This window comes from Eptesicus fuscus, chromosome 21, assembly GCF_027574615.1.
Source record: "Eptesicus fuscus isolate TK198812 chromosome 21, DD_ASM_mEF_20220401, whole genome shotgun sequence".
Classification (NCBI taxonomy): domain Eukaryota; kingdom Metazoa; phylum Chordata; class Mammalia; order Chiroptera; family Vespertilionidae; genus Eptesicus; species Eptesicus fuscus.
In genome coordinates, this window is record NC_072493.1 from 46,749,429 (window position 1) to 46,803,307 (window position 53,879).

The 53,879-nt window shown below is 42.4% G+C and overlaps 1 protein-coding gene, 1 long non-coding RNA gene and 2 pseudogenes across 2 annotated transcripts; 2 read left to right on the forward strand and 2 right to left on the reverse strand.

Annotated features, from left to right (window-relative positions):
- Positions 1 to 3,712: 3,712 nt before the first annotated feature.
- On the forward strand, positions 3,713 to 49,412 carry LOC129147639 (zinc finger protein 93-like). The gene is given in 8 exon segments (XM_054710547.1): positions 3,713 to 3,879; positions 4,985 to 5,128; positions 10,232 to 10,358; positions 18,615 to 18,688; positions 20,005 to 20,875; positions 42,878 to 43,904; positions 46,079 to 46,155; positions 49,296 to 49,412. Coding segments are annotated over 7 exon segments (2,265 nt in total). The 5' UTR covers positions 3,713 to 3,879; positions 4,985 to 5,113; the 3' UTR covers positions 49,370 to 49,412.
- LOC114229563 (angio-associated migratory cell protein-like) lies at positions 5,745 to 7,038 on the reverse strand (annotated as a pseudogene).
- LOC129147096 (60S acidic ribosomal protein P1-like) lies at positions 23,563 to 25,759 on the reverse strand (annotated as a pseudogene).
- On the forward strand, positions 32,033 to 42,402 carry LOC129147652 (uncharacterized). Its single transcript, XR_008554932.1, has 4 exons — positions 32,033 to 32,096; positions 40,951 to 41,030; positions 41,208 to 41,281; positions 42,340 to 42,402. It is a non-coding gene; the product is annotated as an uncharacterized LOC129147652 (long non-coding RNA).
- Positions 49,413 to 53,879: the final 4,467 nt, after the last annotated feature.

A 53,879-nucleotide genomic window follows, 5' to 3' on the forward strand; every position in this document is an offset into this window, starting at 1 on the left:
ACCTATGAACCAGGAGGTCAGGTTAGATTCCTGGTCAGGGCACATGCCCGGGTTTTGCTTCAATTTTCAATAGGGGGCATGCAGGAGTTAGTGGAACATTGATTCTCTCTCATCGTTGATGTCTGTCTCTCTCTCTCTCTCTCTCTCCCCCCCCCCCCTCTCTCTCTCCCACTAACTCTCTGAAATCAACAAAATATTCTAAAAGTAAAATTAGTTCCTGAGGTTGAGGTGCTCAGTAATAAAAACCTAATGCATGTGACTTGGCCTTGGGACTGGCTAGTGGATAGAGGCTGGAAGGAGACTTAGTGGACGCTGCAAGCGAAGGAACTAGGATGGAAGTCTGGAAGGAGGGGAAATCGTGGTGTGTGTTTTTGGAACTCATGTTTTGATCTAGTGAAAAGTTGACAAACCTTTTGCCAATAGCACATGAAGCAGAAAAACCACCTGAGTAACCCATAGACTCATAAGAAATATCGAATATTGCTGCATTAAGAGAATCCCTTTTGGGTGGTTTTACATAACAGATAATTAACTTGAGATGCTTTTAAGAACTGAATTGTGTCCCCTCCAAATGGATATTTTGAAGGCTTCAGTACCCAATATGCCTCTATTTGGACATAAGGGGTTTACAGAGGTCATTAACTTTTCATGAGGTCACAAGAGCGGGGTTCTAATCTGATAGAAGTGAGGTCCTTATAAAAGAAGATAGGAAAAAAAAAAGAAGTAGAATCACCTGTCTATACATATTCTTGAAGTTTTTTTTGGATAATATAAAGAAAGAATACTTCAATGTCTGCTTCTTAGCCAAGTCAGAAGTGTTTATTTTTGATATGTTTCATTTTGGAACAGGTATTACATGAAATAATAACAAGTGTGTAGTGAATAAACAGTATTTAAGGAAATTTAATTCAAGTGTTGAACACAACATTTGTTTTAGTAATGCAGTTTATCACAATGTTCTTTGATCACATATCTTAGTCACCCAAGTCTCATATCCCAGGTGGTGTCCCTCTGAAAGGCTCTGGAACTCAGCCATGTTGAGACTTGGTCTCCCTGGGGAATGAGGAAGGGAGCAGGAAAGGCTGCTGATGTGAGTATGAAATCGCCCATCTACCCAGGGAGAGTTGTGGTTTCACCTTGTAGTTCTTCTCACACAGACCAGTGCAACTCTGTTTAATAAAAGTGTTTACATGAATTCCAATTGCAGTCATGTACCAGGGTTCAAGCCCCTCCCCACCTCCTGCCCCTCCCTGAGATCCCAGTTCCTGCAATGTGCTTCAGCCTCACTACCAACATCTGCCTGCATGGCCGGGGGCAAGGGGTGGTGGGGGGGCAAATTAGCTCCTGACATAACCCTTTTCAACTGTAGTTTCCAACACACGTGGAAATCTTTCTGAGTGCTTTCATAATATATTTGATTCTAAATGTGTGAGTCACTGACTTCCAAACTTCACCATTGGGAATGGAAACGATTGTTGACCAGCAGACATCACTGCCAGAGGGTGGAAATTTTAAGGAGGAAATAAACAGGAATGTCTGAAAGTCATAGATCACCTTTAACACATCATTTCTGGAGGTTGCATTTGCCCGTGTGGATTGTATCCTCTCCCACAGAGAAGGCTCCTGTTTGATGCAGGTGAGGCTTCATCAGAGTCTCTGTCAGGGCATTCCCCTCCGTTCCATTGGTGTGTGGATCTGTGTCAATCCGGAATCATACCACTTGCTTCCTGTTGCTTTGTGAATTGTTTCACAGTGTAAAAAAGTGAATCTTGCCCTAACCGGTTTGACTCGGTGGGTAGAGCATTGGCAGGTGGACTGAAGGTTCCCAGGTTCCATTCCAAGCAAGGGCATGTACCTTGGTTGTGGGCTCGATCCCCAGTAGGGGATGTGCAGGAAGCAGCTGATCAATGTTTCTCTTTTTAAAAAACTTCTTTATTGATTAAGGTATCACATATTTATCCTCATCCCTCCATTCCCATCCCAAACCCCTCCTCACGTATGCCCCCACCCCCCTGGTGTCCGTGACCACGTTGTTTCTCATCATTGATGTTTCTAACTCTCTATCCCTCTCCCTCCTCTCTGTAAAAAATCAATAATATATATATGTATGTGTGTATATATACATACATATACATATATATATGTAGGTATATATGTAAGTTTTTAAAAAGTGAATCTTCCAGCTTTCCTATATTTGAAGTGTTTTCTGTCTCCTGAATCTCTTTTGCTTAAATTACAGCCAAAACTGTCTTGGAATTTCCATAGGTAATCTATTTATTGTGTAAACACTTGGAATATTAAGGAATGTCTCGGTTTATTTGTGTCTGTTTTCCTTAGCATTGTTGTGTCATTTTCATTGTGTAAATATGGTCATTTTCACTGTATTTGTAGAATTCATTGTATTTATGTGTTTATCTCCATATTATATGTGGTGTCTTTTCTGGCTTCTGATGGCAATACTAAGGGGTGACATTTTATTGGCTAAAAGCAATTAAATACTTACATAGGTTAAACCTAATACTTTGGTCTGACTTACCCTAAGTTAGAGGTTTTTTAAATAGGTCATATCTTTAAAGCAAATAAAGATTTATAAAACTGTAATGCATTACTGTATTCATAAAAATACTGGAAAATAAAAGAAAGAGAAAGTTGTGATGGGATTAAGTAAACTGATAATAGTTATTATAACTGTTTTAAATATTGTTGATTTTAAAATTGTTTTGCTTCCCAAATATGAGGAAAACTTAACAGGAGATATTCTTCATTGATATCAACATCCCATTAAGTGGGTTATAGGGACTACTAAAGTAAAAAAAATTCATTTAAAAATGCATTCCCAGTACACAAAGACTTCAAAGACCACAACTTACAACTAGAAAGTTTTATCCATTGAAAAATACATAAATTAAAATGCTTCCCACTGTGTTGGATGGAACCTTATCTCATCAGGTGCCTAACCATGAATGGACATCTGGGTCTGTCTCTGACACCCCATCCACCTGCTTCCCTAACTCAAGCTGCCTCTGCATTCAGATGGGGGGACAGGGAGGGGCTGAGAGAGCAGGCTGCCCTTCCCCTACCCCCTTCTCACCGAGGGTTTAAGGATCCAGGCAAATCAGAGGCAGAAAGTTTCTGGTTTCAAACCCAGTCTGCCCGCCTTTTGAATTCTCTGTAACTTCCCTGTGAGAATGTGTGACCGGCTGTGAAGATCCTGGAAAGACACCTCCTGGGACATGTGCAGCTGAAGGGCAGGCCAGCCAGTAGCTCTCAGCACCGCCTCTGGGATCTGGAAACTTCTGTGTGAATTCCAGATGCCTCCTCCCCTCTTTATGCTTTCGCCACAGCTGCCATTTACTCGCTAGCACCCCAATAAAAGAACAGCCCCTCTATCTGGGGAGCCTTGTGCCATCAGAGGGCACCTGGCCCTTTCCTCCCTTTAAAGAAGCAAAATACCCGCCCTCTCTCTGCTCCTGTCTCTTCTCTCCCTGGTGAATCCTGTCACAGCCGCGTCACCAGCCAAACCCCAACAATGACGGGGGAACTCCACCAGGAAGGGCTGTCCCTGTGGGAGGAGGTGAGGGACCCAGGGCTGCCCCCTCGCTCCTGCCCCCCCCCCCCTCCCTCTGTCCCCGCACAGGCCCCGCCCCCACCCGCGGAGTCGCTCAGCTCAGGCGCTGGCCCCGCCCATCCCGCAGGGAGGCGCATGCGCAGTTCCTGGCAGACGCGGAAGCGGCTGTGGAGGGGAAGGTGGCGGTTCCCTGAGGAGGTGTCTGTGCTTTAAAGCCGCTGCTCTCCGTCCCCCTCCCCGCAGGGAAGGCTGAGGGCGCTGCGGGCGCTGAAGTCCGTGGTGAGGTCCCCGCCCCGGAGCCCCTCACAGCGGTGAGTCCGGTCCCGGGCGGCTGCGCAGTGGAGGCGCCGCGTTCCTTTGGGGGAAACTGAGGCCCGGCCCGCGGTCTCTCCGCCTGTGGCTGTGGGCCCCGCCTGCCGCGTGGTTTTCCTGCTGAAAACCATCCCCGGGGCCGCCGGTCCCCCCGCGGGGCTGGGAGTCTGGGTCAGGAGGTTCCCGCCCTTTGCGCCCCTCCCCCGCCCGGCGCTTTCCGCCCACAGAGCCCGGATGGCTCCCGGCCTGGGGGTCTGCACCCCGCCTTCCTAGGCCCCCCCATTAATAAGGGGTCTGAGTGCCCGGGGAGCACAGTGTCCATGGGGAGGGGCTCAGGGGGAAGAACGCGGTGTCCCCAGAAGAGGTGACCTGCCCGCAGGGAGGGCTTTGTGGGGCGGTGACTGCGGGGGGCGGGGACCCGGGCTGGGGGGTCAGGAGGGGAGTGAGAGAGAGACACGTGGGAGGAGGAAGGGCGGTGAGGGGTCCACAGAGAGGGGCCATAGGGGTGTGGGGGGACTGGACGGCGATGGTGGGAGTGAGGGGGTAAGTCCCTATTGTTCATCCTCTGAAACTATTGAAGGATGGACTGGATTGAACTGGACCTTGGTTCCCACAGCCCCTCTATTCTTGCTGAAGTCGTTTGATCAGCATATTTCAGTAGCTAACTTTCCCCAAGGGCTTTCGCAAATTCTCTCTAATTTCCTGGGAAAGGAGGAAGGAAATCTGCCTGGAAACCTGCACGTGTACAACTTCCTGCTTCACCCCCTCCCACTCCCCACAGGTCTCAGGTGAGCTGGGTCTGATGTCTGTGCCCAGCGCTACTGAGAGCAGCTCTGGGGAGCCTCCCAGGCCCCGGGAGGGAACTGGTTAAAGATGCCAGGACATGGGCCCCAGGGCAGGCTTTTTCAGGGGAGGGAAGGGGTGTTTGTTGGGTTTGGGGACACAGCCGAGAGTACATGCTCTCAGTGCTGTCCGAGTCTGTGGAAGGACAGACACATGAAGACAGAATAAAACCCCTCACAGTGTGGTCTCCATGTGGGAGCTCATTGTTCCTGACTCTCCTGTGACCACGGACAGGAAGGTGTGGCTTTCCCTCATTTCCAGGTCCTTCTGACTGAGTGTGAGGTGAGCTGATGAACAGGCTGTGTGGTCACCTTTGAAGGCACATTCTGTGACTCCTCAACATACTGTCACCTGAGGAAACAGCCCAGACCCCATCAGGACCAGGACCACATGGCTGCTCCTCAGGTAAAAGATGTGTCCCATGGCAGGGGCTATATTTGCTTTTCCTTGAACACCTGTTGATATATTTCTCTTTCCCTTCCCACGCCTGTGTCCCCTCTGCTTCTCCTGTTACAGTCTGTCCTGCTCCCCACAGCTGGCTGACTCAGTGCTGCTTCTCCCTCTGCTCCCTAAATCCCCCTTTCTGTCCCTGCACTCCCTCCCCCAATTCCTTTTTTTCTTTTCTAGGAAGTATATTTTATTTACATTTTTAAAATCTGTAACTAATCTCTCTCTTCCTCCTTTCCACCCCAGATACTTGGGAATGGAAAGAACAGGCACCTCAAACACCTACTCCCCACATACCAATAGGCACCCCATGACTCACACCCACAAAAGAAAGAGAAAGAGGTCTGATCCTCCCTCTGAGAGATCCCCCAGGTCTGGGGGAGGAGGAGGGGCCTGAGGGGTGCAGGGTGGGTCTCTTTAGAGAAGGAAGGGACAGAGCGGGCAAGTCAGTGTGCAGGGGTTGGAACGTAGTCCCAGGCCCATCGCATCCTCTTCCTTCGTACCCTCCTGCCTCTGCTGGTGAGCGGTCTCCCTTCTGCTCCTCAACACCAGACACAAAGCACAGGCTCAGCCACTAGCGGTCAGCTCTCTGGACACAAAATGCTTTTGCTTTGTGATCTCCTGATGTGGTCACACCAGGGAGGCATGTTTGCTGAGGGCAAAGTCCAGGACCTCAGCCGTGTGGCCCCGGTCGTCAGTCAGCAGGCGGCCAGTCCGAGCGTCCCAGAGGCGCCCGATGCCTGACTGGTGCTGGCGCTGGTGCCTGAGGGTCTGCGTAGACAGGTCATAGACGGCCAAGGTCCCATCCAGTCGCCAACAGCTGCCAGAGGCGTCGCACTGCAGGAGCCCAAGGGTTCCACTGAGTTGGACTCGCTCTCCTCCCCTTCTCCCAGGTTGGGCTGGGAGGCCACAGACTGAGGCCTGAAAACACCCACCATCTTGCAGGTGGTGGCACTGACCAACTTGGCCTGGCAATCCACAGAGCCAGTTAGGATCAGGCTGCCATCCTGGTTGGTGGGGACCCAGGTCAGAGGGCCCTGGTGACCTTCAGTCCCTTTTAGTGCATGGATAGGGTTTCCGTGCTTCAGGTCCCAAATCCTGATGGTGCCATCTGCATGGCCGACCACAGCTCTCTATCCCTCAGGGAGGACTCGGCCGACCACAGCTCTCCATCCCTCAGGGAGGACTCGGCCGACCACAGCTCTCCATCCCTCAGGGAGGACTCGGCCGACCACAGCTCTCCATCCCTCAGGGAGGACTCGGCCACGGGTGGCTGAGCAGTTGGGACCCTGGAAAGTCTTGCAGTCACCATTGGGGACCTTCCGCACCCATGTGTTGCCATCAGCAGTGCCCGCCAGTAGGATAGGTGCCCGAGGGGGTCACTCCATCCACTCCAGGTCTCCTGGGTGTCCACCTGCCACACTTTCAAGAGGCACTCATGCCCCCTGTAGCCACTGGGGTAGAGTCATGGCTGAAACCCGCACACGTCACAGAGTCCTTATGGCCTGCACACTGATCCTCCATACGAAGGCTTTGTCATCTTCACCCCCTGTCACCGCCGATGTGTTGGCCTTGGGGTCCAGGCTCCCACAAAACACAGATGCTGAGTGCAGTGCAAAGGTGACCTCGCTGTCGTCTGGGCCCTCCATGCTGCCAACCACCCCTTCCTGGGGTTCCAGAACCCAGCCCTCCTCGTTGCCCTCTTCCTCAAAGTCCACATCTTCCATCTCCTGGGCTAGATCATCCGGGTCCGGTGGACCGGGATCCAGTTCTACCACCTCGATAATCTCTTCATCACCATGGAAGCTTAGGGTCTTCAGTGGAGGCGGGGTGTCAGTAGAAGCCCCGCTTTCCGGTTCTGATTCCATGCTGCAAAAGCAGCCGATCCCCCCGCCCCAATTCTTCTCTGAACCAGTGTATCTGAAGTGCCTACCCCTTTGTTGCCTCCACGTGGGTTCACCAGGACCCCTCTTCCTCTCAGCTCCCCTTCATGTCTCTGAGGCTCCTTCCTCTCCTCCGTATTTCTGTACTTCTGATGTTCTCGCCTTTCCATGTTGTTTTTCTTTCCTTTTTTCTTAGGATAGTCAGTGTCAGCAGTTTCTATATTTCCCTCTCTCCCCTTTTAAAAATATATCTTATTGATTTCAGAATGGAAAGAACAGGGAGAAAGAGGTAGAAACATCAGTGAGCAGAGAGAATAATTGATCAGCTGCCTCCTGCACACCGCCACTGGGGCTGGAGTCTAAAACCTGGCTTGTGCCCTGACCAGGAATGGAAACCTGCCCTCCTGGTTGATAGGTCAATGCTCTACCTCTGAGCCACACAGGCCGGTCTGTTTATTTCTCTCCTTTGTCCCAGAGCCTTCTCTGCCTTCATTTTATGCAGCCTCCCCAATGTGAGGAAGCATTCCCACCTTGAATTAATGACTTTCAAATACTCCGAACATCCCTTTTGTGACAGATCCACCTGGGAAGGCAGCCATGTCTAACATCCCTATTGGGTGGGGTCAGGGGCTCTTGTGTCTTGAAAAAGGGAAATGTCGGTTTTAGGTTCAAGTGGCTGCAGCATCAGCTCTTGATCAGGGGTAAGAAAATGCCCATTTTACTGCTCAGAATAACTCAGAAACTTCTGAAAGAAGAGAGACTCGCTCACTAGATTAGTACTAAAGAGTTGGTAGGTAAATATTCTGTTAGCTGACAGAACATGAGAGTGACACGTGGATTGACAATTGCAAAGTTAATGTTTACTTGTGATCATTTCTACATAATTATTTCTTTATTGAGGTTTTCATTTGCCAGGAATGTCACAGCAGGGATGACCTGACCTGAGTGTGTGCCTCAGTCAGGTGATGCCCATTGTTCAGTCCACCTGATGTTCACGTGGCAGAGGTGCTCTCCTCACTGTGGAGTTCATAGTCTCCCTTTCTCAGGAACAAGGGTGTAGTAGGGAGTTAATGAAAGTTATGCAAAGACCTTCACTTCACTTCTGGAAATATCCTTCTTGTTAGTTTGTGTTTGCTTACGAAAAAGAATGACTTATTTCCTCCAGATTGTTGGCTTTTTCATGGGAGCTTTACATAATCAGCCCTTGATTCTTTTTAAAAAAAAAATGTATTTTATTGATTTTTTTTACAGAGAGGAAGGGAGAGGGATAGAGAGTTAGAAACATTGATGAGAGAGAAACATCAATCAGCCGCCTCCTGCACACCCTCTACTGGGGATGTGCCCACAACCAAGGTACATGCCCTTGAATGGAATCGAACCCGAGACCCTTCAGTCCGCAGGCCGACGTTCTATCCACTGAGCTAAACCGGGTAGGGCCAGCCCTTGAATCTTTAAATTTTCATTATATTCTATACTCCCATCATGGACGAAACCTATATGATCACATTTTGTATTTTCTGGAAAATTTCCAAGAATGATGTTATTAATGTATGTTCAAATTCATTAAATTTCTATGACATACCGCTCTACTAATGATACATAAAAATTTTGAAAGAAATGTACTAGTAGGAAAAATTAATTTCCCAGGCCAGTGTGGATCAGTGGTGGAGGGTTTGATTGCTAGTCCAGGGCAAGTACCTCCTGGGAACCTGCGGTAGGCAGCCAGTCCATGTGTCTCTGTGTCTCTTTCACACCTCTCTCTCTCCATCTCTCTCTCCCTCCCTCCCTTTCTCCCTTCGTGCCTCTACCTCCCTGCCTTCCGCTCTTGAAAAGTCTATGCAAAAAATCTCTCCAGTTGAGGATTTACAACCACAAAAAGGAAACAGTAGGTTTAACTTGTTTTCTGTCCTTATGTTTCTCTGCTTATTGCGTTTATAAAACACAAAGGGGAATATACACAAAAAATTCATGAGATTTAGAAAATCACTAAACCATCTTGATTTCATAGTTGTAAAATGTGTGTCTCTGTGCCTAAACTGTTAACATTATTTCAGCTATTTTTTCCAAGTATATTTTTATGGATTTCAGAGAGGAAGGGAGAGGTAGAGAGAGATAGAAACGTCATTAATGAGAGCGAATCATTGATCGGCTGCCTCTTACACACCCCGCACTGGGGATTGAGCCCACAACTTGGTCGTGTGCCCAAACCAGGAATTGAATCAGTGACCTCTTGGTGCATGGGTCAGTGCTCAACCACTGAGCCACACCAGCTGGACCAGGCAGAAGAATCTTGTTCTAAGATTGCTCATAGTAAATTTCCAACTAGAATTGTGGTTCCTATGTGTCCTGTTCCATGAGAACTGGATTCCATTAGCAAACCCTTTTAGTTCAAAGTTCTGTATGAATTTTTCCTTGTGTGTCCTTTTTCTGTGTGTTCAGAAGTGTGGCACCTGATGCGGAAAAATTGGCATCACAAGTAAAACGTGAGCTTGTGACACATGTGGAAACACAGGCCCCATCTCAGAACCTGGATCAGAATCTGTATGTTCACAGAAATTCATTTTGTTGTGGTCTGCTTCACACGTGAGACGAAGTCCATATACTTCCAATGCAGCATGACATTGCCAGCTGAGAAATATGTACCACTGACTCTGAACAAGGCAAATGCAGCACTCAGAAATCCATATGCCTGTTTCCATGCCTTAATTTTATTTAATGTATTTATTTTTTAAACATATTTTTATTGATTTCAGAGAGGAAGGGAGGGAGAGAAAGAAAAAAAAATTATGAGAGAGAATCCTTGATCAGCTGCCTCCTTCACAACCCCTACTGGGCATCCAGCCCACAACCCAGGCATGTATCCTTGACCAGAATCGAACCCGTGACTCCTCAGTCTGCCGTCCACCACTCTGTCCGCTGAGCCAAACCAGCTAGGGCCATGCCTTCGTTTTAAAGTTTATTTTCCTGTAAAGTAAAATCTGTTCTGTGGATCTGTGGACATGTGTCATCCTCATGTGTCAGAAAACACATCAGAGAATGTGACTGGGACAAAGTGATCTTATTGGGTGATTCAGGATACTCCCCTAGGTCCAGTCCTCCTCTCCTGATACTGTTTCCATGTTGGGTGACAGTATGAACTCCTCTGGTGACCTCTTGGTAACTGTGTCTTTTCTTTCAGGGACCGTTGACCTTCAGGGATGTGGCCATAGATTTCTCTCAGGAGGAGTGGGAGTGCCTGGACCCAGCTCAGCGGAAGTTGTACCTGGATGTGATGTTGGAGAACTACAGCAACCTGGCCTCCCTGGGTGAGGATGACTTCCTTCCCGAGTTCCTCCTCCTCCCGCAGGGCTTTGTTTCCTTTATTATTTTAACATCTCTGAGGGCCTTCTGCTTTCTGTGTTAGATTCTTGCTCTCAAGGAACAAATTGGGCCCTAGCTGGTTGGGCTCAGTGGAGAGAGCACCGGTCTGCAGACTGAAAGGTCCCAGGTTTGATTCTGGTCAAAGGCCAATGTCAGGGTTGCTGACTCCCTCCCCAGTATGGTGTGTACAGGAGGCAACCAACTAATCAATGAATTTCATCATTGATGTTTCTATCTCTCTCTCCCTTTCCCTTCGTGTCTGATAGCAATGAAAATATACATTTTTAAAAAGAGTAACAAATTTGTGGTAGAAAAGAAAGGCTTTGTGATGTATGTGAATTAGGAACTCAGTGTTTGCACACTTTACATATTGTCTACATTAATTAAGATACTATCAGAAAATAATATTTTAGAAAGTCATTTTCTAGAATATTCTAACATTCTACCATGTCTTCTGGACAACCTGGATTGGAATTGGGAAATCCTCTATCAAAATTCACATTCCATTTACTTTTATTTTTATTTTTACAATACATTTTTATTGATTTTTTTTACAGAGAGGAAGGTAGAGGTATAGAGAGTTAGAAACATTAATGAGAGAAACATCGATCAGCTGCCTCCTGCACACTCACCACTGGGGATGTGCCCGCATCCAAGGTTACATGCCCTTGACCGGAATCAAACCTGGGACCCTTCAGTCTGCAGGCCGACTTTCTATCCACTAAGCCAAACCAATCAGGGCTATTTTTATATATTTTAAGATTTTATTGAATTCAGAGAGGAAGGGAGTATTAGAGAGAGATAGAAACTTCACATGGGCATTAGTTGATTTTTTTGTATGTGCCCTGACCGGAGATCAAACCTACAACTTGGTTATATCTGTACAATCCTCTAAGCACCTGGGCTTCCTGGGCAGGCAGATTGGATTCTTTCACTGACTTCTGTGTATCTAGGTTTCTATCATGTCTTTTCATTCCTTGCTGTATTATTTCTGTATAGTAGTGAGGAATACTTTATTGTTTGTACTTCAGTGTATCCATTCACTTGTTGACAGACCTCTTCATTGCCTCCAATTTTTGTAAATTATGAATAAACAGCCCCCTTGTAGGCTTTTGTGTAGATAAAAGGCTTAACTTTCTGCTTTAAGAGTCAGGAGCCCAATTACTGAGTGTATATTTAGTTTTATAAAAACCTCCAGAGCATCTTCCCTAGGGGCTGTAGCATTTGGCTTTTCAGCAGCAGTGATTGGAGTTCCAGTGGCTCCACGTCACAAAGGCATTTCGTGGGGTCAGTGTTCTGGATTCTGACCTGTTCAATGGCGATTTAGTGTTTCTTGCTTTGCTGTTTGTTACTTCTCATTGTTATGATGTGCATTTCCTTAATGACATAAGACGTGTATGATCTTACACTGATTTTCTATGAGTATGTGTTTTGTAGTGCTGTGCGTTAAGGTGTTTGGCCCTTTTCAGGTTCTTTTGTCAATGTGGAGTTTGAAGACTTCTTTGTCTGTTTTGCATAATTGTCCTGTGCCTGTTGACTTTTTTATTAATATAGATATCCTGGAGGCCTGGTGCACGAAATGCGTACTGGGTGGGGTCCCTAGGCCTGGCCTCCTGGCCTCCTGGCCTCCACCTTCCCTTGCTCGCTGAGAGTCCTGCCACCTTTCTGGTTGCCCCCTGATGGGCAGTGTACGTCATAGCGAGCAATCCATCTCCCGGTCTTCAGGTTAAACTCCCAAACGGACAATATAAAGATTTTTTTATTGATTTCAGAGAAAAGGTGAGAGGGAGAGAGATATAGACACATCAATGATCAGAGTATCATTCATCAGCTTCCATGTGTCCTGACTTGGTATCGAACCATGACATCTTGGTTCATAGGTCGACGCTCAGCTGCTCAGCTGTGTTCAATTTTACAAATATATTTTCTCAGTCAGTGGCTTCTAGTTTGTTTGTTTTTTCTGTTGAGGATGCTGTTTTTGTTGTTGTTTTTTCTTTAATGTTTGAATGGATTGAAATACAAACCTGGTTATATGCCTTTCAAAAATGTGAAATGTATAAAATTAATGTAGTTTTATATTCAACAACATGGAAGTTATATTTGCAGTTTTTGTGTCATTTCTGGAATAAACACATAGTGAGTCATGTCTGGAAGGAGATGATTAGAGATAAAAATTTTGTCACTTTACATGTCAAATCAAATGAAATCTTTTCTTTCACATGGTAGAGCCTCAGTATAAAAATATTCCTTTTTATTTTTAGTCCAATATCTTCACTATTGTAAATAGTGCTGCAATGGATATATGGCTGGGTATATCTTTTTAATTCATGTTCTCTGTATAAATCGCCAGAAATGGAATTGCTTTGTTAACTGGTACTTGTTTGTAAATATTGGAAAACCCTCCATTGTGTTTTGCGAGTGGCTGCATGAATCTATACACTGAGTGACCAGATTATTATGATCTCTGAATGCATAATAATCTGGCCACTCAGTGTATATCCTATATAATAAAGTGATAATACAAAAAATGTCCTTTGGCCAGGCTGGCCGGACCCCACCCATGCACGAAATTCATGCACCAGGCCACTCATACACACACACACACACCTCTCATACACACACACACACACACACACACACACACACATACATACACATATACATACACATACACATACACACCCTGAGTGGCCAGATTATTATGCGTTCAGAGATCATAATAATCTGGCCACTCAGTGTATGCATAAAAGCCTCAATGACAGTTCGACTGGTCGCTGTGAGGATGCACTGACCACCAGGGGGCAGACGCTTAACCCAGGAGCTGCTTCATGGTGGTCTGTGTGCTTCCACAGCCAACTGCCCTTGGCCATCCATCCTCATGCGGTCCATCCATCCCCCTGGCCAGCCAGCCCCAATCGGCCCAGATTGCTAGCCAGGTCGAGGGACCCCACCTGTGCACTAATTCGTGCACTGGGCCTCTAGTGTGTTTATAATCTTGCTGACAGCGTATGAATGTTCTCATTTCTCCATTGGTAATACTTGTCCTTTTTTGATTTATGGATGATGGGCATCCTGGTAGGTGCTTGGTGGTATTTAATGGTGGTGTCCATTTGCATTTCTCTGATGATGAATGAGTTGAACATCATTTAGTATGTCTATTGCGCATCTTTATGTCCTGTTTTGGAAATGTGCATTCAGGTCCTCTGCTCATTTTTCAATCATATTTTTTGTCTTTTTGGTGTTAAGTCCTGTGAGTTCCTTATATATTTTGGCTCTTTACCTTTGAGGATGTAACAATGCTATGTTTTTGTGGTTATTATTTTGTGGTTTCTTTTGGTATACCAAACTTACTCTTTTGTAGTCTCATTTCTTTATTTTTTTAGCTTCTTTGTTATGCCTAGGAAGATATATCCAAACAAGAATTTTTAAGAGTGATGGTAAAGTTCATTGACTATGCTTTTTTTCCGTGTTTCATGATTTCAGGTTTTATATTTTAGTTGTTACTTCATGCTAAGTTCATTTTGGTTTATGGCCTATGAATGGGGTGTAGTTTTAGTATCTTTACATGCATCTGTTCCATTTTTGTCACACTACTTGTTGAAGAATCTGTCTTTACCTATTGTGTATTCTTGCCTTCTATCTTATAGATCAGTGGTCGGCAAACTCATTAGTCAACAGTTCCGCAGTTTGCCTACCACTGTTATAGATTAGTTAACAATATAGCTTTGGACATTTTTAAAGTTGTGTTCCTTCTTATGTCATGTTGATTTTAAAAGGTCATTATATATTCTGGATATTAACTACGTTTCACATAATATGCTTTATAGAAATATTTTCCTGTGCCATAGCTTGTATTTTGAACACACTGACAGTTTGCTTTAATGGAAGTTATATTTATACTAGGGGCCCAGTGCATGAAATTGGTGCACGGGCAGGGGTGGGCGGTGTTTCTCAGCCCAGCCTGCACCCTCTCCAATCTGGGAACCCTCGAGGGATGTCTGACTGCCCGTTTAGACCTAATCCTACTGGTAGGAACGGGCCTAAATGGGCAGTAAGACATCCTTCTCACAATCCAGGACTGCTGGCTCCCAACTGCTCACCTGCCTGCCTTCCTGATTGCCCCTAACTGCTTCTGCCTGCCAGCCTGGTCACCCCCTAACCACTCCCCTGCCAGCCTGATTGATGCCTACTGCTCCCCTGCCAGCCTGATTGCCCCTAACTGCCCTCCCCTGCAGGCCTGGTCACCCCTAACTGCCATCCCCTACAGGCCTAGGTCCCCCCCCCAGCTGCCCTTCGCTGCCGGCCTGGTCACCCCTAACTGCCCTCCCCTGCAGGCTTCATCACCCCATGTACCCTCCCTTGCAGACCTGATCCCTCCCAACTGTTCTCCCCTGCTGGCCTGATCGCCCCCAACTGCTCTCCCTTTCAAGCCTGGTCTCTCCCAACTGCCCTCCTCTGTTGGCCATCTTGTTGCAGCCATCTTGTGTCCACATGCGGGCAGCCATCATGTGTGTTGGAGTGACAGTCAATTTGCATGTTAGTCTTTTATTAGATAGGATAGAGGCCTGGTGCATGGGTGGGGGCCGGCTGGTTTGCCCTGAAGGGTGTCCCAGATCAGGGTGGGGGTTCCCTGGGGCATGGGGCAGCCTGGGCGAGGGGCCTGTGGTGGTTTTCAGGTCAGCCATCCCCCCCCCGGCGACCCAAGTGGAGGCCCTGGTATCTGGGATTTATTTATCTTCTATAATTGAAAGTTTGTAACCTTGAGCGGAGGCCAGGGCCGGCCAGGGTGTACAGGAATGTTGGCTTCCTCCATTGCCGAGGAAACCCAAGCCTCTCGCTCGCTCCGTGTCTGCAGCCATCTTGGTTGCATTAATTTGCATACTCTCTCCTGATTGGCTGGTGGGTGTAGCGCTGGTATGGTCAATTTGCATGTTTCTCTTTTATTAGTGTAGATGGGCTATAATGCCTTTTGACTATTTTGTTTTGTTACCTTTCCATTTAGTGCTATAATAAAAAATCGGGTGTCATAGAAACTGTTCTATATGGCCTAGCCAGAGTGGCTCAGTGGATAAGGTATCAACCTGTGGACTGAAGGATCCTGGGTTCGATTCCGGTCAAGGGCACATGACCAAGGTGCAGGCTGGATCCCCAGTACAGGCCGTGCAGGAGGCAGCCAATCAATGAATCTCTTAATGTTTCTATCTCTCTCTCCCTCTCCCTTCCTCTGAAAGCAATAAAAATGTACTGGTATTTAAAAGAAAAAGAAAAACTTTTCAATAACTTTTCTTTTGATAGATTCAATTATTATTAGCTTTATGTTTTAACCTTTCTCCATTTTGGTTTAATATTTGTATATGGTGTTTAATTACAGTCTAACTTCACTCATCCTTTTACAAGTAAACATCTAAGTATCTCAACACTATCCGTATATGTGAGAATATGCTTTACTTCTTTGTGGTATGAGTCACTCTTGTAGAAGATTATTTTACCTCATGCGGGACAAGTAAATAGGCTCTTTATTCTAGAATGCTGCTTTTTTGTAGTTGTTGTCAGTCCTCACGTGAGGACATTTTGTCCATTGCTTTTCAGAGAGAGTGGAATGGTGGGAGCAAGGAGGGGGGAGAGAGATGGAAACATCGATGTGAGAGAGACACATCAACTGGCCCCATTCTGCTGGTGCCTAAACCCAGGTGGGGTTGGAATTTGCAACTGAGCTATGTTCCCTTTATGGGGAATTCAACCCACCAACCTGAGTGCACAGGATGATGCTCTGACCCTGAGGCACACTGGCCAGGGCCTGCCGTGCTCCTTTATTTACCTCTGTCTTAACGTGTAGATGAGACTTTTGGATCACACCAGTTTTGAAGTATTTTTTTTTTTATATCAGGAAGTATGATGCCTTTAATTTGTACTGTCTCATGTTTCTTTTGGTTCCCTGGTGTTCAGTGTCATTTCATATCAATTTTAGCATGAGGTTTGCTAATTTGGTGAAAAGTCATTGCATGTGTAGTTCATTTGTTGAGTTCTTCTTTAATGCAGCCAGCACTACTTTATACTTTCTTGATTTTAGAGGAAGAGAGCAATGGGGCGAGAGAGAGAGAGAGAGAGAGACATTTGTTTCCCCACTTAGTTATGCATTCATTGGGGACTTTTTAATGTGCCCTGAGCAAAGATCAGCGCTGTAATGTTTTGGTATCAGGACCGAACTCTAAACGACTGAGCTGCTCGGGCAAGGCGACAATGTCCTTTTCTTATCTGTGCTTTAGGCACCCATGTTGACGATCTTCAGTCCCTATCCAGGAGAATTCCTATGTAGATCTTTTATTCTACCTTGCTTTACTATTTCCCTCTGCCTTAATGTGTATATTACATGGTTTTGTTGTTGTTGTTGTTGTTGTTTTAATTTTTTACCGATTTCAGAGAGGAAGGGAGAGGGAGAGATAGTTAGAAACATCAATGATGATAGAGAATCATTGGTAGGCTGCCTACTACCTGTCCCCTACTGGGTATCAAGCTGGCAACCCTGGCATGTGCCCTTGAGCATAATTGAATCTGGAACTCTTCAGGGTACAGGCTGGCGCTCTGTCCACTGAGCCACACTGGCTACAGCTGTATTATAGTTTTTTGATAACAGAAGTTTTGAAGTATGTTTTAAAATCAGGAAGCCTGAAGGCTTTAATTTTATACATTCTTTTCTTGATTGACTTGGTTGCATGGAGTCCTGTGACATCCACATTACTCTCAGGAAGAGCTTTTCTATTTCCACCAGAAGTGTCACTGGGACTTGGATAGAAATGGCTTTGAAGGTTTAGGTCACTTTGGGTTCTAATGACAGCTGATACTGTTCGCATTTCACAGTAGGATCATGGAATGTGTTTTCCAACTTACTGATTTCTTCTTTAATTACAGCCAGCAGTGTGTGTGTGTGTGTGTTGTGTGTGTGTGTGTGTGTGTGTGTGTTTGTTTTGTTACTCCTCACCTGATGATATTTTTCCCAATTGAGTTTTAGAGAGAGTGGAATGGTGGGAGGGGGGAATTGAATGAAAGAGAGAGAAATATCATATCGACGTGAGATAGACACATTGTTTGGCTTCCTCACACGTCACAAATGGGGTTCGGATCCAAGCTGCAGCCATTTCCTGGGTGGCCCCAGGCTCTAACCATTGAGACACGCTGCAGAGGGCAGCCAGCAATATTTTATGCTTCACAACATACAAGTCATGCACCTTCTTAGGAAGTAAACTATTAATATTTTTTCAATTATGCTGTTATTCATGTAAATACATACTTTAATTTCTTTTTTTGTATTAATATTTGTTACATTACAGGGACACAGCTAACTTTGTTGGGTGGTTTTACATAGCATGTTTTGAGAAATTAATTATATCTCTATATCTATATTTTTAGAAATGTGCACTCTGTGATTTGCAATATAGAATTCTGTCACCTGTTAGCAGAGATCATTTTATTTATTTTCAATTTTTTTTGTGACTATGGGAAATACTTAAAATATCTTATGTATCTTAAACTCTTAGTGTCAACTGCATTAAAAACCGCAATTTCATTTTTACCCGTGTACCCACATAAGTTGATATCACATTATCTTTAATGTGTGACAGCAGAGATTTAACATTTTATTCCTTTATATATTATTTATCTTTTCAGATTACAGTTTTATTTCAGAGAAGGAGATGGGGGGAGAGAGATGGAAACATCCATGATGAGAGAGAATCATTGATTGCCCCACACACACACTGGGCAATGAGCCCACAACACAGGCATGTGCCCTGGGTCATAGTGAGACCCTTAACCACTGAGCCATGCCACGCAGACTTCCTTTTATTTTCTAAAGTTCCACAGGAGAAATCAAAGTGATACGTGTTTCTCCAATGGAACACCACAAAGAGAACATGCACAAATGCACTTCCGTCATCTCTCTCTCCAGAGAAGAAACGGGGTTTGGGAGTGTTTTTATAATATTGCCATTGTGTGCCAGGGGGTTTGAGCAGGTATCATTGGCAAATGCAAGCAACTCTTTCTCCCCCTTGGATGTGAGTTTTCCTCATTGTACCTATCTTGAGCTTTTGTTGAATTCTTCACTTCCTCATGGAGTACTTCAAAATGTCATTTGGTCAATACCTGCTGGTAAATTCAAAGTGCACTCACCTCATTGTCAAAACTGAGAATTTATTTTCTTTCAGCTATGTCATCTACAGATAACCAGGCCTTTATGCCAAACCCCGGAATAGAAGTTTTATTCCCTGAAATAATACTGGTAAGATATAAAAGGTGTCACTTTGATAATGTACACTTAATAAAAGCCGTGGAATTTTAGGAAGAGTGTGATGAGAAGGGAGGATATTAATATAAACAGAACTAATCTGGGACAGTTATCATAATAAATTTCATTTTACCTAAAGATGTCAGCTGTATTATGCATTTGGGAAACCTCCCAATTTAAAGTCAGTTACATTGGCAGATCAGTGTGTTTTTGCACCTGAAGGATAAAAACAATTTTATACTGTTATGCATTCTTGGAAAGGAAATCTGGAAAAACTAGGAATTCGCATACATAGTCTGTGGTATAAATAATCATTTGAATTGTTTAAAATGTAGGGTGGGATTAAATTTTCATTCAATCATCTAAAATGTATAGATCTATAATATATGTATAAAATTAAATGTGCTCAATTTGGCAATTTTTATGATTTTTTAAATTAAAAATATATTTTTATTGATTTCAGAGAGTAAGGGAGAGAAAGAGGGAGAGGAAAACATCAATGATGAGAGAGAATCATTCATTGGCTGCCTCTTGCATGCCTCCCATTGGGGATTGATCCTGCAGCCGGGCCATGTGTTCTTCTGGGGAATCAAACCATGATCATCTTCTTCATATGTTGAAGCTCAACAACTGAGCCATGTAGGCAGGCCAATTTGGTGATCTTTTATTTATTCATTTTTATTATTGTTATTATGAAATATGTTTTTATTGATTTCAGAGAGGGAGAGGAAGACACATCAATTATGAGAGATAATCATTGATAGGCTGCCTCCTGCATGTCCCCTGTCCCCTACTGGGGATCAAGTCCACAACCTGGCACTCTATGCATGGAGCCAAACCACCTAGGACAATTTGATAGTCTTTTAAAAAAGATTTAATTCATTCTTCCTCTGACAATTAACGTTTTGTATTTATTTATTGTCTACAATTTTATTTTTTTTTTAAAATATATTTTATTAATTTTTTTACAGAGAGGAAGGGAGAGGGATAGAGAGTTAGAAACATCGATGAGAGAGAAACATCGATCAGCTGTCTCCTGCACACTCCCCACTGGGGATGTGCCCGCAACCACGGCACATGCCCTTGACTGGAATCGAACCTGGGACCCTTCAGTCCGCAGACCCATGCTCTATCCACTGAGCCAAACTGGTTAGGGATCTTGTCTACAATTTTAATAAATTAGGAAAGCTTTTTCTATAAAACCCTCTTGGTTTAATGAGTATCACAAAATGGTTCTTATGGAACAAATGTACATGTTTAATGAAATTATAACGGTCACTAAATATCTTTCTGTCTCCTATTATCACCAGAGTACACATAATGGAGGTAGCAGTTATCAATGGATTGAACATTTGAAAAACTTTAAGCAAGAGTCACATCTTAATCATCGGACAAGTGAGCTTGCAGAGGACCATTATAAAAGTGGAAAAGTGTTTGAGCAAATGTCCAATCACAACATACATCAGGTTATTCCTATTGTGGAGAAGACACACAAAGGAAGTCAATGTTTCAAGTGTTTTCAGCAGTCTTCAAATTGCAATGAACAAGAGAATATTCATACTGGGGAGGAGGCTTACAAATGGAATTCATGTGGGAGAGTCTGCAGTCAAATAACCAATCAAAATAGACACAAAAAAATCTATAGTGGAGAAAAACCTTATATATGTAAAGATTCTGGTAAGACATCTATTTGGCCTTTAGGTTGCACTCTAAATCAAATAATTCATCCTGGAGAGAAGCCTTACAAATGTAAAGAATGTGGCAAAGCCTTTAAATGTCATTCATCTCTTGTTGTACATAAGGGAATAATTCATACTATTGCAGAACTTAACCAACTCAGGGAAAATGGACAAGGCTTTAGTCAGTCCTCAAGACATATTCAACATCATAGAAATCCTAGGGAAGTAAAGTGTTATAAGTGTTCAGAATGTGGCAAAGTCTTTAACAGACCCATATCCCTTAGTGTTCATCAGAGAATTCATACTGGAAAGATGCCTCATGAATGTAGAGAATGTGGCCAACCTTTTATAAGTTCCTCAGCTCTTACTAAGCATCAGAGAGTTCATACTGGAGAAAAGTCTTATAAATGTAGAGAATGTGGCAAAGCCTATAGATGGTCCTCACAACTTAATATGCATAAAAAACTTCATTCTGGAGAGAGGCCACATGAATGAAGAGAATGTGGCACATCCATTGGCAGCTCCTCAAACCTTATTGTACATCAGAGAGGTCTTACCGGAGAGGAGCCTTATAAATGTAAAAATGTAACAAAGCCTTTAATCCGTGTTCCTGCCTTCTTGTACAGCAGAGTTCATACTTGAGAGAAATATTACAGATATGAGTAGCCTCATAAGTCCTTGACTTACAGTGAGAACTTTCTTAACATCACAGAATGCTGGCTGGGAACAAGCCTAATGAATGTGAAAAATGTAGTGAAGCCTTTAAAAGCCATTCATGTATTACTGGACATGAGAGACTTCTCTCTGAAGGAGAAACTTTTCAAATGTAGAGCCATGTGCAAGATCCTGTACCTATAGCTCAAAATTTACTGGATATCAGAGACTTTTGTAGTAGAGGAAAGCCTTACACTGTAGAAAATGTGAGAAAGCACTGGCTGGCTTGCCTCAGTGGTTTAGCTTGGATGTATGAACCAGGAGGCCAGGGTGCAATTCCTGGTCAGGGCACAGGCTTCAGTTGGGGGCTCACTTCCAGTTGTGGGTCTTGCAGGAGCCAGCCGATCAGTGACTCCCTCTCATCACTGTGCTATAACAGTGACATCTAAACCTCTTCCTCACCCACATCAGCCCTTGAGGTCCCTATAACTTCTCTTCAGTAGTTTGGAATTTTACTAATGCTGTAACTGACATCAGAATTCGACAGATATATTGCTTTATATTCATGAAGTAGGTAGCCCACCATTGAATTTTTATGCTGGATTCTAAAGGTTTGAATTATTAATTTTTGAAATATAATAAATTGGCTTCTGTGTACTTTATAACTGGAATGATTTTTCTTGTCCTGATTTTCATTGGAATCCTGAAGAATTTCTCAGTGTTACCTCATTAACTTTTTTTCTTGGGGTACAATCAACCGGTATAAAACAGATTTTATTCTCAATTACTTGAATGTAGCTGAATGTTGGTCATTCTTTCTAGAGCAGTGGTTCTCAACCTTCCTCATGCCGCGACCCTTTAATACAGTTCCTCATGTTGTGACCCCCAACCATAAAATTATTTTTGTTGCTACTTCATAACTGTAATTTTGCTACTGTTAATGAATCGTAATGTAAATATCTGTGTTTTCCGATGGTCTTAGGTGACCCTGCTAGCGGTTCTCAACCTGTGGGTCACGACCACAGGTTGAGAACTGCTGCTGTAGAGCAGTGAAATGTTCTCCGTTTCTTTCTCAGACCCGCTGTATCTTTTCAGGCTCCATATACATCTTCAGCACCGCAGTCTGTGTGTTGCTGGAACAGTTTCTCATTGTGTCTTTCTAGCAGCCACCACAGGGCATTCATCGTGTACTGCCATTCTGTTCACACTCTGTGTCACGCACAACAGACATTGTTATTCAAGATGCTTCAAAACAAGGAGATCATTGAACATGCACTTCCCTCATCTCTCTCTCTCTCTCTCTCTCCCTCCCTCCCTCCAGGGAAGAAACTGGGAATTGGGAGTGTTTTGTTTTTCAATAAAGTCATTCTTTTAGCCGAAACCGGTTTGGCTCAGTGGACAGAGCGTCGGCCTGCGGACTCAAGGGTCCCAGGTTCGATTCCGGTCAGGGGCGTGTGCCTTGGTTGCGGGCACATCCCCAGTAGGGGGTGTGCAAGAGGCAGCTGATTGATGTTTCTCTCTCATCGATGTTTCTCTCTATCCCTCTCTCTTCCTCTCTGTAAAAAATCAATAAAATATATTTTTAAAAAAAAATAATAAAGTCATTCTTTTAAAAAATATATATTTTATTGATTTTTTACAGAGAGAAAGGGAGATAGAGTTAGAAACATTGATCAGCTGCCTCCTGCACACCCCCTACTGGGGATGTGCCCGCAACCAACGTAAGTGCCCTTGACTGGAATCGAACCTGGGACCTTTCAGTCTGCAGGCTGACAGCTCTGTCCACTGAGCCAAACCGGTTTCGGCTGGGAGTGTTTTTATAATATTGCCATTGTGTGACAGTGGGTTTGAGCAGGTATCATTGGCAAATGTAAGAAACTCTTTGTCCCTCTTTGATGGGAAATTTCCTCATGGTACCTATTTTGAGCTTTGTTGAATCCTTCACTGGCTCTTGGAGTACTCAAAACTGTCATGGTAACTTCAAGGTGCACTCACCTGGTTGTCAAAACTGAAGATGACCAGGCCTTTATGCCAAATACCGGAATACCAGGTTTATTCTCTCAACTGATACTGGTAAGATACAAAACGTGTTGCTTTGATAATGTACACTTAATGAAAGTCTTGGTATTTGAGGAAGAATGTGATGAGAACAAAGGTTATTCATGTAAACAGAACTAATCTGGAGCAGTTATCATACAACTGTTGTTACCTAAAGAGGTCAAGTGTATTATGCATTCGTGAAACCTTCTACTTTAAAGTCGGTTCCATTGGCAGATCAGTGTGTTTCGGCACATGAAGGTGGAAAACTTTTAATATTATGCATTCTTGGAAAGGAAATCTGGATATAGTAGGAATTCACATAGTCTGTAGTGTAAATAATGATTTGAATTTTGTAAAATGTAGGGTGGCATTAAAGGTTCATGCAATAATTGCTAAAGTGTAGAGATTTGCAATATACCTATAAAATTTAAATGGGCTAAATTGGGCAATCATTTTAATTTTTTGGGGGGGTGGGCAGGGGGTTTTTATAGCAAGTCATCTTTTATTGACTGTTACAAAAGAGCTAGTTGAGTCAAAAAGACCAAAGCCCATGCTCATCATCAGACTCCTCAGATTCTTCTTTCTTTGCCTCCACTTTCTCCTCAGCTGGGGCAGCACTAGCCGCAGGGGCAGGTCCCCCAGCCCCTACACTGCAGGTGACACTCCCAGTGTTGACATGGGCCAGCGCCTTTGCAAACAAGCCTGGCCAGAAAGGCTCAGCATACACACCAGCTGCTTTACTGAGGGCGTTGATCTTACCCTCCGTCACCGTCACCGTCACTTCATCGTCCTGCAGGAGAAGGGCCGAGTGGATGCAGGCGAGCTCCGAGACTGAGGCCACGGTGAGGGTGAGTGCTCGGCGAGTGCTGCCCGGAGCGGTACTAGATGCCAGATAAAGTGAGGGCCTCACCCCAACCGGCCTTAGCTGCCTTGGAAGAACCCAGCACCTTACCTGCAGCTGGGAAAAGATTGGGGCAATCATTATAATTATCACTTTCTTTTTTAAAAATATATTTTATTGATTTTTTACAGAGAGGAAGGGAGAGGGATAGAGAGTTAGAAACATCGATGAGAGAGAAACATTGATTCAGCTGCCTCCTGTACACTCCCTACTGGGGGTGTGCCCATAACTAAGGTACATGCCCTTGACCGGAAACGAACCCGGGACCCTTCAGTCCGCAGGCTGATGCTCTATCCACTGAGCCAAACCAGTTAGGGTTATTATTATCACTTTCAAATATTTTTATTGAATTCAGAGAGGACCTCACTGTGTACACTTTCCCATGGAATATTGGATACATTGTAAGGCACACTGTTCTATTAGAGAACTAGAGGCCCAGTGCACGCGCACAGGTAGGGTCTTCAGGCCTGGCTGCTGATCTACCTCCCCCACCTCCTCCTTCCCTGGCCACCCACGCACCACCTCCCCTGTTAGCCTGCCTTGTTCCATGCCACCCCCTGGTGGTCAGCGCACATAGTGAGTGATCGAACCCCCGAGGGAGCAGTTTGCATATTTGCCTTTTATTATATAGGATAACACGATTGAGAAAACCTTTTGACATACTTAACTACCTTTGTAAATGATATCATCAAAGTTACTTCATTTTCTGTGCCAATGTGTTCAGCTGAAAACTTTTTGAGGGCATGTGAGTTTGGAACATTTAGGGGACAGAAACTACACTCAGGACAGGGCTCTCTGTGTAATAGGTTTTCCATAATTAATAGCAATATTGCCATACCAGTGACAGTGTTGTACCCACGATGCAGATTGCCATGAACTATGCATGTGGGAGAGGACACTTTTCCCAGGCTGCTCACTGTTTCTTTTTCTTTTTTTTCTTTTTTTACAGAGAGGAAGAGAGAGGGATAGAGAGCTAGAAACATCATCAGCTGCCTCCTGCACACCCCCCACTGGGGATTGCCCGCAACCAAGGTACATGCCCTTGACCGAAATCAAACCCGGGACCTTTGAGTCCGCAGGCCGACGCTCTATCCTATTTTCTGTTTCTTTCATTTTCTATTTCCTGTACCTCTCTGGTTTTCCACTTTGTCTCCTAGGCTGCCATTCTTTTTGCAGTGCTATGACCACAGCATGTAAAGCTCTTCCTGTCCCACATCAGCCCCTCAAACCTGTGTAGCTGCTGCGCAGTTGTTTGGAATTTATAATGCAATGACTGACATTAGAATTTGTGAATATTTTGCTTTATTTTCATGGAGTAAGAAGCTCACCATTTGGGTTCTCATGCTGACACCTATAGTTTTTAACATGAAAATGAACTTTTGGAATACCACAAATTGGCATCTATGTACTTTTAATTGGAATGATTTTTCTTGTCCTGATTATCATTGGAAAACCTAACAATTTCTCAGTGTTATCCTTTTAACTTCTTTATGGGGATGCAATTAACCCATGTTATACCAGTTTTATTCTCACTGGCTTTTATATATATATATATATATATATATATATATATATATATATATTTTTTTTTTTTTTCCCCATTGATTTCAGAGGGGAGGGGAGAGGGAGAGCGATGGAAACATCAATGAGGAGAGAGAATCTATTCTCACTTTCTTGAATGTAGCCTAATGTTGGTCATTCTTTCTAGAGGAACCCCAGAGACCATGTCAGCTTTGCAGTTGAGACCTTTTTTTACTTTGGATGCAAAGCTATTTTGTATACTCACGACATGAGCAGAAATGTATCCATTGGCATTATTTGTTCCTGAGTGTTTGCCAAGCCGTCACTGTAAGTCCAGGGACAGCAGGTAAGCAGAGATTAAAATGAAAGCCGCACATTTATTCTCCAGTGTCCAGGGCTGAGTTTGTACGAGGGGTTAAACATCAGGTCCTATGCATGTGGCCACCCAAAGGACTGACGACATCATTACAGAAGCAAGATGTTCAGTATTATTTCTGACCCACCCATGGGGCACTCATATGTGTATGTATCTCTTCATATTGTGACCGGGACTCTTGGACCAGGGGCTTTTATGAACTTGTTCTGTTACAGGACATACTGTGGGATCCGGATCATTCAAAGAATTCAGTGCCATATAGACAATAGTTCCACTTTCTGGTCCTGTAGTGAGGAATGTTGAGGAGGTGTATTGATACAAAATTCACATAAGATTTTTTTTTTTTAACGTGGCCATTAAGAAAGAAGATGAACCAGACACTGTCCCTTGGGTTGGAGGGGGTTCTTTCTTCATTTTGTCCAGAGTGCATATTCTTCTGCTTTGGGTGAAAAGCTCTAAGTCAGAGATTTTAACATTTTTTTCTCCTTGTGGCACACATGAACTAATGACTGAAATTCAGTGGTTCACCAAAATACATATTTTGCCAATCTTCCAAAAAAAGTCTGATTTTGATGGATGCACATCATACACCTGTAACTGAGAGGGCTCTTCTCACTTACTTTTTGGACAATCTGTAATTTATAAAACTGTTGGGAATAATTATATTCATGAAAACAATGTAAAATAGCTGAAACCGGTTTGGCTCAGTGGATAGAGCGTCGGCCTGCGGACTGAGAGGTCCTGGGTTCAATTCCGGTCAAAGGGCATGTACCTTGGTTGCGGGCACATCCCTGGTAGGGGGTGTGCAGGAGGCAGCTGATCAATGTTTCTCTCTCATCGATGTTTCTAGCTCTCTATCCCTCTCCCTTCTTCTCTGTAAAAAATCAATAAAATATATTTTTAAAAAAGAAAGAAAATACTGTAAAATAGTAAAAATAAAAAATTTGCGGTACTGAGTAAACTGATAATTATAGCTTTTAAACACTGTTGGTTTTTACATTGTGTTGTTTCCCTAATATAAAGAAAACTATAAAAAGACATTATACATTATTATCAATGGCCCATTAACTAGTTATAGGGACTCCTAAATTAATAACATTCATTTCAAAATGAACACAAAGGCTTCAAAGACCACAACTTACAACCAGAACATTTTTATCCCTTAAAAAATACATAAATTAATATCTGTTTCCCACTGTCGTTTGGGACTTTATCTCATCAGGTGCCTAACCATGAATGGATATCTGGGTCTGTCTCTGACACCCCCATCCACCTGCTTCCCTAACTCAAGCTGCCTCTCCATTCAGATGGGGGGACAGGGAGGGGCTGAGAGAGCAGGCTGCCCTTCCCCTTCCCCCTCCTCACTGAGCATTTCAAGATTCAGGCAAATCGCAGGCAGAAAGTTTCTGGTTTCAAACCCAGTCTGCCCGCCTTTTGAATTCTCTGTAACTTCCCTGTGAGAATGTGTTACCGGCTGTGAAGATCCTGGAAAGACACCTCCTGGGACATGTGCAGCTGAAGGGCAGGCCAGCCAGTAGCTCTCAGCACAGCCTCTGGGATCTGGAAACTTCTGTGTGAATTCGAGATTCCTCCTCCCCTCTTTATGCTTTGCCACAGCTGCCATTTACTCGCTAGCACCCCAATAAAAGAACAGCCCCTCTATCTGGGGAGCCTTGTGCCATCAGAGGACACCTGGCCCTTTCCTCCCTTTAAAGAAGCAAAATACCCGCCCTCTCTCTGCTCCTGTCTCTTCTCTCCCTGGTGATCCTGTCACAGCCGCGTCACCAGCCAAACCCCAACAAGGACGGGGGAACTCCCCCAGGAAGGGCTGTCCCTGTGGGAGGAGGTGAGGGACCCAGGGCTGCCCCCTCGCTCCTGCCCCGCCCTCCCTCCCTCTGTCCCCGCACAGGCCCCGCCCCCACCGCGGAGTCGCTCAGCTCAGGCGCTGGCCCCGCCCATCCCGCTGGGAGGCGCATGCGCAGTTCCTGGCAGACACAAAGCGGCTGTGGAGGGGAAGGTGGCGGTTCCCTGAGGAGGTGTCTGTGCTTTAAAGCCGCTGCTCTCCGTCCCCCTCCCCGCAGGGAAGGCTGAGGGCGCTGCGGGTGCTGAAGTCCGTGGTGAGGTCCCCGCCCCGGAGCCCCTCACAGCGGTGAGTCCGGTCCCGGGCGGCTGCGCAGTGGAGGCGCCGCGTTCCTTTGGGGGAAACTGAGGCCCGGCCCGCGGTCTCTCCGCCTGTGGTGTGGCCCCCGCCTGCCGCGTGGTTTTCCTGCTGAAAACCATCCCCGGGGCCGCCGGTCCCCCGCGGGGCTGGAAGTCTGGGTCGGGGGTTCCCGCCCTTTGCGCCCCTTCCCGCCCGGCGCTTTCCGCCCACAGAGCCCGGATGGCTCCCGGCCTGGGGTCTGCACCCCGCCTTCCTAGGCCCCCCCATTAATAAGGGGTCTGAGTGCCCGGGGAGCACAGTGTCCATGGGGAGGGGCTCAGGGGGAAGAACGCGGTGTCCCCAGAAGAGGTGACCTGCCCGCAGGGAGGGCTTTGTGGGGGCGGTGACTGCGGGGGGCGGGGCCCCGGGCTGGGGGGTCAGGAGGGGAGGGAGAGAGACAGACACGTGGGAGGAGGAAGGGCGGTGAGGGGTCCGCAGAGAGGGGCCATAGGGGTGTTCCAGAAGAAGGGAGAAAAACCAAGCCACGCTTAGAGAAAGGGAGTTGCATTTTAATTACTAAGTTCTGCACAGGCCCAGAGAAAAATGCTTTTCAAATTCTGGGCCCCCTAACACGGAGGAAACTTTTTCTGTTTATAATTTTGTTTAGCTCTTTTGTCTCCCAAATTTGCAATGGGCCTTCCGGGCCTCCTGAGAAAGAAGGCCTGCGGGCTGGGCGGGGCCTGGAGACGGTATCTCCCCGCCTGGCCTGGTGTCGGCGCTGACAGCTCCGTCTGGGCAGAGTCCGCGGCCTCTCCGAAAGGGTAGTAGCCTGATTTTAGGCAAACAAGGATGTACATAAGCCAACATAGCAGGGTTCAAATGTGCACCAGCAGTTTTTATATAAGATGGGTTCTTCAGGGGGTGTGGGAGGGACTGGACGGCGATGGTGGGAGTGAGGGGGGTAGAGGGGGAGCAGCGCGGAGTCCCCAGCTGTGGGGAGCAGGACAGACTGTCACGGGCAGCAGCGGGGACACGGGCGTGGGGAGGGACAGACGGACGTGTGTGGAGATGGGAGCCGTCAGAGACCAGGAGAAAGAGCACCGGAAGGGAAATGGGTTTCAGGAGGTTCATGGTCCGGGTGTAGGACAGACAGAGAAAAGGGGGGAAAGAGTGAGGTCAGGGGAGTGAAATGTAAGAAAGGACCACAGTGGAGAACGGGAGCAGTGAGACAGAGACAGATCCATAGACATACATACATTGCAGTGGGAAGTAGGGGAATCCTAATTTGAATTAGAGGTGAGCTAATGGGATTTGGATGATTAAGTTGGGATATATTGGCTTGTGTGTTGATATGTTTAATTTAACAACTAAATTATTGAACCAGATTTGACTGAGAATTATAAATCTCCAGTTTATAAGGTTTGCCAAATGTATACTTATTTGCTTCCATTTGCAAACCTTATTCACACAGGGAGAGACTGATGGGCCCCTTGTCATCTGCTGGGATGGCAAGAAGGAGGTGACCTGGGACAAGAAATGGCTGAGTCTGCCCCCACAGGATGCTTTATCGAGGAATATTAGAAGCATCAATCTTTTTTTCTCCCCAATAGATTTGCATTTTATATCTCTGACTTTTCCTTCATGTAAATCAGTGATGGCGAACCTATGGCACACGTGTCAGCACTGACACGCGTAGCCATTTCTGGTGACACGCGGCCATGCCGAGGATGAAACATTTGCTGAGGATGAAACATTTGCGAAATAATGTTTTTTCCTCAAAGTGACACACTACCTGAGTTATGCTCAGTTTTTTGGCGAAGTTTGACACACCAAGCTCAAAAGGTTGCCCATCACTGATGTAAATAGTCTTTAGCTGCTGAAATAAGCATTGGTGACATCTCACAAGCAACCATTCTTTTATTAATATAAGGTGGTTTCCATGTTTTCACATCTTTAAACCTAGATATCATTACGTTAAAAAAAATAACCACACGAATTGTTTTTTGTAGGGCTTTTTGTTGTTGTTCCTTTGTTCTTCTTTTTGCACCGTTCCAGAGGTACCGCAATACCGCCTTGATGCGTGGCTAGAGCTCGGCCTGCGGACTGAAGGGTCCCAGGTTCGATTCTGGTGAAGGGCATGTACCTTGGTTGCGGGCACATCCCCGGATGAGCTTCTATAATAAAGACTCTCTTATATACCCACAACTTCTCATGGCTTCTCCATCTGCTGTTTGGCATTTAAGAAGGTCCAGCCCCTGGCAGAGAAGCTCGAACCCCACAGTTGGTGTAGTTGAGCTGAGAGTCAAGGAGGAACTTAGACTAAGTTCCCAACAGTTGGTGCAGTGAGCAGGGTTCAAGGTGGAACTTGCTCTCACAATTAGCACTATGAGCAGTATTTAGGAGTAAGTGGAGCAGAATTCAGGAGAATATAGGAACACAGAGCAGCTGTGCTGTGACACTGTCACACTACCCAGAGGTCTCAGGTGTGCTGGGACTGATGTCTGTTACCCAGCGCTACTGAAATCAGCTCTGGGGGAGCCTCGTAGGCCTCAGGAGTGAACTGGTTAAAGATGGCATAGCCTGGGCCTCAGTGCGGGCTTTTTTGGGGGGACGTACGGGGTGCTCTGTTGCGTTTGGTGTTTCAGGAAATGAGCACATGCTCTCACTGCTGTAGAAGTTTGTGGAAGTCTTTGGAAGGACAGACACATGAAGACAATAAAACACCTCACATGGAGGAGCTCATTGTTCCTGTGATAAATGACAGGATGGGGTGGCCTTTTCCTCATTTCCAGGTTCTTCTGACTGAGTGTGAGGTGAGCTGATTAACAGGCTGTGCAGACGCCTTTGAAGATACATTCTGTGACTCCTCAACATATTTTCACCTGAGGAAACATCCCAGGTCAGAATCAGCAGCCGGGACCGGATGGCTGCTTCTCAGGTAAAAGACGTGTCCTGGTCAGAGGCTGTGTTTGCTTTTCCACTAATAACTATGGATTTAGTTCTCTACTGTTGATGGTTGCCTTGCTTGTTTGTTGCTATATTTCCCTCTCTTGTTCTTGAAGTATATTTTTATTGATTGCAAAAAGGAAGAGAGAGAGAGTGAGAGATAGTTACATGAATGATGAGAGAGAATCATTGACTGGCTGAATTCTGCACGTCCCACACTGGCATCAATCTGGCAACCGGGGCATGTGTCCTGACCAGTGACCTCTTGGTAAATGGGTCAGTGACCTCTTGGTTAATGGGTCAGTGACCTCTTGGTTAATGGGTCAGTGCTCCATCACTGAGGCACACCTGCTGGACCAGGGAGATGATCTTGTTCTAAGATTACCCATAGTAAGTTTTCAAATAGGATTGTGCGTCCAATATGTCCTGTTCCATGACAACTGTAAATTCCATTAACAGACCCTTGGAGATCAAAGGTATATATATTAATTTTTCCTGTGTGTTCATTTCTGTGTATTCAGACATATGGCACGTGATCCGGTAACATTGGTATCACAAGTAACAAGTGAGCTTGTAACACAAGTGGAAACAGAGGCCCCGTCTCAGAACATGGATCAGCATCTGTATTTTCAGAAAAGTGCAGTCGTTTTTTTTGTGTTACCACTTGAAGTGCTTATATTTTGGACTCATCTTGACATTTCCAGCTGAGAAATATACACCACTGACCCTTAATGATGCAAACACAGCACTCAGAAATCCACATGCCTATGTCCACGCACTAATTTTAAACTTACTTTCCTGAAAAGCGTAATGTGTACCATGGATTGTTGCACATGTGTCATCCTCATTTGTCAGTGTTCAAAAAGCCATCAGAGAATGTTACTGGGGCAAAGTGATCTTATTGGATGATCCAAGATACACCTGTAGGTCCAAACCTCTTCTCCTAACACTGTTTCCATGTTGGGTGACAGTATGAACTCTTCTGGTGACCTCTTGGTAAATGAGTCTTTTCTTTCAGGGACCTCTGACCTTCAGGGATGTGGCCATAGATTTCTCTCAGGAGGAGTGGGAGTGCCTGGACCCAGCTCAGCGGAACTTGTACCTGGATGTGATGGTGGAGAACTACAGTAACCTGGTCTCCGTGGGTGAGGATGACTTCCTTCCTGAAATCCTATGCAGGGGCTTTGTTCCTTTTATTACTTTAACCAGAGGCGCAGTGCACAAATTTGTGCACCACTGGGGTCTCTTAGCCTGCCTTGGCTGATCAGGCTGAAACTGGCTCTCTGACGTCCCCTAAGAGGTTCTGGATTGCAAGAGGGCACAGGCCTCCAAGGGAACCCACCGGTGCATGAATGGGGCCAGGGAAAGACGCGGGAGGTTGACTAGCCGGGAGGGACTGAGGGGTGCTCCAGGGTGTGTCTGCCCCTCTTGCTCAATCCCGATTGGCTGGACCCTATCAGCACGGTAACCTACTGCTCAGAGCGTCTGCGTCCTGGTGGTCAGTGCACACCATAGCAGTTGGCCAACTGTCTGCTCCTGGTGGTCAGTGCATGTGATAGCGAGCAGTTGAACTGTCTTAGCATATCATTAGCATAACACGCTTTGATTGGGTTGAATGGCCGATTGGTCGACCAGACACTTAGTATATTAGGCTTTTATTATATAGGGTATTTTTAGGGGGCTTCTGCTTTCTAGGGTAGATTCTTATTCTCTGTGTTGTGTATCGGATCTCTCAAAACTTCCATCTTTCAGAAATCTCATGTATTAAAGCACTACTTCCTCATTTGCTTTAAAAGGAAGACTTGCTTGTAACTACCTTTTTTTTTTTTTTTTTAAATAACATGGACTACATTAGATTACACGCCTTAGGGAAATCCTGTAGTATCTGGCTTGTTGTGACTTGTGTACTTCAGTGAAAAAGTGTCATCAATATTTCTCTTTGTGGTATCAGGTGATAATACGTCTTCTTATTTTTTAGCAGGATAATATTGCATTACATGTGTACAGTATCTTTTATTCATTCATTCGACTATCCATGGACATTTCAGTTGCTTCCATCTAGTGCAGGCTCTTCTGAATAGCATTGTAATGGACACAAATGTGTAAATGACTCTTGTAGATCCTCCGTGAATATTTTTCAATATATATACCTAGAATGGCGGCCAGCAGCATTTTATACTTTGTAGCATACAAATAATGCACCTTCTGCATGAAGCAAACTATTAATTATTTCATGTCTCTTTATGCTGTTATTCATGTAATTACACACTCAATTTGTTATCTTGTACTAATATCTGGTATAGTTCAGGAACACAGATAATGTTGAGGGTTGGTTTTATATATCATGTTTTGAGAAATTCATTGGATTTATATATATTTTTATAAATGTGTAGTCCTATTTGCAATACAAAATTCTGTCACCTCTTAACAGCGTTCATTGTATTATTTTTCTATTTTTGTTGTGAACATGGGAGCTACTTAAAATACTTTAAGGCTATAACAATATACTTTAAACTCAGTATGTCAATTGCATACAAAACTGAGCTACTTGCCATCGCTTCCCCTGTACCCACTAAAGTTATTGATGTCACATTATCCTTTACTCTGTGTCTTCTAGCAGAGATTAAGATTTTATTCCTCCTATTTATTTATTTTTAAAATATTTTTCTAGAAGTTACTTTTTCATATGGCTTTTAGGATTGTATTCTGGGATTCATGATATTTTCATTGTTTTTGTTCTTGATTTTTTACCTGTTCTCATATTTGAATTGTATTCTACTTATAATTCAGTGAGCTGCTTGTATTTGAATGTCTCTTTCTCCAATTGTCATGATCTTCAACTATTAATTTTTGATATAAGCTGTCTAATCCTTCTCACTATTCTGTCTTTACCGAGTCCCCTTGTAGTTTGATTTGTTAGTGTCTTAGGAGTCCCTTGGGTTCTTTTCATATTTCCACATGTTAGCTTCCCTGAATCACAATTTTTAATGAATTATGTACAAATTCTTTGACTTTATTTTTTAAATAGTCTTTATTGATTTTAGAGAGGAAAGTACAGGGAGAGAGAGAAACATTAACCAAGAGAGAGAATCCTCGATCGGCTGCCTCCTGTGCGATTGGGGATTGAGCCTTCAGTCAGCCCTGGGCCCAGACCTGGAACCAAACCTCTTGGTTCATAGGTCGAAGCTCAATCACTGAGCCACTGCTGCCAGGCAGATTCTTTGATTTTTCAAGTTGATAACATCTTTCATTGATGATTCTGCTGTACTTTTTTTTTTTTTTTAATCTTTTACAGAGAGGAAGGGAGAGGGATAGAGAGTTAGAAACATTGATCAGCTGCCTCTTGCACACCGGCTGTTGAGGATTTGCCCGCATCCAAGGTACATGCCCTGGACCAAATCAAACCTGGGACCTTTCAGTCCGCAGACTGACCCTCTATCCACTGAGACAAACCGGTTAGGGCTCTACCGTAGTTTTTGATTTGGGTATTATGTTTTTTAATTTCCCATTTCCATGTGGTGTTTATAAAATACTTTCTTTCTCATTGTATTTTTATTTTGGTTATATAATATTTTGGTGATTTTATATAGTTGTCTTTTTTTCTACATTTTGTTTTTCAAGATATTTTTAATTTTTCTTCAGGGAATTAATATATTTACATTGATATATTGCCCGTTTGATTACGTTTATTTTGTGTATCTGATGGGACACTTTTTCTGTTTCGTTGCATGATTTTATATCTTTTGTTGAGATTCAGGAATTGTAAACAAGCAGGCTTTTAAGTGTGTTTTCTATAGGAGGAAACAACCATCTGTGGAACAAAGTGTACTTTCTGTCTGTGAATGACCCACATCCTGCGTGGTTCAGGATTCGGGCTCTGGAGAAGGGCAGCGTGCAAATGAGATGAGATAAGAAATAATAATTTGGAAATTGGGGGACCAGGCAGGAGCCCAACTCTAGTGGGAGTACTCCACTTGTGCTCAGGCCTTGCCATCCTTTTATTCAGTTTGGGATACACCTATAGCCCTTAGGCAGGCAATTTCCAGTGATAGACTATCTAATCAGTAAGGATTTACATGACTATTCGGTCAGGAAGTTGCTTCAGCTACCTTTGTCTCACCTAAACAGTCATCGGATACCTCTGACCTTTTCCAGGGCTCAAAGGTCACCAGCATTTTGGGCTCCTTGTCCACAACTCTCTGCTAATGGAGACAAATAGGCGACTTCCACACGGTCAACACTCTTTTCAGGATCTGTGTTCTTGGTTCAGTTGTCTGTTTAATTTCCCAGTTGGAAATGTTGTCTGTTTCTGTCTCAGGACCACGGTATCTTTTCAGGCTTCATATACATCTTCAGTACTGCAGTCTTTGTGGTGCTCAAACAATTTCTCATTGTTTCTTTTTTTTTTTTTATTGGTTAAGGTATTACATATATGTCCCTATTCCCCCATTACACTCCACCTCCCATTCATGTTCCCACCCCCCTGTTGTCTGTGTCCATTGCTTAGGCTTATATGCATGCATATAAGTACTTTGGTTGATCTCTCCCCCTTAACGCTCCTACCTTCCCTGAGGTTTGACGTTCTGATTGATGTTTCTTTGTCTCTGGATCTATTTTTGTTCATCAGTTTATGTTGTTCATTATATTCCACAAATTAGTGAGATCATGTGATATTTATATTTCTCTGCCTGGCTTATTTCACTTAGCATGATGCTCTCCAACTCCATCCATGTTGTTGCAAATGGTAGGAACTCCTTTTTTACCACAGCGTAGTATTCCATTGTGTAGATGTACAACAGTTTTTAAATCTACTCATCTGCTGATGGGTACTTAGGCTGTTTCCAAATCTTAACCCTTTCCACTCGCTTGCTTTTTTCTCGATTCCTTTATTCTAATGCTAACCGTGTTGAGTCACACTCGACATCTGAGTGCAAAAGGTTAGCTATGGTGAATTGTGCTGCTATGAACATAGGAGTGCTTATATCCTTTCTGATTCGTGTTTCTAGTTTCTTGGGATATATTCCTAGAAGTGGGATCACTCGGTCAAATGGGAGTTCCATTTTTAGATTTTTGAGGAAACTCCATACTTTTCTCCACAGTGGCTGCACCAGTCTGCATTCCCACCAGCAGTGCACGAGGGTTCCTTTTTCTCCGCATCCTCAGCAGCACTTGTCATTTGTTGATTTGTTGATAATAGCCATTCTGACAGGTGTGAGATGGTACCACGTTGTTGTTTTGATTTGTATCTCTCTGATGATTAGTGACTTTGAGCATGTTTTCATATGTCTCTTGTCCTTCCTTCTGTCTTCTTTCAAAAAGTGTCTATTTAGATCAGTTGCCCATTTTTTGATTGGGTTGTTTATCTTCTTTTTGTTAAGCTGCATGAGTTCCCTGTAAATGTTGGAGATTAAACCCTTATCGTTGATATCATTGGCAAATACGTTCTCCCATACAGTGGGCTTTCTTGTTGTTTTATTGATGGTCTCCTTTGCTGTACAGAAGCTTTTTATTTTGATTTAGTACCACTTGTTTATTTTCTCTTTAGTTTCCATTACCGTAGGAGCATTACCAGTGAAGAAATTGATTTGGCATATGTCTGAGATTTTTCTGACTGTGGATTCCTCTATTATTTTTATGGTTTCCCATCTTATGTTTAAGTCCTTAATCCATTTTGAGTTTATTTTTGTATATGGTGTAAGTTGGTGGTCTAGTTTCATTTTTTTGCATGTATCCCAACACCATTTATTGAAGAGACTTTCTGGATTCCATTGTATGTTCATGCCTCCTTTGTCAAATATTAATTGAGCATAGTGATTTGGGTCAATTTCTGGGTTCTCTTATTCTATTGCATTGATCTATATGTCTGTTCTTGTGCCAGTACTATGCAGTTTTGAGAACAGTGGCTTTGTAATACAACTTGAAATCTGGTATTGAGATCCCACCTACTTTGTTCTTCTTTCTCAGGATTGTTGTGGCTATTCGGGGTCTTTATTTATTCCAGATGAATATTTGGAGAGTACTTTTTAGGTCTATGAAATATGCCGTTGGTATTTTAATGGGTAGTGCATTGAATCTATAGATTGCTTTGGGTAGTATGAACATTTTAATGATGTTGATTCTCCCAATCCATGAACATGGTATGTTCTTCCATCTGTTTACATCTTCCTCTATATCTTTTTTCAGTGTCCTGTAGCTTTCCGTGTATTGGTCTTTTACCTCCTTGATTAAGTTTATTCCTAGGTATCTTAATTTTTTTGTTACAATGGTAAATGGGGTTGCTTTTTTGGTCTCTTTCTGTAAGTTTGCTGTTGGTGTATAGAAATACCATAGATTGCTTGACGTTAATTTTGTATCATGATAACGTTGCCAAATTCATTTATTAAGTCTGTTAGTTTTTTGATGGAGTCTTTTGGGTTTTTTTAAGTACAATATGTTGAGGTATGATCCTTCTATTCCCACTTTGTTGAGAGTTTTTATCAAGAAAGGATGTAGGATTTTGTCAAATGTTTTTTCTGCATCAATTGATATGACTATGTGATTTTTATCTCTCAATTTGTTTTTGTGATGTATCACGTTTATTGATTTGCGATATTGTACCATCCTTGCATTCCTGGGATAAATCCTACTTAGTCATGGTGTATGATCTTTCTGATGTCGTGCTAGATCCCATTAGCTAGTATTTTGTTGAGGATTTTGGCATCTATGTTCATGAGGGATATTGGCCTGTAATTCTCTTTCATTGTGTTGTCTTTATCTGGTTTTGGTATTAGGGTGATACTGGCTTCATAAAAGGAGCTTGGAAGTAAGTTTTCCTTCCTCTTGAATTTTTTGAAAAAATCTGAGGAGGATATGTTTTAGTTCTTCCTTGAATGTTTGGTAAAACTCCGCTGTGAAGCCATCTGGCCCTGGGCTTTTGTTTTTTGGAAGCTTTTTGATGACTACTTCAATTTCTTCCATAATTATTGGTCTATTGAGATATATAGATTCTTCCTGATTGAGTTTTGGAAGGTTATATTTTTCTAGGAATATGTCCATTTCCTCCAGGTTGTTCAATTTGTTGGAGTAGAGTTGTTCATAGTATTTTTAACAATCCTTTGTATTTCAATGGGGTCTGTTGTTATTTCACCTCTTTCATTTCTGATTTTGTTTATTTGGGTACTATCGCTTTGCTTCTTCATGAGCCTGGCTAGAGGTTCATCAATCTTGTTTATCCTTTCAAAGAACCAGCTCTTGGTTTTGTTGATCTTTTGTAGTGGTTTTTTGGTCTCAATGTCGTTTATCTCCACTCTGATCTTTATTATTTCCTTCTTGCTGCTTACACTGGGCTTTTCTTGTTGCTCTCTTTCTAACTCTTTAAGTTGTAGGGTTAGGTAATTTATTTCCATTGTTTCTTCTTTTTTGCAGTAGGCTTGTAGAGCTATGAACTTCCCTCCCAAGACTGTTTTCCCTGTGTCCCATAGATTTTGGATTGTTGTGTTTTCATTGTTATTTTTTGCCATGATGTTTTTTATTTCTTCCTTGATCTCTCTGGTAACCCAGTCATTGTTTAATAGCATGCTGTTTAGTCTCCATATGTTTGATTTTTTGGGATTGTTTTTATTGTAGTTGACTTCCAGTTTTATGCCACTGTAATCTGAGAAGATGCTTGATTGATTACTATTTTATTGAATTTGAAGAGACTTTGCCTGTGACCCAACATATGGTCTATCTTTGAAAATGACCAATGTCCACTTGAGAAGAATGTATATTCTGTGGATTTGGGATGAAATGTTCTGAAGATCTCAATTAATTCCATCTGGTCTAGTGACTTATTTAAGATTGATGTTTCTCCTTCTGGAACCCTTATTTTGTGGATGTTGTTTTGTTTTGTGTTGTCCCACAGTTCCCTTAGGCTCTCCTCCTGCTTTTTAATTTTTTTTCTAGAAGCTGCTCTACTTGGGTATTTTTTCCTACCTTGTCTTCTAGTTCACTGATGTGGTCCTCTGCTTCTTCTAGTCTACTCTTGATGCATTCTATTGAATTCTTTACAGCAGCGATGTCATTTTTCATTTCTTCTTGGTTCTTAATTTCCTCTTGGTTCTTACTCATATTGTCGAATTTGTCTTCCATTCTTTTCAGCCACCTTATGACCATTTCTCTGAATTCTTTCTCTGACAGGTTGCTTGCCTCCATTTCGTTTACTTCCTTTTCTGGTGATGCCTGCTTTTCTTTCATATGTGAGCTGTTTGTTTGTCTCCCCATGGTCTCTCTTCTCCGGGTGTCTGGTTTTGTAGTTCTCTCTCTCCTGCATTGATTTAAAGGTACAAAATACAACACAACCAGGTACCACACACAAGGCACTGAACAGAAATGTATTCACGATATTAATAACCTCCAATGAAGGTGACCACCAGAGAAAGGCAAATTAGGGGATAGGAGAGAAAGGAAATTAAAAAAAGAAGAAGAAAAAAAAGAAAGGAGTGCAAAAATGAAATTGGGAAAAGGAAAAAAGTAAGATAGAAAAGAACAAGAATAAGAAAGGAAAGGGGAACAAACTATATATAAGGGGAGAAAACTCCAATAGAACATCTACTAATCCCAGCAAATGCCAGCAACAGTACCTGGAGATGAATACAAACTACAAACAACTAATATCAAGCGAGGCTAGGGAAAACAGAAGCAAGAAACAAACAAAAACAAAACAAACAAAGAAAAAAAAAGAATAAGCAAAACAATCTCACAAACAAGCATAAAAAATCGATATAATCAACATTCAAGCAAACAACAACAAAAGGACGGAGAGAAACAATTTTTGGATAGTGAAGACAGAGAAGAGAGGTTTGTATGGACTCGAGGCAGGGGATTGGAAATTAGATGTAAGCCAGTCCTCATTTTTAAGCAGGCATTGTCTTAATTTCTTTTATTCTTTAATTTGTAATTACACAAGAGTAAATTTGTGGTTCCACCCCTGGGTGGCAGTGTTTCTAGATTAACTTCTGGGTCTATAAGTCCTCTCTAGCCTGTGCTTAGATCCTGGTTTCCCTGTGGCACTCAATACCGGTTTGTGGGAGCGGGCTCCCCCAGAGCTGGTTCTTCGATGGTCGCTCCACGCTCTGATCCCCAGGCTCCAGAAAAACAGCCTTCCCCTGCAGTCTCCTAGGTTATCCCCAACTGGGCGATCCCATGCACTGGGCTCAGCAATCAGGAGCAAGGATTCAAAGAGGAAAACGCGCAAGTGTGCGAACTCAGGGGCCACGCACAAGTCTGCACAGTCCTTCCTTCCCCCTTGTGTCCAAGCAGCCTGCACATTCCCAAAATTTTTAGGCTGTTCTTCTGCGTCAGATCAAAATGGGCTGCTTTCGCCGAAGCCGGTGTGGCTCAGTGGATAGAGCGTCTGCCTGCGGACTCAAGGGTCCCAGGTTCGATTCTGGTCAAGGGCATGTACCTTGGTTGCGGGCACATCCCCAGTAGGGGGTGTGCAAGAGGCAGCTGATCCACGTTTCTCTCTCATCGATGTTTCTAACTCTATCCCCCTTCCTTCCTCTCTGTAAAGAAATCAATAAAATATATTTTAAAAAAAAAATGGGCTGCTTTCTAGAGATCCCCTCTGTTATCAGCTCCAAGGACCACCTTCCACATTCACAGATCACGCCAGCCCCAACAGCCACGGATTTTTCTGGGTGCAGATTTCCCCTGGTCCTCCATCTCCCGCCGTGCGTGTGCCTCTCCTCCCTGCCAGGACCAGAGAGCTCACCTTATCCCAGGTGAAATCTGACCTTTCTGTGGTGGAGTCAGAGCTCCTCTGAATCCACGTGTTCGTGCCAATTGGGGACCGGTGCTCTCTCATTGTTTATTTGTAGCAGCCGCTACAGGGCACTCACTGTGAACTGCCGTTCTGTTCGCACTCCGTGTCATTCACAACAGAACCTTGTTATGCAAGATGCTTCAAAACAGGGACATCATTGAACATGCACTTTCTTCATCTCTGTCTCTCTCTTTTTTCTCTCTCCCTTCCTTCAGTGAAGAAACTAGGAGGTGGGAGTGTTTTGATAATATTGCCATTGTGCAGCAGGCTGTTTGAGCAAGTATCATTGGCAAATGTAAGCAACTCATTGTTCCTCTTTGATGGGACTTTTCCTCATTATACCTATCTTGAGCTTTCTTTGAATTCTTCACTTGCATTTGAAGTACTCAAAAATGTCATTTGGTCGATACTTGCTGGTAATTTCAAAGTGCACTCATCAGATTGTCAAAACTAAATATTTGTTTTCTTCCAGCTATATCATCTGAAGATGACCAGGCCTTTTTTCTAAAACCCGGAATTCAAGATTTATTCTCTGAAATTATTCTGGTAAGATATAAAAGGTTTGGTTTTGACAATGTACCCTTAATGAAAGCCTAGGAATTTGATGAAGAATGTGATGAGAAGAGGAGATGTTAATATAAACTGAACTAACCAGGAACGGTCATTCATAATACAGTTCTTGTTAACTAAAGCAGTCAAGTGTACTATGCATTTGGGAAACCTCCCACTTTAAACTCAGTGACATTGGCAGATCAGTCTGTTTCTGCACGTGATAGTTGAAAACAACGTTATGCTGTTATATATCCTTAGGAAGGAAATCTGGAAAACTAGGAGCTAACACAGTCTGTGGTGTGTATAATGATTAGAATTGTTAAAAATGTAGGGTGGGATTTAACTGTCAGTCATTTATTTCTAAAATTTAGATATTTATAATGTTCCTATAAATTAAAATCTTAATTTACCAATGTTATTACTTTTAAATATATATATATATATATACTTTTTTATTGATTTCAGAAAGAAAGGAAGAGGGAGTGAGAGAAACATCAATTATGAGAGACAGCCCTAGCTGGTTTGGTTCAGCCTGTGAACTGAAGGGTCTCAAGATCGATTCAAGTCCAGGGCATATTGCAGGCTCAGTCCCCAGTAGGGGAAGTGCAGGAGGCAGCTAATCAATGTTTCTCTTTCCTCATTGCTGTTTCTGTCTCCCTTCCTCTCTGAAATCAATAAAAATATATTTTTTAAAACATAATGAGAGAAAATCATTGATTGGCTGCTTCCTGCATGCCTCTTTTTGAACCTAGCCTGAAACCTGGGCATGTGCCCTAACGGGAAATTGAACCATGATCCCCTGTTTCATATATCAATGCTCAACCAATGAGCCCTGCTGGCTGGGCAATTTGGCAATGTTTTAAACAAGGAATCATTATTCTTCCTCAAACAGTTTTATGTTTTGTCTATAATTTCAATAAATTGGGAATGCTTTTTTAAACAACTTTCATGGTTTAATGAGTATCACAAAATGGTTCTTATGCAACAAGTGTACATGTTTCCTTGAACATATAACTGTCACTAAAGGCCTTTCTATCTCCAATTACCAGCAGAATAAATATAACGAAGACGCACGTTATCAATGGAATGAACATTGGAAAAACTTTAAACAAGAGTCATATCTTAATAAACAGTGGAGAATTGAGCTTGCAGAGGACCATTATAAAAGTGGAAAAGTCTTGAACCAAATGTCCAATCACCATATAGGTCAATTATTTCATATTGTGGAAAAGTCACACAAAGGAAATGGCGGAGAGCAAGCTTACATAGCTAATGCATGTGGTAGAATCGTCAGTCAAATAATCAATCTAAATAGACTGAAAGAAATCCATAGTGGAGAAAAACATTATAAATGTAAAAATTCTAGTAAAACATCCAATTGGCCTTCAGGTTGTACTCTAATTGAAAGAATTCAGACTGGAGACAAGCCTTACAAATGTAAAGCATGTGGCGAAGCCTTTAAATGTCATTTAACTCTTACTGAACATGAGGGAAGACTTCACACTAGGGCAAAACTTGACAAACTTGGGGAAAATGGAAAAGGCTTTAGTCAGTCCTCAAAACATACTCAACTTCATAGAAATCATACAGAACAAAAGCCTTATAAGTGTTCAGAATGTGGCAAAGCCTTTAGCCAACCCTCAAACCTTACTGTTCATCAGAGAATTCACACTGGAGAGAAACCTTACAAATGTAGAGAATGTGGCAAAGCCTTTATTAGGTCCTCAAACCTTGGATATCATCAGAGAGTTCACACCGGAGAGAAGCCTTATAAATGTATAGAATGTGACAAAGCCTTCATCCAGTCCTCAGACCTTAGGATTCATCAGAGAATTCATACTGGAGAGAAACCATACAAATGTAGAGAATGTGGCAAACGCTTTAGTAGCTCCTCAAAACTAATTATACACCAGAGAATTCACACAGGAGAGAAGCCTTATAAATGTACAGAATGTGACAAAGCCTTTATCAGCCATACATGTCTTATTAAACATAACCGTATTCATACTGGAGAGAAACCATACAAATGTGGAGAATGTGGCAAAGCTTTCAGCCATTCCTCATCCTTTACTTATCATCAGAAAGTTCATATTGGAGAGAAGCCTCATAAATGTAGAGAATGTGGCAAAGCTTTTAATTATTCCTCGTCTCTTACTAATCATCAGAGAGTTCATACTGGAGAGAAGCCTTATAAATGTAGAGAATGTGGCAAAGCGTTTAGCCACTCCCCATCCCTTATTAATCATCAGAGAGTTCACACTGGAGAGAAGCCTTATAAATGTAGAGAATGTGGCAAAGCTTTCAGCAATTCTTTATCCTTTGCTAATCATCAGAGAGTTCATATTAGACAGAAGCCTTATAAATGTACAGAATGTGGCAAAGCCTTTAACTATTCCTCATCTCTTACTAATCATCAGAGAGTTCATACTGGAGAGAAGCCTTATAAATGTACAGACTGTGGCAGAGCCTTTAACTATTCCACATCTCTTACTAATCATCAGAGAGTTCACACTGGAGAGAAGCCTTATAAATGCAGAGAATGTGGCAAAGCCTTTAGCCAGTCCTCAAGCCTTGGATATCATCAGAGAGTTCACACTGGAAAGAAACCTTATACCAGGTAATAGTAGAAAATGTCGCAAATCCTTTGGCAGTTTCTCAGGCCTTACTAAGAGAGATCCTTCTGGAGAGAAAACATCAATGTAGGAAATATAACAGTCTTTTATCAGTGTTCCCACCTTACCGCACCGCAGAGTTCGTACTTAAGACTTACAGATGTGGGGAGTGTCGTAAGTCCTTTAATAGCTGTGAGAACTTAACATCACAGAATTCTGAATGGGAAGAAGCCTTATCAATGTGAAAAATGTAGAAAAGCCTTTAAAAGCCATTCATGTCTTACTGTACCTGAGAGACTTCATAGTAAAGAGAGTCCTTAAAAATGTAGAGCATGTGATAGATCCTATACACACAACTCAAAATTTACCAAATAAGAGAGATTTCTTTAGTGGAGGGAAGCCTTACACTGTAAAAAATGTGAGAAAGCCTTTATCTGATATCTATCCTACTCAACATTTTAGGAATCCTTCTAAAGAGAAAGAGCAATGATACAGAGTTTTCATCCAAAGATTTAACCATGATTTATCATTCAGAATGACAAAATAAGGTCTTACAAATTATGAGGTATTTTGTGAATGATCCCCCTACGTCCCATGTGGTTCAGGGTTCACACTCCGGAAGAGGAGCAGCACACAAATGAAAGAAACAAGAAATAATTGGGAAATATTGAGGGACCAGGAGGAGCTCAGCTCGACAAGAAGGACTCTGCTTGGACTCCAGCCTTACCATCCCTGTGTTCAATTTTGGGATACACCTATAGCCCTTAGGCAATTTCTAGTAACAGGCAGACTATCTTATCAGTAAGTATTTAGAGTGAGTGGCAAGATTATTATGACCACCCCATCAGTAATTAATTGACACTTGCAAAAATACTAAATATTGAAAACTTCCTAAGCAAATACTCTCAAGGTTTTATTACTATTGTTGTTATTATTATTATTATTATTTGCATAACTAATTCATTGTACTAATGGGCTGGTCATAATATTCTGGCCTCTCAATGTACATGACTGTCTGATAGTGAAGTTGCTTCAACTACCATTGTCTCAACTAAACAATGCGTACATAGCTCTTGACATTTGACAGAGCTCAAGGGTCACCAGCCTTCTGGGTTCCTTGTCCATACCGCTCTGCTAGTGAAGACAATGGGTGGCTTTCTGCATCTCCCCCCGTTTCATTCCTTAAAAATATGAGAACAAAAATGAGACAAGCAATAGTGGTTATGCTGAGAGGCAAAAGAATCAGTCTGTAGTAAGTTTCTGGGCCAACAGTTTTTTGAGTCCCAATTTCAATGTCCAACAGTTCCTTATGTGTACTTGCCAGCAATTATATGCTAGTCTGGATGGTGGGCAAACGTGACAATGCAGTAACAGGCAGACTATCTTATCAGTAAGTATTTAGAGTGAGTGGCAAGATTCTCTGGCATGGTCCTGGGCAACCTGCAGCGATGCACAGCTACTGACTGCTAGCATGGCAAGGCGTCTTCACCATTTTCATCTCTGGACTGTTTCTCCTCTTCTCTTCATGGCTGGAGCAATCTCATCAGTTTCTCTGTGGGATCCGTTGTTACAGGAATCCGGACAGAGAAAGGAGTTTTCTGGAAATATGCAAACATATTCTCGACCAAAGGAATCTTTTCTATAAACTAAACTTGGGATCCTTTCTTTTCATTGTGCCCAAATCATTTTCCTTTGGCTTATTTTGACACCATGTGTGTTTTCATGGGTGTCTTGTCTTTAGCATTACAAGTGAAAAACAATTTTTAAAGTAAAAAATTTTCTTGATGTGATTTACTCATAGGGGGTTATTCCACTATCCCCCTTCTTTTTTTATTTATTTAAATAATATTAAGAGGCTTTTGGAAATTTTGCAATGCAGTCTTGATAACTTTATAATTTTCATTTTTATGCACAGAAATATAACTGCTTTGGGTTCATCGCATGTCAAGCAGGTTTACTATGAGATGAAATACTCGTGAAAAATTAGTTAATACTTCAGGAACTGTTTCTTGCCTGAACAACAAAGTTTTTATGAATATACATTTATTTTAATTAGCCAATTTAAATCAATCTGAAGTAAGATTTCTTTTTTAACTTAGGTTATGGACTGTAAATGACAATTAAATTTCTGCTATTAGTCTTTTTTAAAAATATATATTTTATTGATTTTTTTTTACAGAGAGGAGGGGAGGGACATAGAAACATCAATCAGCTGCCTCCTGCACACCCACCACTGGGGATGTGCCCGCAACCAAGGTACATGCCCTTGACCTGAAATGAACCTGGGACCCTCCAGTCCGCAGGCTGATGCTCTATCCACTCAGCCAAACCGGTTTCGGCTCTGCTATTAGTCTTTGAGTAACTTTATATAAGCTTTGTCTAGGGAGGCAAAAATAAATTATTTTTTTTCAAAGCCAAATACATTGACTTTTTAATTACTGTTTCCCAGACATTTGAAGGAAATCTCTTTATTTCCTTCCAGAATATCTGGACAGCTTTTAGAGAGTTTCTCTTAAAAGTTATTATTATTTTTTTTTACACCAAGCAACCTACCGGGCTGCGGCTTAGATACTGAGTCACGCAGCCGAATAGCTATATTACAGTGCCTCTTTACATCATATTGACTATTTATGATCAGAATTAAGGTTGAATGATGATTTTCAGTTTACCCTGTAAATATTAGTGGAAGAGATTTCAAAATTTTAAAATTTCTCCTTTTTATTAAGCTTCGCCTTTGGCTTATTTGCATATACAGAGGGGTTATGGGAGTTCTCAGTAATTTTATTCAATTATAATTTCAGCATATAAAAAGATTTTAAAATGAGGCACATGGCTAATTGCAAGCAGTGTGTTGAGCATTGAAAATAATTCATAAACTCCCAATCTGTGAAACGCAAATACCCAGAGTATCACTGGCAGACGCCCCCAGGTGATGATCATGACTCTTGGCTTGCCCAGTGTACCTGACTGGACACATGCTATCTCCTTGAAAGTTTCCTGTTTGAACTTTGCTCGGCATGGCTCAGTGGTTGAACATCAACCTTTGAGCCAGAAGGTCACGGTTCGATTCCCAGTCAGGCCACATGGGTTGCAGGCTCAATCCCCAGTGTGGGGCGTGCAGGAGGCAGCTGATCAATGATTCTCTCTCATCATTGATGTTTCTGTCTCTCCCTCTTTCTTTCTCTCTGAAATCAATAAAAATATACTTTAAAAAAAAAAGGTAGTCAAGATTATATTGCAGACAAACGGACAGAAATCTCACTAGCTGTTTCTGGTGGCTGAACCCTGAGAGGAAAGCAAGAAGAGCCCCCAAGATTAAGAATTCTCGGCAGCTGCTGGGACGTTCTTGCAATCTCTCTCACGCTTTCAACCCCACCACACACAACTAGGCTTCCCCAAAGCGAGACTTGCCTTTTCTTTAAACAACAAAGAGACACAAAAACATCAACACTCTTATACAGGCACGCAGAACACACTAAAAGTTTACAACAGAGAATGTCCAGCATTAAAAATGACCAAAGCAGTGTCTTTTGTCCCTGGTTCAGGAATTGCCCTTCCCTAGAATTTCAGTATATTCCCAGTGGATAATTCAGAAAAATAAAATAAAATGGGCTGGGGTCTTTTCTAGTTGCCTCTACCTCCCTTTGTCTGGGGGGATCTTCTATGAAGATAAATCGGAGTCATGCTTCCTAAGGGGAAAAACGGGGTGTACACATTTATTAACTTCAGAATAGTTCTGAGACAGTCTCTAAAATTTTTTATTAGTATCCATTTTATTGGAAGAAGTTTATTTTCTATGCTTTTCCTTAGAACCTTCTAATTTCAGGTAGCAAGTTAAATACTTATCATTTCTCAAATTAATAATACTTTTACATTTTTAAGGATGTATTTCAAATAAAATACAAGGCATATTCAATTGATTAAATTATATCCTCTAGGTTTTTCATATGAGGCAAGGTTAGACTAATATTTTAATATCCTGTTATTTTAAAATACCCAGATGTCCAATAATTTTTTAAAATATATTTTATTAATTTCTACAGAGAGGAAGGGAGAGGGACAGAGAGTTAGAAACATCGATGAGAGAAACATCGACCAGCTGCCTCCTGCACACCCCCCACTGGGGATGTGCCCGCAACCAAGGTACATGCCCCTGACCGGAATCGAACCCAGTACCCTTGAGTTCACAGGCCAACGCTCTATTCACTGAGCCAAACCAGCTAGAGCACAGATGTCCAATAATTTTTATTATTTAATTTAGTAATGTTCTAAAGTCGTAAGTTACTAAAGGATTTGGAAAACTATGCTTCTGGCAAAAAGGCAAAGGAGGGGAATTTTAAAACTGCCACATTTTTCCTAAGAGATAGCACGTTGCTGTTGGCAGCTTCTCCACTTTTATATGGAGAAGAGCGACTGGCCCTTTATCTTTGATATATTATTATTGAAGAGCTTTACCACAAATTCTTTATTTTACTTATTTTTATTATTTATGTTTTAACAAATTTAAGATTTCAAAGCTAATTACTGTCCAAGGCATTTTATTTTGGTAAATATTGTAACAGAGATAACTTACTGACTTTTAGTGGCTTCAATGCTAAAGTATTATTTTACTTGATAAAAACAGGAGTGCCTCCAAGATTTGGGAGGCAACCTTGTAATGCGATACATTATCATTCAAGGGCTACCATTATTATGGAAGCATTAATCCTATTGCCCAAATACAGCCTGTATATTTTCCTTGTGTCATTTTTGCCATCTTTCTAAAGAAAAAACAGTTTGGTTTATTCTGTAGCATCTGTGAAAAGATTGGGGCTCAAGAAGTCACCCAAATTTGGGTAGAGCGCGCGTGCATTTTCTTAAGCTTACTTTTCTATTCACAGTTACAGAAATCCCAGATGCATCCCTAAATTCTGGGAAATGTTTCATTTGTCTAAATTTTAAATGACAGATTACAAAATAAAAACATGACAAAAATGAGGCTTAATAACACTCTTGAGAGTAAGCGCCTATTTTACAGGATTGCCAAAAGACCTAGTAATTTTTTTGTCCTGTTTTTCCAGAATTATAACACCTTTTATTCCCCACCTTTTTTTTTGCTTGAAAAGTGCCTGACCCCACATTCTGACATGCTCGAATCATCTCCAAAAATTCTCCCTTCCATAGTAAAGGATCTCCTCCATCCAGAGTTGCACGAGCCAGAGAATACCAATCATAAGGAGCTAAGAAATATTATTCATAATTTCTCCTGTAATCCTTCTCAGATAGCTCTTTGCACAGGTGACTATTAAAGGCGAATTAGGCATTTCAGGATTAGGACATGGAGGTGGAGGGGGCCATGAAGGCCATTCCTCCAATTTTTCTTTTTTTTTATTTCTACCCCCCTTCACCCTGCCTAGGCGCAGAGAGTGCAAGGCTCTCTAAAAGGCTCCAGCAAATGAAATACAGCGTCTCACAAGGAGAAACAGTTTGAAGGCAAGTTTTTTCCCTGCCACTGAGCTTTTTTCAAATTTTGACCAACATTTTGTCAAACATTCAAGATCTAATGTACCTTCTTCAGGAAACCAAGGGTTATGTTCTATAACATCAAGCAAAAACTTCAAGAGAATACCTTCTGAAATTTTAATTCCTTAATCATGCAAACCAAAAGTCTATAATAAAGTTTATAATCGAATTCTGCCCCATTAACCTGGTTAAAGAAATGTTCCCACCCTACTTACATATCACGACTTCTGAAGCTGAGCATAGGCTTTGCAAGCAGTGAAATTCCCCACCTGTACAGTGTTCCCTCCCCCCCTAACTGGTGAACTCTTTTTCCCCAATTTGCCGGTGAAACTTTGTTTTTTCGCTCTAGGCGAAGTCTCCTCCTCCAGAGGTCTGCTGAGGCACGAGATGTGAATGATCCCCCCATGTCCCACGTGGTTCAAGGTTCAGGCTCTGGAAGAGGGGCCGCATGCAAATGAGAGAGACAAGACAAGAAATAATTTGGAAATATTGGGGGACCAGATGAGAGCCCAGCTCAAGAGGTAGGACTCCAGGCCTGCCATCCCTTTACTTTTTTGGGATACACCTATAGCCCGTAGGCAGGCAATTTCCAGTAACAGGCAGACTATCTTATTCATAAGGATTGACATGACTGTCTGGTAGGGAAGTTGCTTCAGCTACCATTGTCTCCACTAAACAGTGGGTGCATAGCTCTGACCTTTGACAGAGCTCAAGAGTCAGCAGCCTTCCGGGTTCCTTGTCCACACCTTTCTGCTAGTGAAGACAATTCCCGCAGTATGTCAAAGGATGTATCTTCATTTATATGTCATACAACATCTGACAATTATTATTGGACAGAAGCCCAGCAGATATAAAGAATGTGACAAAGCTTACTCAGTATGCAAACCTTACCCGACATCAGAATTCATACTGGGAGAAACAATACAAATGTAAACCATGTCCTAGAGCAGTGGTCGGCAAACTCATTAGTCAACAGAGACAAATATCAACAGTACAACGATTGAAATTTCTTTGGAGAGCCAAATTTTTTAAACTTAAACTTCTTCTAACGCCACTTCTTCAAAATAGACTTGCCCAGGCCGTGGTATTTTGTGGAAGAGCCACACTCAAGGGGCCAAAGAGCCACATGTAACTCACGATCCGCGGTTTGCCAACCACTGTCCTAAAGTAATTTATCAGCATCTGTAGCTTATTCCTCGTACTGGAATTCATTCAGAGGGAAACCTTAAATCTGAAGAATGTGGGATATCATATAGTTGGACCTGCAGCCTCATTCAATATCAGGGATTGTAATTGGGTAGAAATTCTACATTCATGATACAGTAGGAAGGACTTTTGTTCAAAATATACAGTTTACAAATCTCCCAGGAATTTATATCATAAAGTGACTTTAAAGATGTAAAAACTTGACCCAAGTACGTAATTGATTATGAATTTTAAAGTATCACTGAATTCACACTAGATAGGCAACCAAAATGCCTTTCAGGTATTGCTCTAAATCAGAATGTTTATTACACAGTGTCCTCCAAACTTTAAATGTAGTTTGGTAATATTTTGTATGATTGAATATATCAAAAGAATTGATGTTTCCATATGTACAATTACAGAGATCTATTTTATATTGAAATCAATGGAAGTCTTTTGAAAAGGAAATAATGTGATTCTACTCCCATATCACTTGATGCTGCTATGTTTTATTCCTGGTGTTTGTGTGTGAAATCATGGGGTTGATTGTTTCTGCCTTAAAGATCTGTGAGCTGTTGTATATTATATGACCTCACTTGTGTACACTTTCCCATGGAATATTGGATATATCTTAAGGCACACTACTTCTATTAGAGGATTAGAGGCCCGATGCACGTACACAGGTAGGGTCTTTAGGCCTGGCCAGTGATCAGGGCCGATCATTTTCCCGCACCTTCTTCTCTTGTCACCTGTGCACCACTGCCACTGGTCACCTGCCATGTTCTGTGCCACCCCCTGGTTGTCAATGCACATCATCTTCTGGTACTCCAGTGGGACTCCTGAGTGGAAAACTTTCCTATTAGCCTTTTGTTATGTAGCATAACACTATTGAAACACTCTTAAAATACTTCTGGAGGTTTGTAAATGATATAATCAAAGTTATTTCCTTTTCTGTGCCAATGTGTTCAGCTAAAACCTTTTTGAGAACATGTGAGTGTTTGTGGTTGTCACATTAGGTGACCAGAAATACACTCAGGACAGTGCTGTCTGTGTAATAGATTTTCCATAATGAAGATGAATATTGCAATACCAGTGACATTGTTGTACCCAGGATTCAGAATTGGCATGAACTCTGCATGTTGGAGGCTACACTGCTGGCTGAACTCAGAAAAATTTATTCTGTTTCTTTCACTTCCTATTTCCTGTTCCTCTCTCGTTTTTCACTTTGTCTTCTAGGCTATCATTCTTTTTGCAGTGCTATGACCACAGCATGTAAAGCTCTTCCTGCCCCACATCAGCCCCTCAAGCCCTTGTAGCTTCCACTCAGTAGTTTGGAATTTATAATGCAATGAGTGACATCAGAATTTGGCCAATATTTTGCTTTATTTTCATGAAGTAGGGAAGCCCATCATTTGGGTTCTCATGCTGACACCTATAGATTTTAATATGGATATTAAATTTTGGAATATCACACATTGATATCTGTGTACATTGGAATGATTTTCATTGGAAACCTTAAAAATTTATCAGTGTTACCTCATTAACTTCTTCATTGGGATGGCGTTAACCCATGTTAAACAGATTTTATTCTCACTTGCTCTCATATATATATAAATATTTTGTGTGTTTTTTTTTAAATTAATTTCAGAGAAGAAGGGAAAGGGTGAGAGATAGAAGCATCAATGATGAGAATCTATTTTCTCTTGAATGTGGCCTAATGTTGGTCATTCTTTCTAGAGCAGTGGTTCTCAACCTTCCTAATGCCACGACCCTTTAATACAGTTCCTCATATTGTGGTGACCTCCAACCATAAAATTATTTTCATTGCTACTTCTTAACTGTAATCTCGTGACCCACAGGTTGAGAACAGCTGCTGTAGAGCCTAAGACCATTGTAAAACACAGATATATACATTACGATTCATTAACAGTAGCAAAATTAGTTATGAAGTATTGGCCAAATTCAGATGTCACTCATTGCATTATAAATTCCAAACTACTGAGTGGCAGCTACAAGGGCTTGAGGGGCTGATGTGGGACAGGAAGAGCTTTACATGCTGTGGTCATAGCACTGTTCTAGAAGAACCGCAGAGACCATGGCAGCTTTGCAGTTAAAACCTTCTATTATTTTGGATGCAAAGGTATTTTCATATTCACAGCCTGGCCAGAGGTATGTCCATTGGCATTAGCTGTCCTTGGAATGTTTTCCAAACCATCACTGTAAGTTCCAGGGACAGCAGGATAGCAGAGATAAAAATGAAAGCCCCACATTTATTACTTCTCCAGCGTCCAGTGCTGTATTTGTACAAGGTGGTAAACATCAGTTCCTATGCACGTGCCACCAAATCACTAACAAACTCATTACAGAAACAAGATGCTCAATATTCTTCTACTCTACTTTCTGACACACCCATGGAGCATTCTTATGTATATGTGTCTCCTGATATTTTGTGACCGGGACTCATGTGGACCAGGGGCTTTATGAACTTGTTCTGTTACAGAACCTAACATAGGATCCAGATCATTCAAAGAATTCAGTCCCATCTAGAAAATAGTTCCATTTTCTGGTACTGTAGTGAGGAATATTGAGGACCTGTATTGATACAAAATCTTTATGTATAAATTGATACACATAAGATCTCTCTTTTTTTTTTTTTTTTGTCATGTGGCCAGTAGGAAAATAGGTGAAGCAGACACTCTCTCTTGGGTTAAAGGGCATTTTGTCCTTAGTTTCTTCAGAGTGCATATCCTTCCACTTTGGGGTGAAAACTCTAGAGATTTCTTTCTTTCTTTCTCTTTTTTTTTTTTTTTTTTTTGAGCTCATGACATACATGAACTAATTACTGATATTCAGTGGATTACAAATTATATATTTTGCCAATCTTACAAAAATGGATGGTTTTGATTCATGCACACCAGACATCTATTACTGTGTTGGCTGTTTTCACTTTATTCGACAATCTACAGGTTATGTAATCTGTGCTATTCACTAAATAGTCAAGTGCTGCTTTTTCAAAAAATTCTTGCAGCCCAATAATTTTCCTGTGTGACATTCCAGTTGATAATCACAGCTGTAAACATACAAAATTCATCTTTTCTACTGTGTCATTTATGACCATTTTTTCCTTATTGATTTGTCTGGGATACCTATCCATTGATGTGAATGGGGAGTTAAAGTTCCCTACAATGACTATACTAGTTAATTTTAAAAATGCCAATAACTATATACCTATCAATATTCACTCACAATTAAATGGTTTCACTGCCTCAACCAGAAGACACAGGGTAGCTGAA